Source organism: Stylophora pistillata, chromosome 2 (assembly GCF_964205215.1).
Source record: "Stylophora pistillata chromosome 2, jaStyPist1.2, whole genome shotgun sequence".
In the NCBI taxonomy this organism is placed as follows: Eukaryota; Metazoa; Cnidaria; class Anthozoa; order Scleractinia; family Pocilloporidae; genus Stylophora; species Stylophora pistillata.
The window spans coordinates 27,002,242-27,069,314 of NC_142520.1; the positions used below are offsets into that span (position 1 = coordinate 27,002,242).

At 38.8% G+C, this 67,073-nt stretch overlaps 4 protein-coding genes and 1 pseudogene across 7 annotated transcripts; 2 read left to right on the forward strand and 3 right to left on the reverse strand.

Annotated features, from left to right (window-relative positions):
* Positions 1-2,096: 2,096 nt before the first annotated feature.
* Positions 2,097-3,463, reverse strand: LOC148738105 (uncharacterized). Its single transcript, XM_088749982.1, has one exon. The coding sequence runs from the start codon at positions 3,152-3,154 to the stop codon at positions 2,444-2,446; it is 711 nt and encodes a 236-aa protein (XP_088606108.1). The 5' UTR covers positions 3,155-3,463; the 3' UTR covers positions 2,097-2,443.
* A 10,160-nt stretch (positions 3,464-13,623) lies between these two features.
* LOC148738106 (uncharacterized) lies at positions 13,624-16,002 on the reverse strand (annotated as a pseudogene).
* A 12,262-nt stretch (positions 16,003-28,264) lies between these two features.
* LOC111320851 (uncharacterized) lies at positions 28,265-31,181 on the forward strand. The gene is made up of 2 exons (XM_088749938.1): positions 28,265-29,169; positions 29,725-31,181. The coding sequence occupies exons 1-2, from the start codon at positions 28,569-28,571 to the stop codon at positions 31,179-31,181; spliced, it is 2,058 nt and encodes a 685-aa protein (XP_088606064.1). The 5' UTR covers positions 28,265-28,568.
* Positions 31,179-40,277, reverse strand: LOC148738107 (uncharacterized). The gene is made up of 9 exons (XM_088749914.1): positions 38,394-40,277; positions 38,258-38,314; positions 37,639-37,702; positions 36,951-37,185; positions 36,301-36,647; positions 35,578-35,813; positions 34,579-34,859; positions 33,401-33,554; positions 31,179-33,289 (listed from the first exon to the last, which is right to left on the reverse strand). Exons 1-9 carry the CDS (start codon positions 40,020-40,022, stop codon positions 33,056-33,058), a joined length of 3,237 nt encoding a protein of 1,078 aa, XP_088606040.1. The 5' UTR covers positions 40,023-40,277; the 3' UTR covers positions 31,179-33,055.
* Positions 40,278-40,329: 52 nt separating this feature from the next.
* Positions 40,330-60,316, forward strand: LOC148738108 (neurotrypsin-like). Of its 4 annotated transcripts, none has more exons than XM_088749965.1 (5): positions 40,554-40,833; positions 52,561-52,856; positions 54,022-54,136; positions 58,458-58,565; positions 58,892-60,316. In XM_088749965.1, exons 2-5 carry the CDS (start codon positions 52,680-52,682, stop codon positions 59,200-59,202), a joined length of 711 nt encoding a protein of 236 aa, XP_088606091.1. In that variant the 5' UTR covers positions 40,554-40,833; positions 52,561-52,679; the 3' UTR covers positions 59,203-60,316. The 4 variants fall into 4 exon arrangements, 2 of the variants coding, with proteins under 2 accessions (XP_088606091.1, XP_088606090.1); XM_088749964.1 differs by lacking the exon at positions 40,554-40,833 and adding an exon at positions 46,781-46,997; XR_015996916.1 differs by lacking the exons at positions 52,561-52,856; positions 54,022-54,136; positions 58,458-58,565; positions 58,892-60,316 and adding exons at positions 41,586-42,991; positions 43,679-44,713 and having other exon boundaries at positions 40,552-40,833.
* Positions 60,317-67,073: the final 6,757 nt, after the last annotated feature.

The window sequence follows — 67,073 nt, forward strand, 5'->3', positions numbered from 1 at the left end:
CGCCTAAAGTATTTACAATTAAGGTCCTACCGATAAAAGAAAGGTCTCTTTGTTTCCAAAGATTTAGAATCGAATTTAGTTTGTCTAATTTGGGCCGCCAATTGTCGTCGTCGACATTGACGAGGCCGTTTGAGAAGTAAACACCAAGCACTCTCATTTTAGTGACCCATTTGAGGCCATAGGGAGATTCAATTCTAGTTCGCCATTTTCGTAACCACATTGCTTCAGATTTGGACGTGTTCAGTTTAGCGCCAGATCCTTGTTCAAATTTTGATACGACTCGGAGAAGTGAAGAAAGAGATCTTTCGGATTTTAAGATGCAAGTGGCATCGTCAGCGTACTGGGATATTTTATATTAAAGGCCACCTGCTCCGGGAAGCAGGAAACCTTCAATATCTTTACAATTACGGATTTGCGTTGATAATACTTCTGAAACTAGCACATAAAGGAGAGGAGATAATGGGCATCCCTGTCTCACCCCTCTCCGTAAGTGGACAGGGGGGGACAGGGAGCCATTAACAATGATTCTAGAGAAGGCTTTAGAATAAAATAGTTCGACCCACCCACAAAAGGAGGGGCCGAAACCGAATTTACGCGATACTCTCATCATGAATTCGTGGTCAACTCGATCAAAAGCTTTTTCTTCATCTAAGGAAATGAGAATACCTGGTTCATTTGTTTTGTCAATCATGTCAAGGACATCACGAAGTAAGGCCAAATTTGAGAAGATAGTGCGGCCGACCACACCGCACGTTTGGTCTGAATGCACGATGGAGTTCATGACTTTTTTCAATCGTTCAGTGATGATTTTAGATGCTAACTTGTAGTCAGTGTTTAACAAGGAAATTGGGCGCCAATTTTTTGCGAGGCGTCGATCATCTTTTTTGTGGATGAGTCGTAGGAGGCCCTCATACTGGCTATCCTCGAGGGAGCCAGCAAGAAAGGCCTCGGTTCAAAACAGAAAGGAGAGATTCGCTCAAATCGCTCCAAAAACACGAATAAAATTCTCTTGGGAGACCATCAGAACCGGGTGACTTGCCGGTCTGAAGGCCTTCCAATGCAGAAAGTAATTCATCATTGGAAAAAGGACCTTCACATAGATTGCGCTCAAAATCAGTCAGTGAAAATTCGAGGTCGTCAATTATTTCAGTTTGAATTCGCATATCAAGAGGATCTTTGGTGAATAAATTCTTGTAGAAATTGGTTAGAATTTTTTCAAGATCATTTTGTGAGTCTCTGAGAACACCGTTCTCGTCAAAGAAAGATTCAAAGCTATTCGTGTCAGCTCGTTTTTTCTCCAGACGGAAGAAATAGCGTGTTGGTTTCTCGCCTTCTTCGAACCATTGTGCTCGGGAGCGGACTTTAGCTCCTTCGGCTTCTTTCGAGATTAGAGAGGACAATTGGCTTTCCAAATCGCTAATTACACCTGGGTTATTTAAGCAATTAGAATGTAAAGCATTTTTAGCACGGGTTAATTGCTTAGTAATTAGGATTCTTTTGGCATTTGCTGTTCTCTGTTTACGGATGCAGTATGAAATACTTGTTTTGCGGATTTCAATTTTTAGAGCATCCCACCATTCGCGAAGGGAGGCGAATTCGGGGATTTTAAGCTTAAAGTTGTTAATCGATTTTGACATAATGTTTTTAAATTCTACATCTGAGAGTAAAGAGCTGTTGAACTTCCAAATTCCAGGACCGTGATTAGAAGGGTTAGTCTTTAGTTCAATTTTTACAAAGTCATGATCGGATAGTGCGTATACGCATGGAAGAATATTACATTTGGTTACTAGGGTTAAGCCTTTAGCGACGAGAAAGCGGTCAATTCTAGATGCCTGGGTATGGTCTTTGTTAGACCAGGTGAAAGTTACTTTGCGCTGGTTGTTTTTGCGCCAAATGTCTGTAAGTGAGAAATCAGCACAAAGGGATCGGAGAAGTTTTAGATCAGACAATGGGATGGCGGAACAATTTAATTTATCTAGGACATTGTCTACACAATTAAAGTCTCCCCCGATCACTAGATCCCTTTGGGGGAGAAAGTAATTGTGCAGACAAGAGAAAAAACTTTTACGATCCGAAATAGCATTGGGAGAGTAAATGTTTACTAAATTTAGTTTAGAATTATAGTAGTCAATGAGTAAGCTCAATATTCTTCCGTCGGAATCGGTCAAAAAACGGATAATTTTGCCTGGGAAGCTTAGAGAAAAGAGGATGGCAACACCGGCAGACCTGCCAGTCCCGAAGGACCACAGACATTTGCCGCGCCAGAGTATTTCGAATTCCTCCGCTTGTTTTTTGCATGAGACATGTGTTTCTTGTAAAAGGATTATGTCACAGTTTGAATAATTTAATTCTTGAATAATTTTTCGACTTTTACTGGAGGACCCGAGTCCTCGCACATTTAGAGAAATTATTTTAAGCTCACTCATTAAATATAAATAAAAAGTTAATATCTGTACCGCCTTCTCCTAGGTTTAGCTCTCTGCCATCCATCATCATCAGTTTCGGAGCCAGAGTAGTCACGGCGGGAAGATCTATCGCGGTCATCGCGGTCGCGATAATAATCTCGATCGTCTCTATCTCTCTCTCTTCTGCCGTCTCTCCGGTCATCTCTTCGTTCTTCTCGATCGTCCCTCCCTCGCTCGTCTCTTCGTTCTCTTGGTCGTTCTCTTCTACCTTCGTCGCGCTGTTGTTCTCGTTGTTTCTGTTGATCTTGTTGTTTCTGTTGTTCTTGTTGTTTCTGCTTTTCTAGTAATTTCTGTTGTTCTTCTTGTTGTCGCTGTTGTTCTCTCTGTTGTTGTAGTTTTTGCTGTCTTTCTTCTCTTTCCTTGGCGCGCGGGGCTCGCTCTTTTTTCTTTTCCTCTTCAGTTTTAGGTGGTGTTGGCTCACTATCGACGTTCGCGCTGAAGAGCAGGAAGGGGCATTGAGGCATGGAATGGTTGTCCGCTAAACAAACGGAACACCTTGGCGAGTCTTTACATTCTTGAGCTCGATGCCCAGGGCATTCACAATTAGAACAACGGACTGCAGAGCAGTCTTTGGCCATGTGGTCAGTAGCTCCACAATTCCGGCAAGCTTTTGGCTGATTTGGGTACCATATTTTAATAGGTTCACCAGCTATGTTGATGTTGGCAGGGATAGTTCGATGTAGCGCCATTCGAGCCGTTCTTACTCCATTCTGGATATGTTGTGCAATTTTATCGCGCCGAAAGGAAAGGACATGACCGTAGTGGCTGAGTCGGCCAATCACAGCAGTGTCGGGTAGTTCAGCGGGGGCTTCATGGATCTTGACGAGGACCAAACGATTTTCGCAGTCGCCCAAGAACACTTTGAGAACGGCAATCACGACAAAAGGTGTTTCAAGAGCGGCTTCTTTAGCTGCACGGCTCTTGAAAGTCACGATCCAAGATCTGCTGGACGCCTTTCTCTGGATTCCGGTGAAAGCGTCAATATCGATTTCTGCCTCGTCAAAAGCTTCGAGAATTATTTGCGATGTGACGATTGTATCAACGCTAAAATAAATGGAGCGATCCTTCGTGATTTTACTTTGACAAGGAGCATTCAAAAAAGGCACGGCCTTAAATTTCACACCCTTATTTTCCAGATTTTTTAGTACCTCAGGGATTTCGATTTCCACGTCTGCGTCCCAGGACTGTGAACCTTCTACCGCGCTTGCGTCTACGACGTCTCCTGGATTCGCTGTCGAGTTATCGGTAGTAAACTGTGTTACGGGCACGAATGACCAACAAATGTCCGCTAACAAAGCATATATGAAAATAGACTTCCGAGTACGATATATGGCACGCAACAAAAATGTAACAACAGGCAGTTACCCATTTTAACTATTATTTAATTAGTTTTACATTGTCTAATTTACTTAGGTTAACGATTAAGTTAAGCAGTTCATAAAGCAAACTTACAATCCTTCATGCCGTGTAAGTGCGTCGTCTTGATTAACTTCCAATTCCAACATCCGCCGACTGAAGACTACAGCGCTTGGCTTTCTTGATTCATGACTTTCTTTACGTGTACACAAATCCTTCCGGAGGACTTCATAGTGAACTCTGTATTATTTATCTTCTTCCCTTCTCGGCTATCGTCTTTTTCATCTCTTTCGTCTCTCCGGATATCGCAAGGTCAAAAGGTCATAGCCTTGTCATATCATAGCTTCCACAGCTTCAGTCAGCCGGCCACGAGGGTATGCCCTCGGGCAAATCTCCTTTGTACTTCTCACAAGCCAGCTTTTATACATTTACGTTAGTTGTCTAGAATGTTCTATTACTATTTATAGCGTATTACAAGTTGCACTATTTTTGGAAACTGCTGAGTCACATGAAAGAAGTTTCTGGAATAGTTTTGTCCTTTATGACGCGAGAGAGCAAGATAGGGAGTCTGAGTCCAGTAAGCTTCTTTGAACACAAACTTTAATTACTGGAGAGGCAGGTTACCTTTAGAGCTATCGATATAACAACAACATGACGGCTAACTTGTCTCAATGTTCACTCGTGTAACTCGAGAACTAGATTGGAATGTACGAAGCGATTACATAACCAGTCCAGAAGGTTACATAACATTCGAGGGTTACATAACCTTTAAGTGTTACATAAGAAAGATCAGCTGATCGACATTCAAGAAAGGTCTTGTCGAAGAAAAGCAAATGTTGATTTCCTGAAGGTTTTACATATCATAACATCTTTCCCTTTTTCTATTTTTTTTTTTTTTTTAAACTATAACTCAATGTCAAACTATTTAGGTGGCTTGATCAATCGTCCATGTCGTGTTCTTATCTCAGTTGTAGTAGCTTCTTGAGGTGGTCTTGCACTCAGCTCTGTTGTTTGAGGTGTTGAGGGTAGTTGAGATCTAGGAGGGGACGTTCCTACTTGAGAACTTGCTGGAGGGGGATGTTTCTGTTCCTGCAGATTCTCTGGAACAGTCAGGTCATCTTCGTCCATTTTGAAGGGGGTTTCTTGAAGTGGTTCCGTGGTAGAACGCAACTGCTTGCGATTGCGCCTGTAGAATCTACCATTGACTTCAACTTTGTAACTGCGAGGTGCGACTTTAGAAGAAACAACTGCTTTTGACCACTTTGTTTCTCCAGGCATTTTCATGCGCACTAGGTCACCTGATTTGAGTTCTGAGAGTTGTTTAGCATGCTGGTCGAAATGTTTAGCTTGCTTGACACGATCCCTTTTGAGAAGATCACTAACTGTCAGGTCAGTCTTGAGTAACGACTCTGAGAAGGGTAGAAGTGTCTTTGTTCGGCGACCAAAAAGTCGTTGGCAGGGAGACATACCTGTAGCAGCAGTGGGGGTGTTATGGTGATCCAATAAACCAAGATATGGATCGGATTGGGACAGAAGAGCTTTCATCATTAAAGTCTTGCAGGTTTTGACTGCACTTTCGGCCATCCCATTAGCTTGTGGATAGTGTGGTGACGTAGTGACGTGAGTGAACTTCCATGTTGCTGCAAATCTTCGGAACTCTGAGGATGTATACTGAGGACCATTGTCAGAAACTACATAGTCGGGCACCCCATGTCGCGAAAAATGCATCTTCAGCTTGTGAATGACTGTCTGGGACGAAGTGTCGGGAAGATGATCCAGCTCAATAAAGTTGCTGTAATAATCAACTAATACAAGGTAGTTTCGGTTCTCAAAGGTAAACAAATCTGTTCCAACTCGTTGCCATGGCCTGTCAGGAACCGGGTGAGGCTGAAGAGGTTCGCTGGCTTGTTCAGGTCTCACTCTTTGGCATATGGAGCATTTATCAATACGATTCTTGAGTTGTGCAGACATTCCTGGCCAGAAGAAAACCTCTCTGGCCCTTCGAAGGCATGCTTGGAGTCCCTGATGAGACTTGTGTGTTTCTTCTATCATATCACGGCGAAGGCTCTCTGGGACAACGATCTTCGTTCCTTTAAAAACTAGGCTATTTTGGAGCGTCATTTCATCTCGGTATTTGAAGAAAGGCTGTGCGCTTGTAGGTACCATGGACGTTTTTGTAGGCCAGCCAGCGCGTATAACTTGTGACAACGCCTGTAAAGATTCATCCTTTGCCGTTTCCACTTGAAACTTGGCAAGTGTCGACTCTGATATCGACAAGTCTTCAACAAAGTTGACAGTTTCTAGATCTTTATAGCAGGTTGAGGTGCTAGCATTTGGTATCTTTGACTGCCTAGGTAGAACGCGAGAGAGTGCGTCAGCAATATACATCTCTTTGCCTGGCTTGTAAGTGAGATTCAAGTCAAATCTTTGAAGACGAAGCATCATACGCTGTAATCTCTTAGAAGCTGTATTGATTGGCTTATTCTGTATAGCAATCAGAGGCTTGTGATCTGTTTCGACTGTGACGTGCTTGCCATAAATGTAATGTTCGAAGTGCTCACAAGAGAACAGAACAGCTAGGAGCTCCTTCTCAATTTGAGCGTAATTTTGCTCTGTCGACGTCAGTGCTCTGTTAGCGTAGTGAACTTGCTGTCCTTCCTGAAGTAGAGTTGCACCAATGCCATACTGTGAGGCATCGCACTGTATAGTGACATTCTTGCTCACGTCGAAGTACTGTAGGACTGGGGCTTTAGTGATGAGCTCTTTAATCTCCTTGAAGGCTTTATCTTGAGGGTGTTGCCAATGCCATTCTATTTCCTTCTTTTCCAACTGTCTTAAAGGCTGTGATGCTGTAGACAGATGTTGGCAGAATTTCGCCAGATACTGCACCATTCCTAAAAACGTTTTGAGTTCTGCGAGATTGGTGGGCACTGGGTAGTCCACTATAGCCTGTACCTTTGACGGGTCAGGTTTTAGACCTTCCGCTGTAAGGAGGTGTCCTATGAAAGGAACTTGTGACTGTCGAAGTTTCAACTTCTCGCTGTTGAGAGTGAGGTTTCTTTCTCTTGCGCGATTGAGGAAAGCCTTGAGATTCTGATCGTGGTTGGCAATTGCAGCTTCATTAGAGTCTCCAAAACCGCAAACTAGGAAATCATCGGCGATGACTTCAACACCTGTGAGTCCTTCTACTAGCTCGTGCATTCGTTGTTGCCATACTTCCGGGGCTGAGTTTATTCCGAATGGCATTCTGAGCCATCGATAGCGACCAAAAGGTGTGTTCATGGTTGTCAAGTAACTACTCCTTTCGTCAAGTTGTACTTGCCAGAATCCACATTTGGCATCTAACACGCTAAAGACTTTAGCACCACTAAGGCGAGTTGCTACTTCCTCGATAGTTGGAAGTGGATAATGCGAGCGTTGCACTGCGCGGTTGAGATCTCGAGGATCCAGACATACTCGTATTTTCCCGTTAGATTTCTTCACTATAACAAGGCTAGAGACCCATGATGTCGGCTCAATTACCTTGGCGAGGATACCACTCTTCACCATGTTATCCAGCTCTAACTTGAGGGTATCTCGAAGTGGGACTGGTACTTTACGAGGCGGATGTACAACCGGGCGGAAACCTTCGTCCACTTGAATGGAGTAGGTTCCTTCCAGGCATCCAATCCCAGTGAAGATATCGGTAAATTCATAGAGGATAGGATCACTTCTAACATTTGACGAGACGTCAATTCTTTCGCCGTGAGTCGCGTTTACGTCAGCATCCAGGATTTTGACCAGGTTCATCTTTTCACACGTCGTTCGACAGAGGAGTGGTGTCAAATCTTGCTTCACAATGTGATAAAGAACTCCATATTTTCTTCCTTTCCGTTCAGTAAGTAGGCGGATTTGACCAAGTGGCCAGACTACAGTCTTGTTGTGCATGATGAGCCTTGTAAACGACTGTTCAAGGTTTTTACACTGTTTGTCTCCTGTAGCTCGGATGTAGGCACTTTTGGGGAGGATGTTACATGAAGCACCTGTATCAATCTGAAGTTGTACTTCGGCATTATTATTAAGGCACGCTGTCACATAAGCTGATGCGGGGGAGGGTTTATGGCTGTAGATTTCACAATCTTGTACGTGATTGACAGAGCGAGTGTCGCATTTTTTCGCAAAGTGTCCTTCTTTGCCTCATTTGGAGCATTTCTTGCCGACAGCCGGGCAAGCTGACTTTTTCATTTCGTGAACAGTACCACAAAACTTGCATTCTCGAGTGTATACATTGTTGGGGTTACCAGAACTTTTCCCTCTTGGCTTCCACGGAGGAGTCCACTCCTTACCTGAGGCGTGTTTATGCGGTGTTGTATCCTCAGACTGGTCTTTGACGGTTTCGTTTTCTTGGCCTTTACCCTATTCACGTTAGCTTCCTCAGTTGTCATGTCTAATGCGCGTATATCAGTTAACTCTTGTGTTCGCAAAATATCCAAGGCGTTATCCAAAGTGAGATCTTTTTTCTCTAAAAGTTTCTTACGTGATCGATCATTCTTGACTCCAAGGATGAGGCGGTCTCTTATCAAGCTGTCTCTTAGGGTCATGAACCCACAGTGTTCAGAAAGGCGCATCAGTGCTGTGCAATATTGATCGACACTTTCTCCTGGTTCTTGCTCTCTCTTGTTGAAGAGATATCGTTCATACGTCTGATTTCGTTGCGGCAGACAACGAGATTCAAATTTAGCCAGGACGTCATCAATATTGTCAGCGCTTTCGTCTTCAGCGAAGGTAAAGGTGTCAAACAATTGGACTCCTTCTCTTCCAACGATGTTAAGAAAATGAGCAACACGGACTGGGCCGTCCTTTTGACTGATTCCAGCCGCTCGTTCATAGATTTGCCATGCTCTCTTAAAGTGTAACCAGTTATCGCCTCTACGTGACCTGTCTTCGAGATTAAGAGGTTCTGGAGGTTTGGCTAGCGGTACTGTGGTGGTATAGATCGGTGCAGCAGCCGATGAACCAGAAGATTGCTGACTACCAGAGGTCGAGGCCATGACCAAAATAAAATAGACTTCCACTAACAACAACAAAGCTCGTGGATGTTACTCCCACTCCTGACACCAAGTTTTGTCCTTTATGACGTGAGAGAGCAAGATAGGGAGTCTGAGTCCAGTAAGCTTCTTTGAACACAAACTTTAATTGCTGGAGAGGCAGGTTACCTTTAGAGCTATCGATATAACAACAACATGACGGCTAACTTGTCTCAATGTTCACTCGTGTAACTCGAGAACTAGATTGGAATGTACGAAGCGATTACATAACCAGTCCAGAAGGTTACATAACATTCGAGGGTTACATAACCTTTAAGTGTTACATAAGAAAGATCAGCTGATCGACATTCAAGAAAGGTCTTGTCGAAGAAAAGCAAATGTTGATTTCCTAAAGGTTTTACATATCATAACAGGAATATTACAGATTATAGATAACTCTAGAAAAGTCTGGGATTGCGTGACAGATTCAGTAAAAATAATTCGATCCTCGTAACACCCTTCCCCTTCAGCAAAAGAAGTTTAGCCGAAGGATGAACTTTCTTGGAGTAATCCTACAATACATCCTATGCCCTAAAACCGTGATTACATTATCACTTCTCCTTACATGACTCGTGATCACAAAAGATCACAAAAATGCTCGCATTTCTGCAAACAATAGAAATATCATCCCAACACATTGATCAGTGCTCTCTCTCTCTCTCTCTAGAGCACTATTAGAAACTCACAATACTTCATCTTGAACTACCTCAATGACTTAACTCGTCACTCTAATAACTTCGCAAACAGCTTCTGACTTTGACCACCTAGGTCCTCAATACAACCTTTGAATCGCTTCAACTGTAAATTGTTTAACTCTGGGCATACAAGCAATGATAACTGTCAATAATACTGGATGGTTCAAACTACAGGGTGAAATAGTTCTTAACTACATTCTTACGAGGATCACCAATTACTGTAAGTAACTGCTCATGTCACTACAATAACAAACATAGGCATGCTACGTATGCAGGAGTTATTTTTTTGGATACGTAGGTTGAAATGGGACACTATATTACTGATGCTGGTGTCTGAATTGTTGGCAAAAATAAACTGCATTGGTACAACGCTTCCTGCAGTCCCCTCCACAGCCCTAATTTGAACTTGTCACGCAACGCTATCTCTCTCTCCAACATTGCATGACGAGACTAAACAACAACCTGCTCGTAGGTTCAAATTGTGCTCATTGCCGTTCCTTCGTCAGAAACAAAGTCCTAGTTATTATTCTGACTATTAAGGGCCAGAATCAGAAATTATGTTTGGTTTTTCCTGTGCAAGAAAATGCACAGTAGCGTGCAGTTTTTAATTGGCGTAAAGTAATGTGGTGGCATATCCAGGGAACGAGGTTGAGTTTTGACATCGAGTGTCAGTCAGATTTGAAGTACTGGCCGCGCATCAACGATAAGCTTGTTACAGTTTATACTCATCTTTCGAGTGAACTTAACTATATTTATTTAAAGTACAAGCCTAATACTGTGAATCACTACTATTGTTAACGTACTGATGAAAACAACAACCCCTGGGAACAGTAATACAACAATCTTATGTAAACGTTGGCGATTGAAACCATCCGTAAATAAATATTGCGAAAAAAACAATTGTACTTTTCTCACCAAAAAAAAAAAACTTGTGGAAGTCACTGCCACATACCTTTAATTTCAATCAGTCAAAAATCTTGAGGTCTATAAAATGCCTTCTGTGATATATCGTTCCGAGGCAAAAAAAAACTTCAAAGGTTTGTTATTAGATGTAAGCAAGAGAAATCCTTGTAAATAAAGTCATCGCGTTCAAATACAACTTTTTATTGAGTGATCCCGCCTTTCCTCCGGCGATTTTAATAATTCCAAATTGTCATGGATGGCATCAACTTGTTCCGAAGTGTTAGTCTCCATAACTCTCCATGTTAACAAACCAAGAAAAGCACTCGACAGCGATTTTGCTAAAACAGCAAAGCCCTCAATTCGAACCAATTCAATTCAATCCACTGATCCACAAATCCGGCCCAAATATAGGCTCCGTGTAGCTTCTTGTTAAGTAACAGATGGTTGCCTCAAAATACTCTTCCATATAATTTTGCAGTGGAAAGCTCTATTTAATCTCTTACAGCCTCTGGACAAAGATGTTTTCCGGTCTCCGTTCTTCGAACAAGTGAAAGTAGATTGAACCAAGAGAAAGTATTATTCTTCAAAAGATAATAAGGTGGGCTACTTGATTGGTTGTTGCCTATCTGGACTTTGCCCTTTGCGTGCGAAATACGTGATAAAATGCAGGTTGTTTACAGGAAATTGACACGCAATGGGGTAAAGTCCAGGTTAGCTGTAAGCGAATTTTATTGGTGGAAAACGTCTAAGCACTTGAGAGTTGCGTGGAAAATTAACCGACCGTACCATTCTGCCCCTTGTGAAATATTTTTCATTGAGGTAGATTTATGTCATAAAATTTGCGTTGTTTATTGGAAAATGGCATTTCATGATCTAAAAAAATCTAATCCATACTGGCGAGTAAAAGTAACACGCAATTGTAACGGTAAAGTATCTTTTAAGCAATATTTAATTAATGGAAGACTTTTAGAAGCAAAGAAACGGATATGTAACATGGCAGTCGACGCAGAAAGTAAATGTAACTTGGTGGTCGTTTCAACCGCTGCTAAAAGAACAACCATATGGCAAAAAAGAGATTATCAATCAAATATGATTTACGCAAATATCTTGCGCAAGATTTACCAGAGTCAGTAAAACTAGCCTTTCCGAAACAACACGCTATAGTGCTAAATTCGTGTTAGGCCTCCAGCTGACGGTGTATGCGTCGTACGTGAAGGAGCGGTACACAAAACATGCACGTTTTAACTCGCTAATCGGTAGAAAAAGTTCCCTGACGACCTTTCAAATCCAGACAGATCATAGCGATAAAATCCTCACGAAGGACATGAGCCATTACACTGAATAGATGATCTTACAACTCTTGTAGATGTCTTCTTACCTCGTTCCTTGAGCGAAATTCAAAATTGGAATCTCTGATTAACTCATATAAAGCAATGAAATATCCTGAAGTTGCTCCTATCAACATCTGAAGTAACATTTGATTCAAAATTTTTCTCATGTTCCACTCAGTCTCCTTCAGAAGGAAGAATAAGCATAGTCGTACAACGATCACAACTCCACCACTTTCCCAACACGACTGATACATTTCCTTAATTCGCGAACCGCTCTCTCCGACGTTGATTTGCTGAAATTTGAAGACCTGTCAAACCACAAATTAGCAAGAACGCTCTGATTGGTGCGAAATCGAAAAATACTACAATCTGATTGGTTTGGGATACACCAAAAATTGGGCCAATCACATTGCGTTGAGATACACCAAAAAAAAGATGTGCCAATCACATCGCTTAGAGATACACCAAATTGAGCTGATCAGATTACACTACACCACAATACACCAATCTATACGCTAACATATAGTTTTTTTTTGTTTTTTTAAATAACTCAAAAATACGAAGCGGACAGAAAAGAAATAACTAGTTGGTAATAAAAGATTTTCCCAGACAAGGAAATGACTGCGAAGCAGCGAATTGACTCGCGGACAGGGAAATGTCTGCTGACAGCGGAAATGCCTCCCGGACAGGAATTTCACCCGGACAGGAATTTCTCCCGGACAGGGAAATGACTCCCGGACAGGGAAATGACTCCCGGACAGGCCCCCAATTTTGTTACGTGCACGAATGACCTACAAATGTCCGCTAACAAAGCATATATGAAAATAGACTCCCGAGTACGATATATGGCACGCAACAAAAATGTAACAACAAGCAGTTACCCATTTTAACTTTTATTTAATTAGTTTTACATTGTCTAATTTACTTAGGTTAACGATTAAGTTAAGCAGTTCATAAAGCAGGCTTACAATCCTTCATGCCGTGTAAGTGTTCGTCGTCTTGATCAACTTCCAATTCCAACATCCGCCGACTGAAGACCACAGCGCTTGGCTTTCTCGATTTATCGCATTCTTTCCTTGTACTCAAACTCTTCCGGAGGACTCCATTGTAAACTCTGTATTCTCTATCTTCTTCCTCTCTCGACTATCGTCTTTTTCATCTCTTTCTTCTCTCTGGATATCGCAAGGTCAAAAGGTCATAGCCTCGACATATCATAGCTTCCAAAAGTTCAGTCAGCAAGCCACGAGGGTAAGCCCTCGGGCAAATCTCTTTTGTACTTCTCACAAGCCAGCTTTTAAACGTTTACTTTAGTTATCTAGAATGTTCTATTACTATTTATAGCGTATTACAAGTTGTACTATTTTTGGAAACTGCTGAGTCACATGAAAGAAGTTTCTGGAATATTACAGATTATAGATAATTCTAGAAAAGTCTGGGATTGCGTGACAGATTCAGTAAAAATAATTCGATCCTCATAACAAGTGTCTCTTTACATCCCTCCATTTCTTGGAGAAAATGCTCAAATGTCAAAGGAGAATGTAATCACAACCCAACAGATTGCAAGTGTCAGGATCCACATAGAGAGGGCGATCAATTTAATCAAGAACTACCATATTTGGGATGGTGAAGTGCCACTGAATCTCATAGGACTGCTCAATCAGATGTGGAGTGTATGTGCATTTCTGACTAATGCACGCAATCCACTTATTTCAGTCTAGTAGAGTGATTTTCATGGAAGTATGAAAATCTTTGAGACCTTTCATCTAAGTACTAAACATGTGAACAATAAGATGTACTAAATAGTACATTTTCATGACAAAATCCTTTTTCTTCATGAATTCAAGTAATAATACTTGTTTTACAGTAAAGTTCATTGCTAAATTATTCAAAGGTTATTCAAGTCACTGAGGTGATGATACTGATGGTATCTCATGAAAGCTTAAGTAGTTCAAATCAGTTATACTCTTAATCCTGCCTTAAATTGCAAAATTTGACAGCTGCTTTTTTAAGAAAATGCTGAGAATAATACTCCTTCAATTTCTCTTTAAGTGTGCCTCAGAACTGACCATTGAATGGAATTCTTTGTATGCTCATTCCTGCATTGGTATATACCACAAAGTCACACCACATAGCCTTAGCTACCCCCATTTGTCCTTGCACTTGATAGTAATAATCATGATTCTCCTTGAGTTTTGGTTTCCCATCAATTTCTCCACAAAAGAATGTTTGGTCTGAGCATGCCTCCAATGGAGTCACATAGGATTTTGTATATGGGCACTTAATCTCCACTAAGCCATACTGATCTTCACAGGTTACATCAATAACTTTACTATCAGGGGAAGCCCCAAGGAAGGGTGCATCCATGGCTACGACTAGGCCTGACTTTAATAAAACAACAGGTCTTCTGATTGAGTACATATATTTTTGATATTGTCTTAATGCAATTGATTCATATCTCTGACCATGTTCAGTGTACTTTGAATAAAAAGGGATAGGAGTGATCAGACTGTTCACAAGTGTTTCATGATTTCTTAGTCTTGTGCATACTTTCTTGAAATTAGAAGCAGTGATTCTGTATTGTCGCTCATTTTTCCATTCATCTGATGTAGACTGACCTTGAGTTTTTTCCTCAATCTCATTTAATTTATCACCATCAACCAAGAGGTGATTAAGTAAATTGACTCCCTCCTGATCAAGCTTATCTGGCAATTTGAAAGGTTCAGTGGATTTTAATGGGAATTTAGGATATTCTTTTGGGAGACTCCTCTTATCTTGGGGTTTGTTTGGTACAGATCCTAATTCACAGGACACTTTAAAATTTGACTCTGTGAACTGAAGTTGGTAGCTTGCAAAAGAACCAGAGGGACTCCTGCCAAATTTTGTTTCTTTTAAGCCAGGATTTTCAGTGGTGTTAAGGATTGGGGCTAAGGGCATACTGGGGTTAACTGCCATTAAGTCAGCTTTCAACTTGTCTTCATCTTCAGCCTGGGACTCCAAGTTGTTTCTTGCCTCGTATAATATACACTTGAATCCTTCCTCTCTTGGTTTGCTTGCTGTAAAATCATCTAATTTGGTTTTCTTAACCCTGACTTCCATGATTGGCTTTGGCGTTATTTTGTCTCCTCTCCCTTTCTTGTGCCACAATTGCAGTGAAGATGTACATGCAGTAGTAGGATTCATGTCATCCTCCGAGTCTAGTTGTGTGGCATCTCTGCATGCATATAAGGAAAATTTACAAAGCTTTAGCATTAAAGCTAAAACATGATTGCAGAGTCCCACTTTACCAGCCACGCATGTGCAAGATGCTTCCTTGACTTCACCAGTTATGAGGTCAAGAGCTACTTTCAACTTGTGTGGAGCTTCATTTTTTTAAAACTGTGGTAACAAAGCGGCTTAAAATAGAAATAGCGATTGTCACTTGCAGCTTCTATCTGTTTCAGATACTCGTCAAGCAAGAAGTTCTTTGCCTTTTGAAGTCCAGTAGGAAGAGAATGGCCTTTACCTCGAGGATCGATGACTTTACCGGTTTTTGATATATGCGCATCCAACTCTGCCCTGTTAAAAGCTGGCATTTTCTGTAAGCGGGATGACCAACCATCCGCTGGAAACTTGACTGCAGCAGGACTGCTCTTAGGTTGTGTCTGGATGGCATTCCCCTGTTCTCGTCGCTGTTTACGCTTCGTATATAATTTATTTTCGTCTGGATCGACTACATTTTTGTCTTTTCCAGTCTTGATATACTCTTCCCCCCTTCAAATTGAGCGAGAAAAATTTCAAATGTTTCATTTACATGTACGTATCCTGATTCGTATCCAACAGTTAATTAAGGTGCGGAACCGCACTTTCACTCAAAGACGATCGAATCTGAGCGATCTACAACTTTACATTCTGAATTCAATATCTCTTTGGATCAGTTAGGACATTTTATGAGTTTTCTTTCTTTAATGGACAATAATATCTATGAGCTTCTTAATACTTTAAAAGTAGAATCAATTGTTGTCGTCTCACCTTTTAACAAGTTGGGCTTTCGTCTTTAGACCTTTGGCGGTATCTCCTCTGCATTTTGGCCAGAATGTTAAGTCTTGAACTTTTAAATTAGCTGGAGCTCTCCCACTTAATGATGAACCACGAATATCTGCTTCTGAGAGCTTTAAATTGTTTGAAACCGAGCTCATTATGTGTTACTTGCCAGGTAAAAGTATCCGAAGAAACACACAGTGGCGCGACCGACCTCGCTTTCGTGTAAACTTGTTACCAGCCTTCTCAAGCAAATTTTCATTATGCATAGCGTGTATACACACGCTCCGCACGTACTAAATCAATCACATCCAAAAATAGCTAAAGAACCTAACTGCAACGTAAAGCACTGCCACGCAAGTGACGCGTGTAACTGTAACTTAAAGCGCCGTCACGCAAATGACGCGCATCAACAACCGTCGTTGATCGCTTTTGAACGTGACGTGAATCTGCCCGATTGGCCGCCCATGTCGTTGAAATTATCGTTCATCGTATCTAAGGGCCTGATTACATGAGCCGAGCTGGCCCGGTTAGCCGGGCTGATTTCTTTTGTTTTCACGCTTTGGCGAACACCAAAACAAAAGAAATCAGCCCGGCTAACAGGGCCAGCCTGGCTCATGTAATCAGGCCCTGAGAAGGTTTTGCTGGTTAGTAAACATTTGCTGTCCCTTTCTGTATTTATAAAATCGAATATCTTTGCCAATGTGTCAGTAGTTGCACTGTGTACGCCAATAACATCTCAGAGAAGATCACATTTAATATGACAACCGATCGGCCGGGCGAAGTTTGCTTTGAGACAGTTTTCGTTGTAACATTTTGATGCAACGAATGTCTTGCAGAGGATTTACTTCAGTAATTTAATGCGAGAATTTTCTTCATATATATTTTGTCATCATTGTCTGAGCTCTTGATGAGGTTGTCTAGCCTTTAACCTTTAATCTTTAATCGAGATACTCCTAAAACAGTAATAACTATACTAGGAGGACTAATTACAAAGAATAAAATTTAAATAATTTATATACAGTTTAAGGTTTAACAATATAAGTAAAACAAAACTTGGATAAAGAAAAACTTGGATAAAACAAAATGATATAAATAGCGTGAAGATAAAATTAGTACGGGCTAAACGACCTAATAAATGAAAGAGCATTTGATCTAAATATATCTAAATTAACAATGTTAGAAGAGCTTAGAGATATATTGTTCCATAAAACTACTGTCCTTGAATAAAAAGAATATTTGTACATTCACTTTCACGATCATCCACCCAAATCAGATTTAACCATTATTTTCTTCATTTCCAATAATTAGTCGTTGTAATTGAGACTACCATAAGAGCGAGTAATTCGAAAGCTTTGAGTTTGAAACGTTTTCTCGTTGTAGTAGTAGTAACGTAGTAAAACTTTATTAAAAGTGCCAAGAGCCGTCTAGCTAGGGAAAAATCTATTACTGATTTGGGGACACTAAAAGAGACAAAAGATTAGGAGCTATTTACAGTAGTATATATATTAAAACTAACATATACGTTTCATAACCGCAGTTCATATATATGTATTTCATATATATTTGTTGTTAGAAAATCTATTTATTTGAGCAATAGTGAAAATCAGACCCGAAAAAAAAATTTCAGGCCTGTACGGGATTCGAACCACTGACCTCTGCGATACTAGTGCAGCGCTCTACCAATTGAGCTAACAAGCCAACTGGGAGCAGGCCATCAAATTAATTCGATATAAACCCGTAGATGATAAATCAAACAACAACAAACATATGAAACATATGTGTGAACTGCGGTTATGAGACGTATATGAGAACGATCCTTCGCAGTAAGGATCGTTCTCATATACGTCTCATAACCGCAGTTCACACATATGTTTCATATGTTTGTTGTTGTTTGATTTATCATCTACGGGTTTATATCGAATTAATTTGATGGCCTGCTCCCAGTTGGCTTGTTAGCTCAATTGGTAGAGCGCTGCACTAGTATCGCAGAGGTCAGTGGTTCGAATCCCGTACAGGCCTGAAATTTTTTTTTCGGGTCTGATTTTCACTATTGCTCAAATAGTGCTTTACTGCGAAGGATCGTTCTCATATACGTCTCATAACCGCAGTTCACACATATGTTTCATATGTTTGTTGTTGTTAGAAAATCTATTGTTAACTAGTTACAGGATTTGTAATAAAAATATACAAAATTCAAGAGGAGCAGAGGCTACAGCATGTGCAGCCATCATGCAAGAGCTTACTTATACTGAGTTGGCGTATCTTTCCTTTGAACGACTTGAGGGTCTCGACCTCCCTTATACTCTTGGGTAGTTTTGTCCGTAGCCTGGGCCCTAGAAATCTAATAGAGTGTTTGCCAGAAGTGACAGTTTCATACCTGGGTATAGGAAATCAGCTTGCCTTAAATTGTAATTACTACTGTGTACTTTAAAGATATTGCTTATATATGCAGGACAGAGTTTATGCTTTGCTTTGTACATGAGGATGCACAGGTCCTGTAAGCGCCTATTTAGTAGAGTGGGCAAATCTGTCCTCTCTAATAACTGTTTGTAACTAGAATTATAGTTCTTGAAAACCGCCCTAAGTCCTCTTTCTTGTAGTCTTTCAAACTTTTGAGTGTCGCTCGCTTTGCAAAAGTGCCACACTAGGTGACAATACATGAGGTATGGTAGAACCGCGCTTTTGAACAGTATTAGCTTAGATTTCGTAGGAATTAAATTACGTAATCTCATTAGAAGGCCAATTCCCTGACTAGCTTTTTCGCAGATAGAGATTATATGCTCAGAGAATTTTAGCTTGGAATCTAACTCTACTCCTAAAAGTTCAATGTTATCTTTGGTTTGGATTTCACCGTCATTCACACAGATGTTACTGTCATTTTGAGTGAAGCCCAAGTTCAAAACCTGATATTTCTTAAGGTTTCCCGCCAGTAAGTTAGAGTCATACCACGTTGTTGCCAAGTTGGCACTATCCTTTAACTGGGATGTGACATTGTGCCGAGAAACTCAAAATGCGCGACGTTACAAACGTCTTTACATACTGTCATCTAAACGCAGTTTCTCAATTACATTTTAAAACGCAACAGCAGTAGTATCACCGTGTAACATTAACTGGTCTTTAAAAGATTCCAAATGAACCAATTTTCTCTTCATAACGTGGCTAGAGAATTTCACAATTATAACCAAAAGGTCTTTTTTAACCCATGACACTGCAGAGTGACCAGCGTCTAATTTCTCATCACAATATCAGCCCTGAATCAAACAGTAAAGTCAGGAGAACAACGGAAATGATCACCAACTGAAAAAGCTCTTGATTGTTAAACAGATTCTCACATTGCTAGGAATATTTCAATTATGTCACAGGTGCTTGTGACCTTAGGCAACCAAATGATTGGAAAGAAGCGCTAGAGCTCTACAAAATTCTTCTGCAGTTTGCCTGTTATGGAAGCATGTGACTAGCACCGACGTAATTATTATGAAAGTAACTTCAGGAATTGATCGTTTTAGCAGTTGCTACACCACCGAGAATGAGACCGTGATACATAGATGGATGGAGGGATGGATGGGTTAGTTCACCACTCCCCATGGGGCTTTTCAGGGTCATTCTTACAACACTGTGAGGGGGACTTTTACTAGACTGCCTTTAGCAGTTAACAACGAATCAAAGGAAGTTGAAGGTGCCCCCACCCCCCAGTTCTAATGAAAATTCTAACAGAACTCTTTAATTTAAATTTCCTAAAGTTGCTTTAATTGTGATCTTTAATCGCTTCTTAACTAGTTCATTTTGAAAATCAAACAAGAGTTATTGACTAAACGCTCTAATGTAAGGGTGGGTGTTTCCCACAAAAGAATGCAACGAGACACTAAACATGTAACAAGTATGTGAGCCTAATGGCGTCACCACCAGGAGCTCTTCTCTACAAATTAAACATTAGTTTTCAAGTTATTTTAAATTGAAAAAAATAAACACATTCTTTACATATATAATTCCTACCTAGAGAAGAACAAATTGCGACACATTTGTCGACTAAAACGTAAAATGAAAAACAAAAGTTATCGCTTCTGTAAATTATTTTTCCCCAATTAATATGAACAGACCAATAAATGTTGTACAAGAAAACAAGGAAAAATTAATGGTGATTTTGAAGCTGCACTGAGATCAGCAGTTTGGGTTATTTGTAGTCTCCGCCTCATGGCTTTCCAAGGGCCTGTCCTTTGCAAAATGCTGATATAAATACATTTTTAAAGTCATAATAAGTTTTCATGTGGCTCACATATTACTACCATGGCACAGACAACTGCTAAAGGAAAGCATATGGAGTGTGTTGGGTTGCGAACAACACAATCTAAGTTGAAGATATAATAACTTTTTATAAACTGAAGTGTGGTCACCATAACTATTCATTTGAAAGTTATTTTGATTTTTGCTCAGACCAAAGATTTAGGTCATATTCTAGTAATAAATTAAAGATTAACAAAGTCATAACAGAATTATTCAAAGGAACTTTCTTTAATAGATTACCATATTTATGGAACAACTTGCCTGACAAACTTAGGACCTCAAATTTAAACCTATCATTATTTAATAAACAATGTAATGAGTTCTATAAAAAGAAGAGCTTCGATGCTGACCGCCCGCATCTTACTTGGACGTGGTGATCGATGTACAATTATTTTCTGAGTAGAATAATCTAGGATGCGACGTATTAGCAATTATATCTTTTTACATTCAACACGTGATTTCATGTATTTTTCCTTTTCATTATGTGTCTGTTGTAGTTTTTTGGGTGGACTAGCTCGAATGGTTTGCATGTTCCCTTCTAGTCCTTCCCTACTGCAATTTTTTTTGTTTGCTTTTTGTTTTTGTTTTTTTGTTTTTTGTTTTTTTGTTTTGTTTTTTTGTTTTTTGGTCTTTTAGTTCTTAGTAGGTAGTTAATTGTTTTCTTATGGAACTTAGTTAATGCAGTGAAAATGGAACAAGTTAAATTAAAATTAATCGTGATGATACTTAACTGTGATTTCAATTTTTTCACTGTTCAACTGCCTGTGTTTTTGCCTGGTAAACCATCCCAGAATACTGGCAGAGGTTAAGCCAGCTATTTCAAACATCTCATTCACTGACTCTGCAACGGACTCTGGAATTTCTATATCATTCTCTCTGTTGAATTGAGTTTCCGCTATATTGGTAGTGGCTGGGTAACCCCTCATCGTTGAAAGATCCACTTGCGGTAAATCCGAGGAGAAGCATGATTTCATCTACATCTACATAAATTTTAATTCCTACAATGGGAATACCCATCACTGCGAGACGTTTCCACTGTGTGAGTCTTTGTTTGCACCATAAAGTTTTTGTTTGTGCCGAGGACTTTTTTGTTCGCACCATGACAGTTTTTGTTTGGGCCATAAAGTTTTTGTTTGTGCTAAGGAGATTTTTTTTGTGCCGTGGAGTTTTTGTCTGTACCATGGCACCTGTGGGCCAGGGTACTTTGGTGTAATTTATTCACGAATTGCGCCATTTGTTATTCTAAATCACGTCTTTTTCCCAGCCAATGATGAACCTTTCTTAGAACACAATTACCAATCCAGATCTCAAGGCTTGTAAAGTAACCAATCTAATTACTCGACATGTCGAGGGAAATAAAAGACAATGTTGACAACTTTTTACAAACCAGCTCAGCACTAAATTAAAAAATATTTGTATTGACTAAAAAAACATCCTATATTTGAGGGAATTAATTTTCCACGTTCTACAATGTTAAATAAAGTTGAAATTGAACTTCATATCCCACAATTTTGGCCTGGAACTACATTTGTGATTACAAATTAAATTTTCACTATACACTTGTTTGATTGTGAAATAACTTGAATGATTTCAAACTTAATTGCACTCCACTTAGTTCAATTACCATTCTGTATGGTGGAAATAGCTGTCTAACATCTCTGTTATTTTCAAACAAAAACTGCACTTTTGAGAAATTTAAATGGAAATTTTTAGAAAAGTATTTTGCTTCTGGACCCTCGCCCACCCGAGCCATGTTACTGAATGGGTTGGGGTAGGGGAGATTCCATGTTCGTTCAAATAAATTAAATTTTTCTCTGCCAGCGATCTAGTTTTCTCGATGCATGGACTTCCCTATGGTAGACGCTGGCAAAATTAGACAACTCGATGTATATATAATTGTTTTTGGATCACTACCCATGCTCCATTTAAAGATAACTTTTCTGCCCATCATTTTTAATTTGTACCCAATGGAGACCATACTGGCACACTCGTAATCATGGCAATGAAGGTGTTTACATAGCACATAATAACAAGCTATTTTGTTCCTCATAAAGAATGACTACCTTGATTAATCACAGATATTAAAGATGATAATCATCGTGAAAGTGTTGCCAATATAAGTTACAAAAATAGCCACTTTGTGTTTTTCAGTCAGCTAGACTTCCATCCGTCTCAAAATAAGACATGATAGCAGGAAGTGTTAGCCAGTATATAATAATTTGGATATATCAACAAAGTTGAAATGGTAAATTGGCCACCGTAACGATTATAAAAGCTGACGTTTCGAGCGTTAGCCCTTCGTCGGAGCTCCGACGAAGGGCTAACGCTCGAAACGTCAGCTTTTGTAATCGTTACGGTGGCCAATTTACCATTTTAACTTTGTTGATATATCCAAATTATTTCGTTACCCCCACCGACGTAGCCCCAAACAGTTTCTTTCGAAACTATCAGCCTTTATTCATTAGCCAGTATAAAGCTGTTTCTATAAAGGTTGTTGACAGCAAAGGACCAAAGTGCATGGAACAATCTTCTGAAGTAATCTGGGTCTCTGCTATTCCATTAGTTCTTGCAAGTAAAATGAACCATATAAATACATTCATCAAACCTGTAAATACTTTATCGTTACCACGATATTTTCTCAGATTTCCTTTAAAATAATACTAAGTCAAGGAACTGTCACCTGAAAACTACTCAATAGCTTTTGGGGTTTTTGTATGCCTGTTTGCACTTTTTTTTTGACATCCTTTCTTGAAACAGCTATATAGATGATTATTTACCATTTAAATTACCCATTATTTTAGTTTGTTGCAAATATTTACTGTTTACTGAGGAACTCTGGGGTTGTCAGAACGCAAGATGTGCTTTAAGATTAATAACAGGATTACTTAAGTTTATTAATGAGCTACTAACATTTATCCATGGCCTAAAGCTCATGAATATAAGTACTGTATATATACCCAGTGCTTGAAATTACATCCTCTGTCACTTAGTAGCTGAGCTTTTCACAATTGTCATCAACTTTGTTGTCCAAGCACAGGTGTTTGCCTGGAGAAGTTGCACTGCCTCCTTTAATGGAATGTGAAGCTCCAATCTGCATCACAAATGCATTAGTCAGTAGTCAATTCTTTGTTTGTATGTGCACTGTAAGAACAATTTAAGGTACGTAATACGAGGAAAATATCTTGAAAAGGGCATCTAAGAAATTTCGGAGTTTAAGCAGCCGATCAGAGCGCTTTCACTGGTTGGTTAGGAGAAAATCTTAAAATGAGGCCGGGTGTCACGAAAACTAAGACCTAAGACCGAAACCCCTCGAAAACTAAGACCTTTCGAAAAACTTTTGGGTACGGGATATTTTAAAAGAAAGAAGAAGTCAAGTTGATCTTTATAACCTGGACATAGTTAATAGAGCGAACTATGACCCGGAGGAGCTATACCACAACTTGGGAGATAGTGAATTTTAGTTGGGGTGTTTACATACCTGCTACCGAGCTGCAAAATTAAACGTTGTATATAGATAAGTAAACTTTTCGCTGCTAGATTTACACTGTCTATTTAATTCAGAAAGAAAAAGTGAGCTTTCTGTTTCGCTTTTCACTACACATTTGTGTGGACGGGACCTGTTAACTATTATGCAAATATGATGGTCTAATCAAAGTTCATGTAACTTGACCCCTGTAAATGCGTGACTTTAAATTTGCATGACATTTGTGTTACATTTGGCCTTTTTGCCATTTGATTCCTTCGGATAATCTTTCTCTCCCGCTAATTTTTGTTGTTGCATCGTACGCCCTTTCACTGTTCACTGTTCACGTCCGGTTTTCATCCCAAGTTAACCGCTTAAGTTTTGTTTTCAAGCCACCGGCGTATAAGGACCGATATGTAAGTTGTATTCGCTTGTTTTCGCGTTTGTAGCATTTATGCAAGGTAGCGTTTCTCTTGTTATGATCTTATGCTATTGTGCGTGTTATTTAGTCACCGCCTTCGTATCGTCAGGCGGCTATTGCTAGTTATAATTTTCCTTTAACTCGTTTCGAGCAAGCTCTTTCGTCTTTATTTTGTATATATATTTTGTGTTTGCCGTGGCACTTAGTTCGTTTATTAGTTCCTTTTATTATGTTAGATCTATTTACGCAGTTAAGTCGCCACGTGTTTAATTAAGTACAATTGATTATATAACTCCCTTTTTAATTCGCTTACAGTTTACGAGATTGATCAAAACTAAGTCTCCGTAACGTATCCCCTGGTTTGGTTGGTATTTTCTCCGGTCACGATTTTCTCGGCGCTTCATTCGGTCTTGATGTTGGCTTGCCCTCACAACCCCGTTGACCTAAAGTTTTGTGGACCACGACAAATCCCCCATGACAAGGCCAGAACCGACCTCCATAAAAGGTATAACTGGACAAATCACAACACATCCAAAGTCCCAAACATATTAGGGAAAGATACAGAAGCCCAACCACGCGAAAGAAGATGAACTGAGCTGGTCAAGAATTGTTGTCCTTTTAACACGTTGCTGCTTCAATAATACTACCGGAAGTCACGCACTAAAGCCGCGATCGGAAAAACTGATCTTAAAAATTGCGTTTAAAACTGGCTACTTATTTTGGCAGAATACGTTAAAACGGCCTTTCGTTCCAAACGCGTACATCGACAGCATTCTCCACTGCGTTGACGTAAGTCATTGTTAATTACGCACTCGGTAATTCAGGCGTGTAGTGTGAAGTGAAAGGCGAAACAGAAAGCTTAGTTTTTCTTTCTGAATTAAATAGACAGTGTAAATCTAGAAGCGAAAAGCTTACTTATCTATATTCAACGTTTACTTTTGCAACTCCAAGTAAAATTCACGATCTCCCAAGTTGTAGCTACTCCAGTTCATAGTTCGCTCTATTGACTATGTCCAGGTTATAAAGATCAACTTGACTTCTTCTTTCCTTTAAAATATCCCGTACCCAAAATTTTTTCGATGGGTCCAAGTTTTCGAGGGGTCTTAATTTTCGAGGGGTCTTAGTTTTCGAGGGGTCTTAGGTCTTAGGTCTTAGTTTTCGTGACACCCAACTGAGGCCTTGCCATTTTGACTGGGCGATAGCGAGGTCAATACGGCTAACCCTAGTTTTAGGCGGATTTCTTGTAACGACCGAAGGTTATGATGTTTATCATATGGCTTACATACTGAAGAAGCGAAAAATTTATCCAAGCAGAAGTCGCCAATTTACATCCAGCGATGTGCGCGTTTACTTGTTCATTCATCGATTTAAACCCACGGTAAAAATGATGGCGACGACGTTTTTATCGTTAATTTCACACGGTTTCCTCGGGGCAACGCCGCGAAACTTTTGTTTCCCCAGGTAATGATTTTTCTACAGCGATCACATTTGTCATTCGTTTGCCTTCATTTGTTTTTTAAACAGGGTTCTGTTTGTCTTTTCTTTCTTCTACGTTGATTTCTTATAAAACATCGCTTAAATCCACTAGTCGTTCCATATTCCAATTCTGTAGTTGTAGACTACACTTGAAGCGGTATTTCACAACACCCACTTGATAAAATATGTTTTTGACTTGTGGTCTCTTGGTTCCGCTTTGGTTTGGCCGTTAAGTTCAAAACTAATGTTTTAACCAAAGGCACGCTAAGACCGGTTTTGAGGAAAATGGAGGGAGTGAATACGCATAACAAGACGTCCGAACCATGCAAAACAAACAATACCACCGCTATGTCGTGGGAAATGATTTTGCACGATCATTTCACGAACCAAGCGAGACCTTCAGGAATACAGTCTCTTTCATCATTGATTTGAAGACAAAAAGGTAAGACTCTATTCGTTAATGTACAGACTTAACGTTTTCTGCTTAACTTCTGTCAAGGGTAATGTAGTTGCAGTGTCATGTCACGCGCGGGTCAAGTTGAAACGACAGCGAAATTTACCCAACTTTAAAAGTTGATTCCTTGGCTCTGAATCATTTTCCCAAAAAATCCTTTGGGGCTCGAAAAGAACAACTCTTTGAATTTGAAACGCTTGGTTTTGAACGAATTATAAGCAATATCACAAACTTGAATAATAGGTTAATTATAGATAAGTTTGCTCGATAAAAATAGTCGATCAAATTAAATTAGATTATAAAAGTAAATCGTCGAAAATTGCTAAAAATTGTTTTTACTGTATTTTTTGACATCGTTCTACAATGCATGGTTGGTCTTATTATCCTAGAGTGTTTCATTTTTTTTAATACGATGCGTCGTAAATCGTCCTAAATTTCGCATTGAAAAAAGCGGCGTTTTCACAAAGTTCAGTGACTATCGAATTTCTCGTAAACCATCTTAGTTTTAGTCTTAGCTTGCGTTAATTAACTCAACTCCAATGAATCCGATTACAATCATTTCTTTATGCTGCGTCAGGGTGGCAAACAAAATGTCCGGTCTTTAGCTAACCTTTCAATATTTACTTTTACCATTTACCTTAATTCACTGAGATTTAGCCACTGAAAAGGTGCACAAAGAAATTTCATTCGCAAGCCGGCCGAAGAACTCGAAAGCCAGTCAGATGGCACTTATCACATTTTTCACGTGTGAGGAAGACGATGCGCACACACACAAGAAGAGCAAGCAAACAGAAGAAAACGAAAAAAGGTGACTCCGCATTGAATACATAAAAAAAATTCCTCGAGCGTTAATGTTCATGTTAGCAAACTGAGTTATTTAAGGAAACTAGCCTAGCACTGAATTACCTGAGAGGCTCAAAAGAATGTGTGCATTGCCGCTCCAAAAACAGGCCAAGTAGTTAACATCTATCGAACATACAAACTTACGCTTCCACTATGCAAGTAACCAGCAACATACTGCACTTCTCGTGGAGCTAGAATACACACAAAAAAACAATAGTTAAAGTACTCACTGTGTATCGGTTAATTTGATTCGTGAACCATAGCCCTCATATTCTCCGTAAGAATCTTGCACCGTTCCTTCCAGTCGTATTTTTCTCTGTACGATTCGCGTAGTTCATGAATGTTACTCAGACATTCTCCATGATTTGCTTGAACTGATTTCATTGCCTTCGCCCACGTTTCAGGATCATCTGAATCAACAATAAATGATTCACCGAATGGCAAGTCCCTTATCGATTGAGCAAACCCTGAATTACTACCCACCAGAATGGGAAGAGCAGCAGATAGAGCTTCAAGAGCTATGAGCCCAAATCCCTCGATCGCCGGGGCCAGACCACCCCTCCAAGGGGTCATTAGTGCGTGGGCTTTTTTTTTCAAGATGGCGGCGTTTGTGTGCGCAAAGGCTTCTGGGCGTTCGAGAATATGGATCCTACGCAAATTCGGTCGGTTTTAACCAAGCTTTTTGTAGCCTGGGTACAATACAGCCGATTAAGGCGCCTTTTTTCAGATTTTCCAGTTCAGTACCTTCCTGTTGATATGCATTGAGGGTAATTTATTGAAAAATTTACGGAGAAATTGACTATGATTGGAGTCGAAACTGTCGGAGAATATTCGGCTGAAGAGTGTTCGAGGTAGTGCCGTTATATTATGATTTTCTCTGAATGTAAATACTTTCATTAAAATCGAAAGTCATACGAAGTTTGTTCGATGTCTATTCTTATTAAATATGTACATATTTATGGATTTTGTCCCAATGAAAAAAAAAATTTCCATGGGTCCTTAGGTTAAGCTCGAGTGGGCGAAAACAACGCTTCCCGCTTGCCGCATACAACCGCCTAAAAAAGGAGAGAACGCAAGCTCTAATTGAATGTGACGGGAAAATAAGCAGTCTGAGGTCACAACTAGATGAAAAAACGACGGAACTTGAAGCTTTGAAGTCGAAACTTCACAAAACTGAAGAGCGTATTCGAAGAAGAAAGCGAAAGGTTGGTTCATTTTAGTTATTTCTGATCATTGCTCGTCTGACTGCAATGATAGCGATCATAAGATTCAGTAACATAAATAGGCTGTTTTGATTGCTTGAATTCATCAAATAAGCCCAAGTTCGCCCTCAAATTATACGAAACTAGCAGATCATAGAATTTACAGTGAGTCGGTGACAAATTAAAGTAAAAAAAGTTTATAAATTTATCATGCACAATTAAAGTCTTATTGTTTACCTCTTCGGGTAAGGAGAGTTGAGGCTATGATCTTATCTACAGACTTGGCACACTACTTACGGTTACCTTTTCAATCATACTTATTTATCATTGTTATTTTTATTTTGAACTATTCATTTATTTGCTTGAATTAATTAATTTACATATTTATACACAGTTTGCTGAATTGGAAAATGTGGAGGATGATGGTGGTGATCAGGCCAAAAAGAAAAATGATGACAGGGGGCCCACTATCTCAAGTGAAACTCATGGAGCAAACAGTGAAAAGCTTAATCTTTCTAGGAAACAGTTTTTCAGACGTAGAAAGAGGACCCTGGCTGCACTAGGTCCCATCCATACTTGTGCTCGAGCAAAGATGAAATTTCCCAGAGACAACAAACCAGTGCTTGATGGTATGTGGACCACATTAATATGCACTGCATCAAAACCTGAGATGACCAATTACATCAAGAATTCAAATATTTGCATGCAAGAGATCATTCCAAGTATAGTCAGAGGCAAAATTAAAGATTATGAACACAGCAAGGAGAATAAAGTGAGAAGCTTACGTGTGCTTTATGAAGGGGGCCTCATAAGCAAGAGAAAGTACACAAGCATTAGGAACAGTTCAGATGTTGTAAGAGAAACTGAAAAGAAAAAGAAAAACATGAAGACAGAATTTATGACAGGATGCGAAGTTCCAAACATTTTGCCCTACAAAACACTGATGAGCTTTGTCAGAAGCATAGAAATTGGTGAAGTGCTATCCTTGGATGATTTGGCTGGTAAATATTCACTAGAATCAACGTCTGGTGTATACAGACCATTGAAGCCTTTTCTTCTGAAGCTTGCAGATCTGTATTTGTTTCTGGACAGTAAAACCCCCTGCCTACACTGGTTCAATGGAGAGAAAGGAGTTTTGCATGTAGCAATTGGTGCAGATGGTGCTCCCTTTGGGAAGGATGATACAGCAACAGGTAGATTATTATTATCTCCAGACTGAGGGTACTAGACTGATATTGTATCATTAATTTAGCCATAAGACATGATAATGTTACTCAACTGTCAAACTCAGAAAACCATGAACACCTGAAATGTTTCAGGAATGTTGATTAGACGGTGACTTATTACATTAAAGTTCAGGCAAGCCAACCTCAAAACCACAAACTAATTACCAATGTTGCTGTTTACGGTTCAGTTTTCTCACACCTGATTGGCTCTTTCCTTGTAACACTATGACATTCCATAAATACTTCTGGTGTTCATGGTTTCCTTAGTTTCACAGTAAATCACTCAGTGCATCTGAGTCCCCTCTTTGAACTAATTTTTTTGTAATTTTTCAAATATACTTGTTATTAATTATGACATTCAAGCTCTGGAAAATATATATTGAATAACTACTTTTGATCATTATGATATTAACTATTTCCTAATTACTACAAATATGGTAGTGTTCAATACTGTTTAATAATTTGCCACCTTTTAAACTACACCTATTTTGTCTGATGAAATGTTTTTGTTTTCATTTATAGCATACCTTGTGAGCATTCTGAACCTCCTAAACAGGGTGCAGAGCTGCAATGACAACCACCTTCTTATGGGTGCTAATTCTGCTGAAGATACTCCACTAATGAAGCAGTATACAAAGCACTTGGTCCAAGAAATGGAGCTCATGGAGGGGGCTAAATTAACCACTGACCAAGGCCATGTAGTTGAATTTAGATTTCAGCTGATCCCAAGTGACATGAAATGGGTTTCATCAATGTCTGGAGAGCTTAATAACTGTGCTATCTACTTTTCTCCCTTTGCCAATGTGAACCAGACTAATAAAGTGACCATAGGTGGCTCAATTGGTGGACCTAAAGAAACCTGGCAACCATGGGATTACAAGAAGAGAATTGAAGTTGCAGAGAAGGTTGAGAAGTTTAAAGCTAAACTTAAGGATCCTGAGGGAAAACAAAGAGCAGAGGTCACTAAGTTCATTGCTAAGGAAAAATCTAGGCAAGAATTTGTTCCCCCACTGGGCAAATTTGTGGATTTGGTCAAGGCAGAGCCCCTCCACAACACCAACAATGCCTGGCAGCAATGGTTTTCAGCCCTCCTGACACTTGCCATGCAGTACACTGACCAAGCTAAACTCAAGACAGCAACAGCAGTGTCAGATCTTCCAAACACATCACCAGTGGTAGCATTTCTGAATTGTGTGAGGGGAACTGCAAAGTGTGGAAGGCTTTACAACAGTTTCAACAGGTGGTTCAGCGAGAAGAGAAAAAAGGGAATTTCTTTCTCTTACAGATTCACTGGATTGGAATCAAAGAGGTTTTCATGGAACTTCACTTACCTTATTCAGGAACTACTGAAGATAAACAATCTATCAAGTGGGTCTGTGGTGAAACTACACACATTGGCATTTACTGGTGTGAAAATCAGGGATGCTGCTGCCATCTACTCCAGGGTAGATGTAAACAAGCAGCAAGTCGAGCATTTGAAGATCTTGGGCCAGCACTACTTCACAGCAAATCGCCTGCTATTAGGTGGTGTGAATCCCACTGTGTGGACACTGGGATATGCCATCCCATATCACACTGACCAGCTGTTGGAGAAACTTGGGTTTGGACTTGGCCTTAACTCCATGCAGGGTCGAGAGGCCAAGCACATCAAGCTGGCAAAGTATGTTGAAAATACTTGTAATGTCAAAAAAAGCATGAGGTGGTGGATTGTGTTCCGCCATGAATTTGTTTGTCTCTTGTGGCTTAGAGAGATGGATCCTTTTAGTGTTTCTTACCGGCAAGAGAAAAAGAATGCTTGTGACTCCTACATCCCTAAGAGGGTGAAGGACCATGATAACAGGTTTTGTTATTGTGGTCTTTCAAAGTCAAATGCACATGACGATGGTTGCACAATTTGCACAAGCAATATGATGCAGCTAGTTAAACAAAGTGTTGTTGCTGGAAAACTTAACAATGAACTCAAGCAGTTCCTTAAATAATGTGGTTTTTTTGTCATTTAAGTTAACTTTAATTAAAACTAGTATTTGTTGTCATGCAGAACTACCACAGGCAGTGAGGAAACCTATCCATCCAGTTAAGTGTTTCACTTGCCTGGCAGCACATTTACACAACAGTTGTTTAATAATGTAATTAATTTTATTCATTAATATTTTTAATACAGTGTTAATATTGTAGTAGTTCTTCAGTTCAATAGATGTATTCAAAACATAGAGTCCACAAATATTGATAAGCCATATGACTAGCTAGCTAATATGCTAAGATTATTAACTGAAATTATTTTGAAAATATCAAACAATAATTACATGATATTATTAAAAATGAAAATTTTTTTTTTTGTAATGAAATCTATATCAATAAGGATTTCTCTAGTGCTGTGGTACACCGCTCATGTTCCAGTATCCATAGTGAAATTTCACGGTCAGAACTTCGTTTTTCTTGTGAAATCTCAATTCCAGTGGCTTCTCATCCGAAACAATAACCTCACACCTCTCCATTTCACTATTTAGTGGCTTTTTTTAAGATGTTTTCCCGCTCTGCTTCAGCACCGTCAATGTCCATCCTCTTGAACAAATATAGGGCCTTTCGAAAATCGTTGATTTTGTAAAACTGTTGGGTGTTCGTTTCACTAAATTCATGGCCAACATTTGTTCGGTCCAGGATATCTTTTGAGATACCTAAAAATACCTCCATTGGCATGTCCACTGTGAACTCTCCACGCCATGGATTAGCCAGTTTCGGTCTTGAATTGAGCCGGCGTATAATTTTTGCGTGGATCTTTCTTAGGGCTCTGGCCACCATTCCGCGTGCAGGCAACAGCCGTTGGATATTGCGATCTCTTGAGCGCTGACTGAATTTATCTTCCAAGACTCCCAAGGCACTATGAAGCTCTCCAAAGAAGTCATTCACTTTTTTTATTCCATCGCCACTTGAAACTTGACTTAAGCAGTCTGATTTAGCGCGTTGCAAAGCAGGTCGAAGTGTTTCGGCAAACTCCACTTTGGCGGCCATCTTGCATTTGAGGTACAACAGTTCTAATTTCTCACCATTTTGAAATTTACCCATAAGTAGCCTCGGGCTCCTGAAGACCCATTGGAGGGGTGGTTTGGCCCCACCGTAGCTCGGTCCGCGATGGCATAATGACCAAATCAACTTCACAGAGTAAGTCCCTCATTTTGTCCCTGCTTCTTGCAAATTTCCTCACGACCAACTGCTTTTTAGAAATACCACAATTCAGAAGCTTTGCTGCTACTTCGTCTTGATTTCCATCCGTGGCTCCGACAGACAGGAGGAGACAACGTGATTTGCTCAACTCCTCACATGCAAATGCCTTAGCAGCTAGGTGGTAGCCTTTTAACTCAAAGTCCTCAGGATCACCACGGCCGCACAACAATACTTTGAAGTTAGGCTCTCATTAGGATACTGAATCAAATCCTCGAATTCCTCAAAAAGTCCAGGTGTGAACCTAAAAATATCCTTGTCTTTTTGAGAGCGAAGGCGCGAATAGTACTCATCAAATAGTTTGGGTCCAACTGTGACGACTAAATCGGCCAATTTGCAGAGTTCAAGTTCAGTTTCTTGTTTTTCGTCGCCTTTCAAAACGGCGCCTGGTTAACTTTTGAAGTTGCAAAGTTGTTCTGGAACCGTATGCGTGACTTGAATCCACGAAGAGCTGCGTGGACGATCTGTGAAAAATTGAGCTTGACGACCAAGTATTTGACCATTTCCAATGACAACATCCGAGTGAAGGTCTGCTGGTGGAAAGCTCAGCCAATCCAGACGATCATAACCCGGTCGTTTCTTTGCTTCAGACACGGCAATGTTGTAACTCCGGGCGTCCTCTATATGCTCAGGACTAAGAGTTTTCTCTGGGACCCATAAAGTGATTTCTAATCCAGGTTGTTTTGCCAGTAAATAAGTAAGTAAATAAGTAAATTGCCAGTTTTCTGCTGAACGTTGACAAACCTTCAGCGCATGAGGTCCACTCATCAACTAAAAGGGTGACTTTCAAGCTGTTCGAGACAAAAAGAGGAACTTCTTTCTTAGGTACCCCTTGGAAGGTAATACTTGAGCCACATTCAGAACGACCCTGAAATATAATCGCAAGGAGACGTTAAAAGAAAAACAAGTCAAGAATAGACATAATAATCTGTGACAGGAATGAAATAGGTACGAAAAAGTTTCATTCTTCATAGGTTACCTTTACCTCTATTCCTGCTTTCAGTGGGGATAAGGGAACTTGCAAAGCACCTAGATGATCGTCACCATCTATGGCAAGGCTTCCAGAAAAACTCCCTCTAGTTGTGTCCTCATCTATGGATTCTCTTTTTAAACTCATTCGAAAACAAGTATACCTGAAACAAGGGAATCAAAATGTAACAAAAACAAACAAACAAACAAGACAAACCAAAAACATACCTGTACCATACTGACAAAACACACACACAAACAAAAGCAGAACCGAGACCTTTGAGTTCGGCAGCCTTGAAAAGGGATGTTAACCAATTTTGTTCATTAGTGACAGTTGGCCCGGCTAATCTGTTGACACATTAAGCGGATGTCACGAGACCTCTACTAAATTCAAACCGCAAAGATAAAGAGTGGTGTTGAGGTCACTTACAAGAAAAAATAAGTTATGTGAAAAGTTTTATATCGTCAGCAGCTGTCTTTTCCGGTTTAGTACAAGCCAACTGAAGCTCTGAAGCCAATCAGATGCAGTAAGGGAAGTGTGAATGCACCTTTGTTGCAAAATGGGCAACCCACTACAAATACCGACAAATAATCCCTGACATTTCTCCTATGATAAAATGGTTATCTGTTACTCTTCGGTTGAGAAACAATCGCTAATAAAACCAGAACTGGAACTTTTCATTGACGTAATGGAAATTAAATTTCCACTCTTTTGTCTATCATGTGATTCATTCCAGCCCACACGCCTTTGTATTGTTTTCATTTGCATTGAAGCAATCTGACGCATGAGGTTTTAAAAAAAAGGTTACTTACAGTATTTATCGTACCTCGCAAAGTGACCGGTATATTGTATTGACAAGTTCCGGTCTGGTAAGTTGTAAAAGGAAGAAAATCTGCGCTCGCATTCGAAGGATTTCGTGGCAATGGTGCCCTGGCGACAAAGTTCAACAAACGAAATATATCTTAATTGTTGGAACCACAGCATACGTTTGTCGAACTTTTTCGCTTCGTGCAGGACGTGCGGTATTTTCTGTAAGAAGTGATCCGAGAATCTGACATATTGATATACATATTCTTTAGTGATCACTCCCCACCCCACCCTCTAGGGGGCTTTCAAGTGTCAGTGTAGGTCTGAAATAGAAAAAATTTTACAACTTAACGTTCATAATTAAAAACTGATTTCCATACCCAGAGTTCAAGCGCTCAACTTGATATTTAACTATCCTCCCGTCAAGGGGTATCGGTTTCATCAAATCGGAAGCAGTCTCAATCCATTCTTCTCTCTCGTCGTCAGACTTTAGGAACATTATTCCAACCCGGCATTCTGATGCAGCAGGAATGTCTTCATAGTGTTCTCTCAAAGAGACCGGTAGCTGTATGGTACCTGGTTTTGAGAACTCGATGGCTTCGGAGCAGATGATTCTCAACGTAGGTTCAAGTAGACTATCTTCACTTTGAACTTCGTGAACCTTGAGGTTAGATAACAGTGAAAATCTGAAACTTTCTACTTAACTGGAATGTTTTCCCCAACAGCCCATACTCTCACTGGTTACTCCGGGGTCACAAGACATTAAAAAATGAAACTGTATTCTGTCAAAAGTATTTGAGCGTGAAATAGTGCCGTCGGAAAGTAAGAATACACTGTTACCCGCGTCCGCCCTTGCACGCGATCGGAACGTTATTGAAGGTGGCGTGACATATTTTTCTTTTTGGCGTTCTGCACTCTTAAGCGCTTGCATGTAATAATTATTTATCAATACTTTTTCCATTAGTTTTCGCATTGCGTCCTATTAAGTCTGAGTTGAGCGACATAAAAAATCACTGATGATCGATTGGTCCCACCGAGAGAAAGTTCATTTTGTTTCCCTCTAATCGGAGCTTCCTTGGGAGACATTAAAATCACCAAAAAACAAAATGAACTTTCCTCAGAAGGACCAGTCGTTCATTGTGTGATATTGACTAATTCCGGGCCCTTCCATCCATTTCAGCTGGGAATTAAAGAAAGGGTGACCATACCTCAATATTGCAACTTTTACCTGCTGAGCCAAGTGATTGTCTGGACGAGTGGATGGCACGTCCTCCCTTTTGAATTCTATTCACTCAACGTATTTTATTTTGACTGAAAATTCACTAATTTCTTCCCTCCGGTGTAAAAGCTTACATCAAAGTGTCCAGAAAAGTGCTTACCTTCATCTGTAGGCGAATCCTAGCTTTTGATGTGACCGCTCCCTTCGGAATGGTAAGAGTTACATTTGGATAGTCAGGGAATCTGAAGGTACCACCGTAAGATGTTACAGTGTAAACGGGCGAAGTCTTGAGACGACAGACCACTGCGTATGTAGAGCACACTCTTATCTCGACTTGAACAATTGGAGAAGGCACACAAGGAGTGTCTTCAGCCGACAAATTTCCTTCTTCTACATCTGTTGCGAGTATAGCAGAGAAAAGGAAATATGTCATACTTGTTACTTCACAACGCAATACAAGGTATTGGCGGCATAAAATCTAACAGATATTATTGTTTTTGTTTGGATGAATGAAACTTTACAAAGTGACATTAGCTTCAAAGTATTAACTCTGAACATGCTTGGTAAATTGCTTTTGCATGAGATGATAGATTCCATTAAAAATGATTGACAGTTGACATTCCAAGAAACCGAAAGGAAAAGAGAGATACCCTTCCTCAGCCAACTATGTTTTATATTGAGGTCCTGCTCTATCTAAGACGTTCGTTTTAAGCTTCTTAATCCATCCCTCGATAATTCTATGCACGTGTTAACTAGTTCAGAAACCCAGGAGAATGCTTTACAGTAAAAAAGTAAATAAATCAGAGAAAAAAACTCGCCCATCGTCCAGTGTGCCTTCGTCGCGTACCTACCAAGATCAATAATAAAAAAGCCTTCTCCTAACCTGAATTAACATGGAAGTTGTCTATAACAGCAATCTCTTCCCATTCAATACTGTCGTTGTTTAGAAGCTTGAACACCACCAATTCGTAACCAAGCAGATCAGGAGCATTGTGAGTGAGGGTCAAGTTCACGTCCGCTTTAAATTCGAAAGTTTCCTGACCCCCTTTCGAAAATTCAATCACGTCACTGACAACTATGTCGTGTTCTTGTAGTGGTGGCGATCGGATCGCAGGTTTCCATCTATGGACGACTAAAAGGGTGGGCTCAGATACAGCATTACAAGGGAATGCCAGACGCACACCATCTTGCAGAAGATTCCAGTGGACGCCTTCGGGAGTGACTGTTCCTCTAAAAAGAATATGACCTTTAAGTTGCACATAAAAATTAAACAATGAGTCAATTCATCTTGTGCACCAGGCGGAGAGATCATTGATGGCTTACTGAAGTTTACAGGCGATGACCAGGCCAGGGCTTAGGGAAAATAAAACCACTCATACCGCGACACCGATGATGATAAAGAATAGAGCTCAGAAAAATATCTAAATCACAATGTCAACAATTATTAGGCAATCGCTTAGAGCTGAGCCAACTTTGCTTATAATGTAACGTTTTTTAAAGTGTAAAGCATCAGTTAGGCTAAGTTCTACTCACTCGTGTATCTTAATTGTGTCTGGATCAAGTTCCTCCTCCCTCTCATGCTCTTCCACCCCTTGCTCTTGAAGAGAAACTTTCCGTGACTGGTCAGTAGTAACCTCAGGAAACTCTTCTCTTCCATCTTCACTAAAACTGGTATTTTCACCCTCACTGTCGGCAGCAAAATCATCCTCATAGTCATCGTCGTTGTTGAGATCATCATCAGCATTATCATCACTAGAAAATTGTTCAGCTGGATACAAAATTAAATGATATTAAAATTCCCTTCACATTGTATGCAAAGACAAGAAAGTAATAATGGTAATAAAACCTGAGAGGAAGATATCATTTGAGAATGATAGTTTCATACATTCCCTTAATCTTGAAATAATTCTAACTTAATATCATTTATGTCGTCAGCCGAACTCCGCAAAAGGGTTCTCTCCTAAGTTTTGAAACATAATTTTAGAGTACGATTATCGACAAAACTTTTCTTCCCTGAGTCAATACAAGATGAATTGGAAGTTTATTCTGAGCAATCCTCTTAGTTTTCACAGAGGAATAAGAGAGAGATGAGCAGAGTATTAGATAATGCAGACATCAAACATGTGAATAGGGACAGTTATCAATAACGACTGCTTCTACATTGAAAGACAATCCCCGATAGATAAACTACTGCCAGGTTTATGATTAAAACGCTAAATACCTGTAGAATGAATCGAGGAGAAACTTTGCACAGCTTCTAATAAACTTTCACTCTGCCTGGCTTTCTAAATTATCATGAAAGAAAGAAAATGCAGGTGAGTGTCAAATTGGTTCCATCAAAGTCGAACAGTTATTCATAAGTCAACATGTTTTCCATTTGTTTTGTTTTGTTCGTCAGTTTTATTCTCCTTATTGTCTTGTCAAACTTAATCATTGTTGTATTTTTTTGTACATCCATTATGCAAAACGTTAGCATATATGTACGTTTAGGTTAAGATGTAGTTAATGGTAAAACTTGTACAAAAACGAAATAAGTTAACTAGTTGTAATTCAATGCTTGCCTACTTTTCTTAGAGAGGAGTTCGGATAATTAAGTTCATGAAATGCGCCATCAAAAAAATTGTGAAACTGTGGGGGAAAACAACATTCTAGAGTTAAGATTTTCTTGGAAAGAAAAACAATCATTACAAATGCTGTAGGAGATTGCAGGAGTTCTAGTCCAACACAGTCTGGAAACCTGGGTTTTCAATAAAAGGCTTTGCTGGAAGACGGTTTAAAATAACTGATGGTGACTAATCACGATGAATAAAAGTTACACAAAATTAAAAGCCTCGTCATACCTTCAACAAACTCTCGTATTTCTGTTTCTTCTCCTCGTTTGGAATATGAAGGCTTTGCTGGAAGACGGTTTAAAATAACTGATGGTGACTAATCACGATGAATAAAAGTTACACAAAATTAAAAGCCTCGTCATACCTTCAACAAACTCTCGTATTTCTGTTTCTTCTCCTCGTTTGGAATATGAAGATAATCCGACTTGAAGGAAATGTCCAAAGCAAGTTTAAAATTTGGTTTGTCAAGATCGCATCTTTCCAAGGCCTTGATGCAGTCTTTGTCCAAAAGCCCAGAAATCTCTGTCATTTTGGACATGAAATGTTCATAAAACCTGCCTTTTGCCTGCTCGTAAACTTTGAGGAACATTTTTTGGTTGCTACCGATGCTTCTCAGAAATGTTCGCACTAACGGATGGATGTCGTAGGTGAGTTCTTCCGCGTCAGGGTCCACCACTAGCAATTGACTATTTCTTAGACCCTCCAGTTGTATAACAGCCTCTGAAATGTCCACTTCAAGTATTTTGGCAGCTGCTTCGACAGAGAAAGAGCGACAGAAAATTGACAATGAAATAGCACAATCTTTTAATTGTTGACTCGGCAAGAAGAAAAACATTTTTCTCAAACATTTTTCCTGCTCTTTATTAATGCCTTCCTTGTTGGAGACAAACACTTCTCTCTCTCGACTCTCCTTCTCTGTTGGTGGTACTTCGGCCTCTGGGGGCTCGGCCCCTTGTTGCTGCTCAATTGTTTCCAGAATCTTGGTGTCATCGGCTATTTGTTGCCTCAAGATTGCTGCCATTCCCTTAATGATGAGGGGATTCCCTTGGCACATCTGCAGCAGTTCCACCTGTGGCCATTCTCGAACTTTACCAATCCCCTGAGTTTGGAATAAAGCACTTGACGAGACCCTTTGTAAAGCCTTGACTTCGTAATTGTCAACGTTGTCCAACTTTACGTGATGAAAGGTGGATCTCGATGTCAACAAAATCTTCAATTTCGATTTCACTGGATAATCCTTTGGGCCCAGAAGTCGCTGCAGAAACGACACAAAATTGGCATTATTGGAGGTGGAAGCTTCATCGTCTCCTCCTGCAAAGTTATCGATGTTGTCAAGGAGTAGCAACATGTCACACTGGGGCTTTGATCGCATCAATTGCTGTATTAATTCAATGACTGGATTTGCTTCGAGGCTAATGATCGATTTGTCCGATTCCAGAACTAAAGCGTTCAGAACGTGAAAATGAACGTCTTTCATCTCAGTTACTTCTCTTAAATCGGCCTTCAATTTTCTCCCTGGCCACTTCGAAAGAGTTTCCATTGCCAATTTTGTCTTGCCTACTCCATAAATTCCGTACAAATGGACGACTCTCGAACTTCCTGTCACCAACATTGCCATAACTTTCTCTACGTCATGTTCTCTGCCGGTCAAACTCGGTTCTCTCTCTCCAAGACTGACCTCCTGTTGACGAATTTCTTTAAATTGTTGAATCTTTTCCTCTAATGACACTTTCTTGGACGTTTTCGGGCTTAGAAACCCCTCCAACAAGGTCAGATTGTCTTCGGATACTAAACCCTGATTAGCGAATAATCGAAGGCACGAGTACAAATCCTGATCCCTTTGGTTCTCAAACTTGCCCCTAAAATTAGCTTTTATGGACGAAACAGCATGTCTTAGTTCTTCGGGGCTCAGGAGATCGGAGACTTCTCGAAGAAGGTCGTTGAAACGAGGAGAAATTTCTCTTGTAGCTGAGAATGTCTCGCCGGACGCCATTCTAGTTTAGCGGCGGTTGAAGCAATCTCGCGTGATTTGTATTATGGCCAGCAATAAAGTCCGAATCAATTAGCTGATTATCCTAGAGATGAAAAAGATAATTCACGAAGACATCTTGCAAATTATTGAAAGATTACTTTCGTAATAATGGCAACAAATTCATCTCGTCAAATACTTTTCGACGTATGATCGACACTGCATGGTTAAAAAGTGCCTCGCAACACAAAAAGTTTACCATGTTTGCGCACCCTCATCTAAATGCTAGTGGGGTTGGAAGAATTCATTAAAGTGATTCAAACTCAAGGCGCAGCCGTGGGTTTGCATAAGTTTTAAGAATTCCCCCAGCCTCCCGAGTGTTTAGATGAGGCTAAGCAAATACAGAAAAGTTACCTGTTTAATTCATAAAAAAAAAACTTTCTGTCGAATAACATGAGTAATGAAGGAAAATGTTATTTTCTGGCTTGATTGATACAAATTTTCTTAATACATGCGCTGGACAACCGCGCAACTGACGACACACAAACCAATCAAAATTCGCGTTATGAAAATCAAAGTCAAGTTGAAATTTGTGGTAACCGGCAAAAGCCGTGTAAATGAAATTATTTCAGCTTTGAAATTTGAAAGAAAAATACCGAACGAATCCTTAAGGAAAGAACTTTAGGAGAAGGAGTTTATTTTGGCTGAAAATGAATGTCAGTTTGGTTGATCGCTTTTGAAAGTGGCGTGAACCTGGTTCGAGTAATGGCCTGCCTGAGAAAGCTTCGTTGACAAGTTGAAATTGTCGCTCATCGTGCTTTGTAAAGTTTTGCTGGTTAGTAAACTTTTTCTCTCCTTTTCTGTATTGGGAAAAAATCGAATGCAATTGCCAATGTGTAAGTAGTTTCACTGTATACGTTAAGAACGTCTCAGAGAAAACTACATTCGAATAATTTTATAGCAACCGATCGGCTGGGCGAAGTTTGATTTGAGACATGCAGTTTTTGTAAACATTTTGATGTAACGAATGTCTTGCAGAGGATTTATTCCAGTAATATAATGCGAAAATCCCCTTTGTTATCGTTGTCTGAGCTCTCGACGAGGTCGTCTAGTTCACAATCAAATTTCACTCCAAATCAAATTTGGCTGTTATTTTCTTCCTTTTCAATATTTGGTAGTGGTAATTGAGACTGCCATGTGAGTAAGTAATGTGAAAGCTTTGAGTTTGAAATGTTTACTAATTGTGCCGGGAAACTCAAAATGCGTGACGTTACATCTAAACACAGCAAGAAGTGCGGCCGGTACGGTATCTCAATTATATTATAAAACACAACAGCAGTTTATCACTGTGTAACATTAAATGGTCTTTAAAAGATTCAAAATGAACCAATTTTCCCTAGATAGCATGGCTAAAGAATTTCACAGTTGTAACCAAAAAATTTTCTTTAACCCCATGACACTGCAGTGACCAGCATCTAATTTCTCCTTACAATATCAGCCCTGAATCACGCAGTAAGGTCATGAGAATAACGGAAATTATCACCAACTGAAGAGGCTGTTGATTGTTAAACAAATTCTCCTTGTCAGCTCCTTAGGAAACAGCTGGAAAATAGTAAGGAGAATAACCAAGAACATTGATGTGAGGTGGGAAAGCACTAAGAATTTAATATCAAGTTAATCTGTCAATCTCATCTTTTGTTTATTTTCTATTCCATTGGCTGAAACTGCAGTTTTAAGCAACATGATTGGATTTATTGTTTATAAGGTAAATTCAAGTAATTGTGCAATGGAGCACATTATATTATAAAATGTATTGATGTTTAAAACCATTTATTAAACCATGGACAATCTTTGAATCTGATTGGATCTCTTTGGTGTAATTTATCCACAAATTACACCATTTGTTATTCTAAATCACATCTTTTTCCAATCAAATGACAAGCCTTAAATTAAAACACAAAAACCAATCCAAATCTCAAGGCTTGTTCAAAGTGATGAATCAATTAATTACTTGACATGTAAAGGGAAGTAAAAGACAACTTTTACACCTTTTTTACAAACCAGCTCAGCACTGAATCATAAAATAATTGTACTGACTAAAACATCCTGTATTTGAAGGACTGAATTTTGCACTTTCACAATGAATATTAAATAACTGAACCTCGTGTTATGCAATTTTGGTCCGGAATCATACTTGCAATTTCAAATCAAACTTCTGCTGTGGGCTTGTTTGATTGGGAAATAACTTGTATCATTTCAGACCCAATTGCACTCCACTTAGTTCAGTTACCATTAAAAATTTTAAAATTAAATTGATGACAAATGCCACATTTCTGCATAGTGGAAACAGCTGTGTAACATCTTATTTGATATTTTCAAACGGCACTTCTGAGAAATTTAAATGGAAATTTTTAGAGAAGTATATTGCCTCTGGACCCTATGCTCACTTGAGCCATGTTACTGAATGGGTTGGCATATGGAAGATTCCCTGTTCATGCAATTAAATTAAATGTTTTCCTGCCAGAGATCTATAGTTTGCTCAATGCATGGACTTTCTGTTTGGCAGATGTTGGCAAAATTAGACAACCAAAGGTAAAGTCATTTACTTGTTTTTGGATCACTGCCCATATTCCATTTAGATATAAGTTTCCTGGCCATCATTTTTAGTTCCATCCCTATGGAGGTCATGCTAGCGCACTTGTAATCATGACAAGGAGGATGTTTACTCTTAGCACATGATAACAAGCTACTATGTTGCTTGTGGTCATAAAGAATGCAGGTTATGTTAATCACGTGTATTGAAGATGATAATCATCATGAAAACAGTGCCAATATAAATTACAAAAATTACCACTCAGTCTTTTCAGGTCAGCTAGACTTCTGTTTGTCTCAAAATAAGACATATGATAGTAGCAAGTGTTAGCCAGTATACAGCTGTTTCTGTGGAGGTTGTTGACAGCAAAGGATGAAAGTGCATGGGAAAATCTTGAAAGGTAGTCTGGGTCTCTGGTAATCCATGAATTTCAGCAAGTAAAATAAATTATTTAATTGAATTCATTAAACCCATAAATACTTCACCCTTTCAGTAGCAATTTCTCAGATTTCCTTCACAACATGAAGTCAAGGAACTGTTACCTGAAAACTACTCACTTCACATTTAGGGGTTGTTGTATGCCTTTTTGCACTTTCTTTTGACATCCTTTCTTTAAATAGCTTTATACATGATTATTTACAGTTTTAATGACCTTAGTTTGTCACAAATATTTACTTCACTAAGTGTTTACTGAGGAATTCTGGGGTTGGTTGGTTGGACATAATTTATGTACTCTAAGATTATTAAGATGATTACTTAAGTTAGGGTACTCACATTTCTCCATGGCCTACAGGTCATGAATACATTTATTGTAAATATACCCAGTACTTGAAATTACATCTTCTGTCACTTAGTGGCTGACCTTTTCACAGTTTTCAGTAATAAGCTTTGTTGTCCAAGCACAGGTGTCTGCCAGAAGCTTCTTTAATGGAATGGAATGGTATATTCTGTATCACAAATGCACCAGTCACTAGTCACTTGTTTGTTTGTATGTGCACTGTAAGAGCAATTTAAGGTAATAGAAAAGAAATTATTTGAATCGGGCATCTCTAGCCAGTAAGCAAAATTTGTGTTGCTATCTTTTCAGGAGTCCATGCTATCAAATACTCTAATGAATGAAGAAAGGGGTGGTGAAGTCCTCCTCAAATGTATGGCCCTGTCCATCAACTGCATGAGGCTGAAAAGACTTCTTGGATCTTGTTCTCTTGGCTTGATACCCTCTGCTCAATATTTTGAGATATTATGTTTTGTAGTTGTATTCTATACAAAACTGTACATGCAGCTTCCCAAGTTACCCAGCTGAAAATCATACTTTCAAAGTATTAATTTTTTTGGAAAGACACTGACAAGAGAAATTAATCGTTATATTGTGCCCAGTACATGTACATTGTTTTCTTTTCATTCTTCTGGTTTCTTAGGCTTTTGGTCTCTCATACTGTGGTTGGTTTTCTAGTCAATTAACAGTTAACCCTTTAACTCCCAGAAGTGATTAACCTGTAACTTTTCCCTATAATATCCATGCATGATCCAGCAAACAGGTAATGAGAATACTCAAACTTATCAGTTAGAATTTTTTACCTTGATTGGACACCAAATTCTGTAACCAATTTATAAGGAAATGTGTAGCAGCTAGAGGGGAGAATTCATGATCAGATCGTAGAAGTTTAAAAGGGTTAAGAAATCACTCAAAAAAAATTGTTATTATTGAGCCTCTGTTCTTGCAAATAGACTCGTCAAGCTGGCACATGTGGCAAGGATCCTTAGCATAAATTACTTTCTTGGTAGTACTAAGACTCGGTAGTGTCCTCTGCTACGTGGAAATGATCGTCCATCATAATTATTGATTTTATTCACTGGGAGGAGAGAGAGGCACTATCAGAGATCACAGTCTTGCTCAATGGTGAAATGACCCAGCCAGAACTTTAACTCAGACTACATAGTTTAGACTGCAATGTGGTAAACATGAGGCTTTTGCACAGCCCTCAATCCTGATGTCATTTAATCATTGTTGTTCATGTCATTATCATGAATTATGCCTATGAATACTTGTAGAGTATGATAAGTTGTTGTTGTTATAATGGACAACACGTACACCCAGTAATAAATCATATTTTCAAAATGATTATACTTAAATTACTCTAACGATTTGGAATCACAAACCTCCCTGAATAGCTACACAAGAATCGATACTTCTTAACAATAAAATCTTTGTCTTAAAAACTTTAAGCCAAACAATATCTATAAAAATCAGACAGGAATTTAACTCCCAGAAATTTGAAAACAGGTAAATCCAGTCATTAGTATCCCTTGCCTGGTTCACTCCTTCATTTCAATATTCATTTATTACTTCCTTCCTTCGCCTCCTTGTTTTTGTTTTGGCCTTGGTTCTTAGGTGTCAGTTTGGTCTTTACCAAAGCAGCAGTCAGAGGCTCCCCCAAAAATGGAGGGGAACTACTTTTCCAATTATTTTCCCCTTAAGCGTCCGGCCACCAATTTTAATCTACAATCCCCTTCCCTGTAATCCATAAAACCAGAGATTGGAAAAATCTGTTGTCAGTGACCGAAGTCATTCATGATCGCTGACATCTTAAAGGAAAAATTTCTTAAATGAGATAATGTGGTTTGAAAGAGTTATCCAAAACAAAAAACAATAAAATGTAGCCAAGACACAAGGGTAACAGCATTTTAAAAGCTCTCATTTGCTATTTTTAGGAAACACTATTACGCAGGGAAGCTTTGCGCTTCAACTAAATTAAATAAAGCTTCAGATTAATTTTCGGGCTTCCAATATCTCTTTCACCTCTGAAATTTAAAAGTGGTTTAATTTCAAAACTTGATGTCGACCCTTCTACTCCTTCCAAAAAACGAACTTTTTTACGTCCGTCCCACATAATTTTTTTCTTGCTCGGGATCAAAGAAGACTATCTCGAAAGGGCAAGATTATTCATCTTTACTGCGCAGGTGGCCAATTAGAACACGAGGTTCATATAGAGATTATTGTATGGAAAGTGCGCTTGAACGATTGTTATTTACGATGCATTTCAAAGATTGGTAGCTAGCGACTGTGAAAACACATCGTTCGTCCAATCAGAGACACGAACGCTTAGTACAATATGGTGTAAAGCTTAGTATGTATTACATGATTCATTTCCATGGTGAGCATGGGCGCAGCCAGCTATAAGATAATTAAAAACTTTTCAGCGAAGCGGGGGTGGGGTGGTTATTTACTGAGCCGTGGAGAGTTGAGTATCCACCATCCGTTATTGACACTTAAGTTAAAAGTTGTTTTAGTGTTCACTTACCTATACCGGCAACTATTAGAATATTTTGGGGCGTAACATTTTCGAAGGTGAATAGCAAAGGAAATTCGGAGTCTGATCCGAAGAGCAGCCAATCAAAGCGAGCCTTCAATGCTATCCACTGTTGTAGCATATACAATGCAAATGTTTTTAAGGGGTCTGACGAAATATCGACCGTTAGAACAATACCCTAGCTTGCGATATATCAAGACAACTGATAACGTGAAAATCTTCGATATTAGGGTTAGCATCGCCATGCTCTTGTCTGGCACTGTACATGTTATATCATTAAAATGACTTTGTTCACATTTTTCGTGAATCATATTGGAGGCCTAAGCAAGGCGAATATGTTGCAATGAGTAGTTTCTAGACGAAGGGCAGGAACAAAACACATCAACAATTCAATTTCTGTTTAAAAAGTTAGTTCATAAAACTTCCGGAATTTTTTTCACCTCAGAAAGGAGCACAAAAGAGGAAATAATAGCTATCTGTCATAGTAAGGTCTAACTTAGAGATAATAATTCGCCTATCCAAAGAAAAGTTATTCGCTGGAATCCAAATTAAAAGTTTTGAAGTATAATCGTAACGAAAATCTGCAGTAGCTTAACTTTTCCTATGTACCACATTTTATGTTTTTTCTTGTTTCTACTTTTACCCTTTATGAATTGTGTGGACATTTTCTAGAAAACAATTCAAAAAAATAACTCCAGACTATAAAAGACTAATTAAAAAGTTTATTCACCAAACGCAGAAGTAACGATGTAAACCGTCAGCTCCAGCTATGTAAACAGCTCCAGGGGAGAACTTTTTTAAGGTGGACATCCTTTATGTCTCAGGGCCCTATTATTAATTATTAACGAGGATCACTCATAAAAATTCGCCGTTTTAGTCAATAAAAACTAAATTGCAAAAGAGAGAAACTGACGGATGGTGAAAGCATTGTGACGTTTGTCATTGCGAAGTGTTTAACAACGTAAACCAGTCTAAGAAGAAGGATTGAGGACTTTCCTTCTGATCTGTGTCTAGAAATGAAGCGCTGTCACTTCCCAGTGCTTTCGCTTCTTTTTCTTTTTCTCATGTTTGGTGGCTTGACATTCGTAGACCATGGTAAGTATGTTTCGTATCTCTGTATCTATAGTGGAGGACAGCTTAATTGTGCTGATTTATATTCACAAACTTTCCATTACTTCGGTTCAGATTCGTTTACTATTATAGTTTCAGTTCGGTCATTTGACTTTGCATTTGGTCTATACGAGCTGTTAGGTGAGGGAAATTGTCGACTTATTCTCGATTGAATCGCAAACTGAAATCATAAGAATGTGGAAAAGAAAACGTTTTTTAAAGCACGTTTCTGAGTGAACAACGGTGAACTTAGCTTGGTTTAGTTTGTACACACCATATTTGAAGGGGTCCGTTTTAAAACTGTTATGTTGTATTTCATCAGATATTTAAGACGTTTCAAGACAAATTGTAATCATCTTCTGATGATATTTCTTACGCGATTAATCGCGAATGAAAAACATTTAGACTCAAAGAACAAACTTGATAAACGACGATGAAATGTTACGGTTTTATTCGAGACTTTTCGCCAACTTCAGCAATTTTCCTTGGAACAAACCTAACCATACGTTACTAAGAAAAGAACCTTCTTGGACGAATGATAACAATATTGGTGAACCAGAACCTATTCAAAGTTTTTGATAACAAAATGGAATACGACTGGACAAGTCTTCTTTTGATTTCGATAGAAGTCTGTTTGGACAGACTCATGTCTTAAATAACTAATACCACTGCGGTATTTCAATGAGCAATAATTTATCAGAGTGACCTGCATTTTAATTTCAAGAGTTTTGAAGTATTGATCAAACACTTTTAAGCGCGGAAACTATTTTAAACCGTAAACTAGGGCTATGAATTAAATTCACCTTTCCAAGAACCTCAGCTCGACAAATTTTGATTTTGGCGTAAAAGAGAACACCTTTTTCAAGGTTGTGAAACAAAGCACTTAGGAAAATTTATCACGAAATTCGTAGCCAAATTATACTTATTAGAAATTGGTCATAAGGAAAATTGTAGGAAAATTGTTGTCAACAACGTTTCAGGCGAGTTTCTCTTCGTTTCAAAGGAGTTTGTTTTTACAAAGCAACAATTACATCAGTTATAACCTATGGGTAAAATAAAAACTGCAGAGATGTAGAAGAAAAAAATGGATCTTTTTCTGAATAATCATCAGGCTCTGCAGATTATGTGGGTTGTCTCTAATGTAGAGCTTGCATAAACTTGTGTTTATAAAGGATTTACCCAATAAAATAAAAGCAAAACTTGCGACATGAGGAACTTCTAGAGAACAAGAGAAAAATCGAATCATATAAATCTTCACCACAAGCTGAAAAGAAATTGTCTAGGGAAGGTGATTTTTACATCTGATAAAGCTTTTCATAAGCAGCTGAATTCGTTTAAACTGAACGTTGCTAAAATTTGAGAGGCACAGCCTATTGTCATCGGTTTTAACAACATCAATTTCATAATACTTAAATGGAACTGTTTCAATTATTCATCAGTACAAAAAAAAAATGATGAGCGCTCCAAATTATTTGTCACAGAGGGTGTGATATTTTCTTTGGAGTCAAAATTCTTTAAATATACAAAGTTAATATCTAGAGAAAATTACATAGAATACTGAAAAGAAAACGATTCTGTTATTCATATTGTTTAATTAAGTGTATAGAAAATCCCTACGCATGTTTTAATTCCTAAACAAAGAGCGAAAGAAATTCTTTCTTTCAAGCTGTGTTTCTTTCTAATCAAGTAAGTTTCCTCCGCTGCAGAAATTTACAAGACTTTGTGAAACATTGTTATACCACTGCGAGCTTCTCTTGAACTGCACAGCAGTAACTTTACACGTAGAAAACTGATCACAAAAGGAGACCAAAAGGGTACAACAGCCACGAAAAATGCCGCAGCTAATGAGTTTATTGAGGAAAATCAAACGAGGGAATAAAAAAAGCATCAGCAATAGAGGCCGGTTGTTTCATTATTAAGCTGCATTTAAGTAACTATAAGCAGTGACTGTGAGTAGAAGAAAATACCGTTTTAGAAAATTGAATAATTCACATCTTCAATAAGAAATCGCTGAAAATAACATCCATTCTGAGAGGTTTCCATCTTGTAACACAGAGTCGTATTCAACCTTCTACATTTTGGTTAAGTCTAGTGAAGTAAGGTTTCCATGGTAACAATACGGGATGTCTAGAGTAGCACGAAAGGTTATTTGTCCCAAAATATAACGGTGGTTTTTAAAGGATGAAAATTCAAAACATCGTCATTTGACGGGTCATTGTGCGTAGCAGTTTCTTTCATTTTGAAAATAATTCCCAAACTTTTAATATCTTATTACTACTTAACGATACTCAACTAGGTCTTTTGAAAGCCGTGTTCCAAACAACAACAGATTATTTTACTTAGTATTTTCTGAGATGATTGTAATCTTTTCTATGCTGACACTCTTCCGACCCCGAAATCGCCCATGATGACGAAAGGAGGTTAGCTCACACGGAAGCTAGAAAGAGAACTTCGTACACACACATGTAAATGCTCTAACAGCAGTTTCGCCATCTGATTGAAACTTTTTGCTTTCTTTGCGTTCAGAATTGCCACGCCGTCAAACGATGTAGCTCTCCTATGTATGTGAAGATGTTTTTTTTTTTAGCAGATAGAATGAGGCTATAAAGAGTGCGATTACTCTCCATGTTAGTACCCAATGCCCGGAGGAGAAAATCAAGAGAGCACAATTGTTAGTTGTGTTGGTAGTGGCCGCACATGTAAACAATACGGTTTATTTCACAAAAATCACATTCTGTTGTCCACTCATGAGGAGCTTTAAGTTTTCCTATTTTTTTTTCTTTTTTTGAAATGAGTATCAAAATTTATTGTGATAAAAAGATACGATGAAACTAATTTCGGTTGTCTTTCGAAATGATTTTGTTCCCTTTCGAATTCCATTCTCTCGATACCTAAAGGACATTTCGTTGTTTTATCGAAACTTGTTCCTCACAGTAGATTTGAAGCGATAAAAGGTTTAAATTCCTTGAAGAAAGAGCCATCTCAGTTGAAATTAAGATTTAGGTGCATACAATGAAAGTTCAAGCGACAAAAAACGTGTATCGACAGTTGGACCGTTTTTACAGTTTTATATATTTGCTTCTGATGCTTGTCGATAATCACTTTTTAAACGACAGTTTGAGGAGTGATTGGACTCTCGATCGAAATATTCGAAATTTCTACCTATCTTTTTTGTATAAATCAGCTGAGTGAAAATGTACGATTTGATCGCTGAATACATAGTCACACTCATTAAAGTAACGGTATAGAAATTTTACCTTTTTTCAGCGTTAAAGCATTCCAACAAAGACAGTACAACAGTAAACTATGCCGAAATTATAGCCTAAACTTTATGATCGTTAGATCGCAAATGCCTACTTAAAACGGCTTGCGTGAGGCATATCACACCTGTCTTTGGAGATTCACGTCTCTTTATAATAGCTTTATAAATTCAACGTTCACGATGAATTACTTTCGTTTATAATACCCGCTTCATATGCATTATAAGATAACATTTTCAAAGAAATCCCCTAATATTAATTAAAACAATCTACCCGTCATCTTCACACTCTACACCATACATCAGACAGCATGGCAGAATGAAGGTACCAAAAGACAGGATGCGAGATATGTTGCAAAACTACTCTGCTGAATTACCAAATTGCAAAACCGAGCACCGCGTAACTTCCATGCAAGACGCTTCTCGCCTTGAGTAACTGAAGACTCAATGTAATATAACACTTTGACAATTGACGTTGATGAATAAGGGAGCTATTTCCGTATACGTAAATGAACTTTAGGCAGTGCATTAAGTAATTGTTAGGGTAGACGTCAGGCGCCTTTCAACGCTACCGTTTTGTTTTGTATTTTAAACGACGTTTGTTCTTTAGTTGGTTATTTTATGAACTAGTTCCTTGAGATAAAGCTTCAAAGGAATTGCCAAAGTGATGAAATAATAAAATTCTTACAATGGATACTAGTAACTAGACAAAGTGAGAAATTTGAGATACAAAGAAATTTCGTTGGGTTTGTTGGCAATACTCTTGTAAGCATTTTGCAATTCTTTGAACTTCAAGGCAAGATGAAGCCAATAAGAATAAGCAGGCAATAAAATAAAGCTGTCAAATTCGATTAAAACGCCCTCGATTGATTGATTGAAAGTTCGAAAAATTGTGTCAACTCTACCAAAAACAAAAACTATCTTTATCGTTGTGTGAAAGAGACATTGTTATCGTGTCCAAGAAAGAAGAAGAAAGGAAAAAAACGGACGGAAATTAAAATTAGAGTGTCTTTGAGAGGGATGATGAGCCAAAACAAGAAATCTTAAACAAATACAAATGAATTCTGTAGGGGATCTGAAGAGGAATGGCTTACTAATATTCATCTCTTATTTTTTGTCTATTTCTATCGAAATAATCGATGAAAATGACCCTCTGCTCTGCTTGGCAGAAACTTCACACCACGGGACATAGAACACTTCGATTGTTTCCGGTAGAACATCGATATCATTTCTAACTATTTTCATTGTTATTTTTAGAATCAGTCAGTCATTAAAAACATTTTTAAAAAATGTTTAAAAAAGAGCCTAAGTTTGTTAACCTTTCGCGTGAGATATTCCCTGGCAATCTTCACATTTACGAAAACATGATACATCTCTGAAACACATCACAAATATTTCAAAGCAACATTTGCCTAAAATGACGGATAAATTCTGCGAAATATGCCAAGGTGGCCTCTTAATAATTAATAACAGGAACTTCCCCATTCTATATTGTTAGTGAATTTCATTGAACAAACATCTTAGTTGCGAAAACCTTCGAAAAAACCTTAATTTGGCGGAGTTATCTGCGAAATAAGTTTTAATTTTGTAATGAGCAAGGACATTACTCATAAGAAAAAATGGGAAAGAAAAAGCATACTAATCTATTCTTAATTTTGTTATTTTTTTGGCGTCAAGTTTTGTTAGAAACTGCAACTCGATGCACGTGACCAAATAAGCGAGGATTACAGTTTGTTCGAGGCTGAGTGCACGTGTCTTTTATCTTTGAACTGTCGGTTTTACATGGAAGATAAAGCTTTGCTCTTGGACACCACTGAGAAGACAATTATAGGGGTGACAAGAAGACTGTGTTAGAGAACTCCGGAATACACGAAATGCAGAATTGAACAGACTAAACACTTAAAATATTTAGACCGTTTGACGTCAAGGAAAGTATTAACGAACTGATCGAATCGTAATTTCCGTTTCACCTGTTAAATAATTACGCGCTCCCTTCAAACGGTTCTTGAACTAACTTTGTGAACCATCAATTTTGGTAGTTTCCAAATTCACATTACCGCATTGTTAACTCCGCTCATAGCCAAGGCCAAGTATGCAACTATATAGGAACTATTTTTATGTGGTAACATGTTTTATTGTGGTAACATGTTCTCTGGCAGATGCTTCAAATGGTATGTTAAATTTGCAAGAATTTTTTAACAAGTGCTTACGAGTTAAGATATTTTTTTCGGAATTGTAGTTTGTTATTTTAATATTTTTTTTTCTCTCTTCAATTTCAACAAACAAAAGTTCTCGATGTGAGTGGAAAGACTTTCAGCCGCGGTACCGATAGAGGACTGGCCTATGCCAACTTCAAGGCTCACAAGTTTTCGTACCTGAACATCACCAGCATTGCTTCAGATTATGTTATGGAAGCCATTGAGTGTGGACTGGCTTGTGTCAACATACCCTCATGCTTCTCCTTCAACCTGGCTACTCTTCAAGATGTCATTGGCAAAATGCTTTGTGAATTACTTCCTTCGGACATGTACAACAACTCAGACAGGTTTGTTGCCAGTCAGAGTCACCACCACTTTAGTATCATGGTAAGTTCGAAATCGCAATATTCTAAACAAAAATTTTAGAAAGTAAGATTGCCTTTAGGTAAAATAAATTTTCTATGCACAGCCTTTTAAGATACTTCTACAATCAACGAGAGGGACTTTTCCTGTCAATATTAGAGTTTTGACTTGGACGATCAATTTTGGACACTGTAACATTTGGAACTTTTCTGTCCATGTGCCTCAAATACTTTTTAGATCGTGTTCGAGTGGTGTCAATTAGGTTATGCAAGAACTCTATTATCAAGAAAATATTTCCGATTTTTGAGGAGGCCCTTAGTTGAGAAGAAACAAAGAGAAAAAGCGGAGAAAATTCGTTTTTGGTTATGTTGAGATCAATGTTAGAAATATAGTATCACTCGATAGGAATTGTTCTCCTTCCAGAAACTTTTTATTCATTGTTTTTCTTCTTTTCTGTGCCGTGGCCGCTAATCTATATTAGAACATAGCTAGCAGAGTTGCGCAATCAAATTCATTATACGTAAGCGTGCTCAAAATTCCGATAGTGCACGCTGATAGCGTCAGCAAATCCGACTTCGCCAGAAATTTTTTTTTCGCGCGAGCGGCCATTGCTAGTGCGGGGAAAAATAATACATTTCGCGACAATAACGGATACAAACAGAAACTCGGCCTGCTAGTCCGAAAACGAAGACAATGTTTCGACCTTTTCCCTTGGGCTAGAGTTCTTAAATGAGGCAGAAAAAGAGAAAAACAAAGGAAAAGGAGACTTGGCATCAGCGCCGTCACGATTCGCTTCAACTGATATTGTTGTCCGTTTTTCGCGTCGCATTTGATGCACAATTTCACCGGCTATGTTCTAAAACAATTGGTTCATGCTTTCAGCTGTGCACTATCGAGTTATGGAGCACGTGGGGAGTTTGGAGAGCACTCAAGAAGCTGGAGTTGCCCTCGGCTATCGCCTCGGGCAACTCTTACGCTTCTTTCGTGCTCTCCAAACTTCCCGCGTGCTCCATAACTCGATAGTGCACGCTAAAGCATGAACCAATTGTTAATAAATGGAAAAAACAAAAAAACAAACAAATGTGTGTGATTCGAATTTTTTTTGGTCACTTTTGTTAATCCCCTATCACTCCCATTCTATGCATGTGTGGCTTTCACTGCGCTGTAGCTTTGTCCTTTACCCGTTTAGTCTCCATGCATCAGTTGGCCGTGTCAGAACAATGGAACATGCGCTGCACAGTACGAGAAGAACAGCTATGTGTGTGTTTGTGGGAAAGGATACACCGGGAAACATTGCGAAATGGGTAAGAAATCGTAGACTTTATCAGCTAAGACCGGAATTTCATGTGCACAGTGTTGGCATTCAATATTTAGTTATGTAACTTCAAAACGTTACTAGTATAGCAGAGAAGACGATTGGAACGAACAGGAGAGATCACATTTTAATTGAATGAGGTACGTAATCAAAATTACAAGCGAAAATAAAGAGATTGGTGTGAAATCACAGAAAAAAGGGCGAAGTAGAGGTTGAAGATTGTGAAGTTATGATTGATGGTTGTAGCTGAGTTTGTGTTGCTGAATTTATGTGGCTGAGTTTGTGTGGTTTGAACCAAAAGAAAATACAGCAGAAACCAAACTAAGAAAATGTCCCTCAGAAATGTAACACTAACTTAATTAACAACGAAGCGGTTATAAAGTAAACTGAAAGCAAGAAATAAATCTATGTGGTACCAAAAAGCGAAATATCTTAAAGGTAAAATAAAGAAAGAGTTACTTCGGTTTAGCTCCTAATGATTGTAGGTAACTCGCCGATAGCAGATAATTTGTGAATAGCAGACAAAATTTGGCAGTATCAACAGCAACTTATAGCGAGGAAATATGAAATGCAATATCTAGTATATGTGCTTAAGTGAAACTGATTGAAATAAGAAACTTATTAAGTGATTATCATTAACCAACGAAGAAATAATAGACCAGAACAAACATAACAGAAAGCTACACGAGCTACCTGTTCCGAAACTAACAAGTACATCGCCCTCAACAATTAACAGAGTAACACTTAGTATTCATGGCAAGGTTATTTGGAAAGATATAATTCAAGCTGTAACCAATTGTCTTAACTAATCAATTTATATTGCTGTGTCAAATCCAACTTTCTCTCCCGTTACTGTTGTTGAGCCAAAGAATGCAGATGGGCTAAATATTGACAATGGGCACTTGGATGAAATTGATTGTGTTTCCACAGAAGAAAGTAGAGCTTTGGAGTTAACAAAAAAAGCAAATGTGCTTAAAATGCAGATGAAAACAATCCGGTTAATAACAGTAAGAAACATAAAGCTTACAAAGAAGTCTACACGAGGGGATACATGAGAAAGAGGAGAGCTGATGAGATGTTTAAAAAAAGTGAGAATGGTAAAATGCTGCAAAGCAGCTGCATTAATGGCGAAACAACTGGGGACAAAAAACACCAGGCTGCCAGAAAAAGAAAACTGATTCCAGAACATTTCAGAGAAACTGAGCAACGCTCCTTAAGAAAACAAATAGCAATAAACCCAGAATGCATAAGGGAAATTAACAAACAGATCATAACAAAACCAAAAACAAACAACCTTGAGTGCATAAGGAAAACAGTATATGACTCTGTGCACGCCTAGTCATGCATTTAAACGCACTGCATGCTGGCCACCTTAGAGCATTAAGGAAGGGGGAGACAGATCATATCTTCTTTAATTGTTACTGACGCGACATGCAAAATTCTGAAAGACGTGAATCGTTTTAGACTCAGTACTGTTGCTCCAGTCGTTAGAACAGCAAAATCGCTTGCCCAAGATCAGGGAGTTGATTATTATTGTAAGATTTTGTCTGTCAAAGGCATTATTGATTCGATTCATCTGTCCTAAGCGCGCTATGCAGTTGGATGCTGTCGAAGCGACGTGGTTATTATAGGCCGAACTTCTAAGTCCTTCACTGATGCAAGAGTGTAACATTCTTCCGAGTAACATTTGGCGAAAGTTTGTCACTTAGGAGTTCATACTACCATATACATACATACCATACTTTGGAGTTTATACTAGCTAAGTTTTATCAGTGATTATAAGGGGTTGATTTCTGAAAGCCAACTTACTAATTTTGCATAAATCCTCACTATGTTAAACAATTGTATTTGGCTGATCTTTAGAAAGATAAATTTGGATTCAAACAAACTGTGGGCGTGTAATGATAGGTTATTGCTCCAAACACGACACAAAGTTATCTTTGGTGCATCTCTACACATCTCTTCATTATTCGGCTCTTTCTTTTTGGAGATATCGCTGACCGACTGTTTTAAACTGAGTTATGCTTGAAGTTTTCTAGTTAGACTCTTCAGCTGCGGTTTGTCTCTCGAGAGTTCAAATTGAAAATTTGCGCTGAGGAAGGTAAGAAAACAAATTTATGTGGTCTTTGAAGAAGATAGAGCTGTAGGTCGGTCATTTACGTTCTTTATCAACGGAAAATTACACAAGAAATATATATCATATGCAGTGACAAATCTCAGATTCAATCCTAAAAATTGCTGAGTGCCCAAACATAGTAAGAGGCAAAACCGAAAGCGCTTGTTTATCTTATTTGTAAGTAAGTAAGTAAGAACTTTATAGAAGTGTCAATAACTGTAGCGTAAGAAATACACTAATGGGGGACACCTAACTGCAATTACCTAACTAATTGTAAACATTATGCTAAAAAAAGAAAATCTTAACAATTGAGTCATAAGTTGTCAATTATTACATAAAAAACAGTCTCTACAGGTTCTGTCGAGCAGAATTGTGAATTTGAACAGTTTGATAAGCTTTTTGAAGATGCCCGAAGATTCAGACGTTAGAATATATGCATCTAATTTGGATCAAATAACAGGGCCTAAGTAAGGCTGTCTTTCCCATAAGGAACAGTCCGAAATCTAGGAATGACGAAGTCATGATTTCTAAGAAAATAGAGAGAGTTGGCAACGACGAGTAAGTTCGCAACATCGTCCAGAATTCAGTGACATATTTGGGACTTTCATTGAAACACTGGCGCTAAATTTAAACGCTTATTAGAAAATGATTGTCAAACAATAAAGGAAAAGGGCTGAAAATTTCGAGGAAGGCTTACGTTCTATTCGTTTACCGATAAACTACTTTTCAAATCCTACTTTTACCATATGGCTTTTAAAGAAGAAAGTTTAATTGAACAATGTATCATTCTCACTTTGCTCTTGCGCTTTCAGAAGAGGTCGCAAATTTGCTTTGAAAACTGACTGTTAGCATCCTGCTTGTATGAGAAGTCGATCTCAGCGCACTTTCAGGCGTAATTTATCTTCACTCAATTGCTAGATTTCTCTTTTACCATACGGTTATTCTTATTTGACATTCTAGAAAGCGCAATAGAAATTTTCAAGGGATTTCAAACTGGGTAGTCGCAAAATGCGACACAAAGATACGTTTCCTACATAGTAAACAAGGCGAACAAAGTGTTAGGTATAATTAGGCGATCACTTGGAAACGTTAATCGGTACGCGTTTTCTTGCCTCTTTAAGTCGTTAGTAACACCTATACTCGAATATGCTGCCTCCGTCTGGAGCCCCTACCAAAAAAAGAATATCGAATCCTTGGAAAAAGTCCTAAGAAGGGCATCTCGGTTGGTGTTAAAGCAAAGGGGCGGAGAAATGAGCTATGAAGACTGCTGCAGCTTTTTTAATTGGCAAACTTTAGAGAAACATAAAGAGTTTTTATCCAGATCTATTTATTCTGCCTTTAAAGCACTGCACCAGCAAGCTCCAATCTATATTCAAGACCTTATCACTCACTACTCACCTTCTAGATCGCTTCGATCATCCTCCACGCTCAATCTGAATTACCCGTTTTATTTACAATGCTTCGTGCATTAGCGTAAAATGTTAGAAGACGAGTAGACTTTGGCTGTTCTGTAGCATTATGCTGTTGGTTACCATTTGGACCAGGATTTGGGTTTATATCGCCGCTAAACTGGAGAAGAATAATTTGATATCTTGCAACGGAGTTAGGATAATAACTAATTCTCGACGAAGAAAAGCCCTTGCTAAGAATTGATGAAACAATATGGCGCCTATCCCAAGACGTTGTGATGAAATTAAAGTTCTTTAAAACTATAGCATCATCTTGCGGGGCCAAGACGAAGTCGTCAGCTAAATGCGAAAACATTTGGGATTGGCCTAAATCAGCCGCTATTCCGCAGTATAGGAGAAGTAAACCCAATATAAAACATGAAAGAATGGAGCGTCGAAATGGACAACCGACCGCCATGGCACCATAGTGTTTCAATCTAATTAGTTCTAACGTTAAGACCTATGCCCGTAGAGCATTCTCAAAATTACCCAACAACATACGCTCATGCGAGAAAGGTAGGTAAAGTCTACACGTGAGCCATGTGGCTTGTCGGGTCGGCACTTAACTCCGGTTGCCGTAGCATGAAGCGACAAGGAGTCTTTTTACACCAACTTTTTTTTCGTCAACGTAATTAGTCTCTCCTTTCTCTTCTTTAAGGATGAGGTTGTTTATCAATCTAATACAGTATTTTACTACTTTTGAAATAAAACTCTAAATCTGACGGGCTCTCATCCTGCTTTAACAGATGTGGATAAGTGTCGGACGGAATCAATCTCTTGCCATTTGAACGCCCAGTGTGTCAATACAATTGGTTCATATGACTGTAGATGTTCGCCCGGTTCACCCTGCTCAGGTAAATTCTAAAGAGAAAAAAGAATAAGACCGGTAACAGAAAAACACAATTTCAAAGGTGTTTTTGTACAAGCAAATTAAAACGTTAACTTCAAATTTTCTTGTTGTAACAACCCTAACTTGGACGTAATATTTGAAAAACATGGGGAATGTCTCTTAAGAAAAATCACTGGATCAGTTACCCAGTATTTGCTAGGGCATTTTCGGAAAGGATATGATTATTCAGCCTAAAATGATGATACGATCGTCGTTGAGGCAGCTTAGTCTCTAAAACCAATTAGTCGTATCTTTAATTCACACATCACTTTAATTACGTTACTTACGCAGCAACTATCCTTTTAATCGGCGGTGGAGCAAACTACGGACGCGTAGAAGTTTCTCACAACGGGACGTGGGGCACAGTGTGTGATGATGCTTGGGATGTCAAGGACGCCAATGTGGTTTGTCGACAGCTTGGCTTTTCTAATGCATCACTGGCTCCTCATCTTGCTTTGTACGGTCAGGGGTCTGGACCAATCTGGATGGATGATGTCCACTGCATAGGAGGAGAGGCAATGTTGTCTGATTGTCAGTTCCAAGGCTGGGGAAGCCATGACTGTGACCATCGTGAGGATGCAGGTGTGGTTTGTAACAAATAGATCGCTCGCAAATATTCTCGTGATATTGCAATGCACGACCTTACTGCAAAATGCTCACATTGACATTATAGCGGCTTAGCGGCTTTAAGTTTCTTGGCGGAACACAATCACACTAAAATGTAGTATCAGGTATTACCGTCAAAGAGGCGAATTAAGAGAGCACTTAGTTTATTATAACTTGTGAATTCATCACGTAAAAATATAACTTGATTAAAATCAATCGGTATAAGAAATGTGGTAAGACGGAATGAAGAAAAAATAAATGAATAAAAAGAAAACAAAAACAGAAGTTGGGCCCCAATTGTAATGTAGCCCCCAACTCCACATAACATACACTAAAATTATGTAAAAGTACATAGCAGCATGATAGGTAAATAGCAAGAGTTTACAATCTGTTGTAGATCAAAAGTACTTTGGAGGACTATAAGTCGTTAGTAGTTAGGTGGGTTTTCAAAGTAATGAATGAATCAATTGCTTTGATACTAGATGGTAACGAGTTTCACTTGAATACGTGTTTCTAAAAACCCTGTGCGCAATCATAACCTCTACCTACTGAAAGATTAACAGCATTTCTGGCCCTTTTTTTTCGGAAAATGCAAGCCTAATATGTAAGATCTACACTTAAAGGGAAGATACTGAAAGAAAACTTAGCGTATAAACGTAGGTTAAGCTTTTACAGATTATAGGTATTGTGATGTCGGTCCAGTATATTAAATGCAATTTTTTAGCGTACATAGTGATTAGTAACTTTCCAAGAAGACTCATTGCGGGCAACAGTGAGATACTACCTGTAGCTAGACAGATTGTAATAGGCAGTGAATAAGTGTTGGAATAGATCTCATAATGGTGAGCATGGTTATCAGTATTTTTGCGTGCATGACGATTAGCCTTTTAAATCTTACTTTGAGTGGATAAAAGCGAATGGCAGTTAGTTTTGCCAACTAATGAAGGCCTCTGAAAAAAGTTATTGGATAAGATTAAAACTAAGTTTCTTCTTGTAGTTTTAACTTTGAAAGGTTAACGCAGAGTTGTATGTTGTTCACTTATTTCAGTTCGGTAAAATAGTTGCTGTATGTGTTATCATAAAAACAATTAAATGTGACTGTGGACCATTTCTGTCGTAGTTCCATGTTTGAAATCGCAAATTTTTTTCTTGGCAGACACCTTGATGAAGTGATACTCCAAACTTTAGCCGAAAAGTGGCTACCAATGAAGGCTGAATAAATTATAAGTTACCCTGATGGCGCTTAGTTACTTCGACCAGCTTTCATTACCCGCTGGTTGCCGGTTTGTTTGCTTGATTTGGGAGGCACCATTTTGGCTTTATTTGTGTTACTACGGAAGCAGACAGAAAGATTCCTCTATTTTTTCTTTCTTTAAAAGCTGGTAGTTTCGAAAGAAACTGTTTGGGGCTGCGTCGGTGGGGGTAACGAAATAATTTGGATATATCATCAAAGTTGAAATGGTAAATTTCTTTCTTTGTTTTGTTAAAACGCTGCAGTATTTCTTGAAAATATACATAGAACTGGAATTTGTCATCTAAAGAGAGTTCACCTCAGTTTCGAAAGAAACTGTTTGGGGCTGCGTCGGTGGGGGTAACGAAATAAAATGTATATATCAACAAAGTTGAAATGGTAAGTTTCTTTCTTTGTTTTGTTAAAACGCTGCAGTATTTCTCGAAAATATGCATAGAACTGGAATTTGTCATCTGAAGAGAGTTGACCTCGAAAGAGTAGCAAATGTAGACTTGAATACTCGAATAAGGTTTTAATTATGAAGATCTGGTTTGACTGTACTAAAAAGGAAACAAACGTAAACAAAACGAAGCGAAACGAAAATACTACAATGACAACATACTCACAAGATTTGTGGACTCGCAGGAAACGTAAAGAAAACATTCATGAGAAAAAACAAATAAACATTTAGGACCGAACTTTGACTTCTGGAGGTCCGAGCACATGGTCCATACCATAATATGAACAATACATGACGTAGATTACCAGTCCCGCGCAGACTGAACACGGAAAACGTTTTGTAACTTACAATAAGTTGCATCATCTTGAGTTGTTTCGACACCTTGGATAGAGGTCTGAGACTGGTTATGAATAGTTTCACGAAAGCGAGGCCACCCGGGCAACACATATGGCGTCTGACGCGAATACAAACTCTCACAATTCCTCGAGCTTTTTCACCGAAAATGACATTCCTGGAGCTTCCTTGGGAGGAAGAAATACCTCACAATTGAAGACTGAGTACTTAAGAATCTGGTTGAAGTGCAGAGGTGACACAGCGAAAGCTTTAAAGACAAAAGCAGAGCTTGCGAAAAGGTTAGTTTCGAGCACAAGATGCATACTTCGAGATGTTTTGATCGCTTGAGAAAATTGTCAATTGTGATTCCTTTCAATTAAATTGACCTAATTTCTTATACTTTGGGGTCCTTGAATACATCAAGAGCGGAAAGGATAAAAACATCATTGATCCTGATCCCAACAATCTTTATTCTAAACGAAAACAACTACGCTCGACAACCAACACAAGTTCACACTCCACCGCTAAACGACATGTTCCCGTCAAGTTCCCAGAATCTCATGATGTGGGGCTACTCACCTCAGAAGATGCCCCTGTTTACTACAGCGGAATGAAACAATCATATAACACGTTCTGGGGGTCTAGATAATTGTAGATTTTCATTAAAACACAGTTCTTCTTAACTCAGCTAGACCATTATGCAGGTATTACCGGGCCCAAAGTGTGCAGTATTCAAGTGAAAAGCATCCAAACGTAAAGTCATCGGCAGGAAGCCTTGATTCAGCTACTAAGAGAATGAAAACGCTGAGAAGATGCCCCTGTTTACTACAGCGGAATGAAACAATCATATAACACGTTCTAGGGGTCTAGATAATTGTAGATTTTCATTAAAACAGAGTTGTTAGGAAACGAAGTGTTGAAGGACACAGCAGAATTGTCGGCGCGAAATCTTTCAATAGAAAAAAGTCTACTTTTTAAACATTCATTCTTCTTTGAAATGTTTTCTATTTCTCTCTGGAGCTCTTCTATTCTCATTTCATACTGTTTCACTAGCGCGACGATACTCTGATCAGTCTGAATGCATGCCTCTTTCGACTCGACCAAATCGGTCTGAGTTTCGACATCTTATCTCTTTGCCTCATTTTCGACGTCGTTTTCATTAGATTCTACAGTTATAATCTGACTCTCTAGCTGTTCATTGATTTATCATTTACGCTGCTTTCTGTGCACACCATGAATAGAGCCCTGGATGATTGATGAGTAGTTGTTTGACTAATGAGTCTTTGAGGTGGAGGCGTCCTTTTGCGCGGCGAAGTACGCCACTGAAATACCGAAGGTACAACATTGTTTTGAAGGCATATTTTGCCCGCAACAGTTTTCTTCGAGTCTTCCTTTTTAAAATGGTGCGAGCAGACCATGGTCGAGTCCAAGACTTTGAAGTTTTTTCCTTCCTCACGACGGATAGCATGAAGTCATTGCTTTCTCGCGAGTTTTCTTTGGGAAACTTGAAGTGTCGCGATATCACCTAGTAGTACATAAAGGAACACAGCAGTGGCATGGCATTGCACATAACTTGAGCCTTAGCTATACTAGTAGTCGATCCTTTAAGAAATAAAGCTTTTTGGATCGATGAATTGCGCCAGAAACTTTTGGACAAGTGCACAAATCCATGCCCGGATGGCCTCGTCCCCATGCACTAGTTTTAGTCTTCACTCGGCCGCCGCCATTATGGCAAAGACAGCTTCTCTTTAGGTATATCTTTCCTTGTTAGGAATTTGATACAGGAAATGACCAAAGCGCAAAATGATTTGCAAAAGACATAAAAAAATTTCATTCTCTAGAATATGGTTATATCATTTGTTATATCTTAAAAATATTGGAGTAACCAAAACTGTCAGAATACTATGCATTCTAAAATTCATTTTCAGTGTATCCTTCGGTAGAAATTTTTTTCCAATAGCAGCCCCCTTCTGATAATTATTTGACAGATTTTACACTTTGTTGATCAGAAAACAAACTGTTAAGACTTACCGCTCTAAGTTGTCCAGAGCGGGTCTCACCCAGACGATCACAATACAAGATAATACATCGTTAGATCGTTTTTGAACCTTTCGCCACATTTACTAGTTAACTCAAAACATGCATTTGTTCTTAACTCAGCTAGACCATTATCTAGGTATTACCGGGCCCAAAGTGTGCAGTATTCAAGTGAAAAGCATCCAAACGTAAAGTCATCGGCAGGAAGCCTTGATTCAGCTACTAAGAGAAGGAAAACGCTGATTTAAAGGTAGTGTTGAGATTGAAAATATAGCGTTGATTTTTTCTTTGTTATTGCATTTTTTCAAGTTCGTTTGTTGCCATCAAAATATTTATCCTCAGTGAAATTCGTTTATGCAGAAAGAGTGGCACTCTTCAATTCTATCACTTTATTACGATGTTAAATTCATAACTGAAAAAAAAAAAGAAACATGTGGGAACATTGCAACTGTAGCGATGCTTCAGCGAAATTTGACGAAGGTTGCTAACACTCATTCATTCGTTCATTCATTTATTCGCACTATTTCAAGAGGTCACCGTAGAATATATAAGAAACAGTAAATTACATGAATAATCTAAAGTAAAATGTGCACAGTGACCAAAGGAGCGTAAGCTTTCGAGTTAGCCATTGTCACGTTTAATTAACTGGTGTATCTTAACATTTACACAAGACTTACTTTACTTTAATTCTATATTTACACTAACCAAGGTATTTATACACTATTAATATTGTAAACAAAGAGAAAAGAGAAATAACTAAACAAGTAAATAAGTAAATAAAAATTAAATTAAGTTAAAAGAAGGAAAAAGATAAAAAAAAATGAGAAATAAAAAGAAAGAATGAGGCGATTAATGCTAATTATGTAGGGTAAATAAAGGAAGGTATGATTTGTTATTTCCAACAGTTTAGGAGCAAGAGAAATAAGTTATTTATTTCATCGCTTTCACCATACTTACAATACTAAAAGGACTAAAATATACATATGAACAAGACACAGAAGAGAACGGAGGACAAGGGTGTGGGACACACAACAGAGCGAGGCTCCAAATTAAGTGTGCCCTTACGAGAAATACACAAATACTAACTATGTAAACAATAGACAGTGTAAAAAGTATATAAAAAGTATATAAAATAACAAAAGAAAAAACGAAAACGATAGGAATAAATCCCTCATGAGGCCAATAGAAAGTCCTTATAGCAGCAGTTACCAACTAATGGAGGATCACGTGACCCACTGCATTTGCAGTAGATCGACTTCCAGGTGTTGAAGTTAGTGACGTCATAGTTTGTACGAAAAGCAGCCGAATAGCGTTGGAGTACGTGAGATTTAAACTGATTGAGAGAACTAATAATACGAGTGGATACAGGTAAGGTATTCCAGAGTTTAGCGACACGATTAAAGTAACTAAATTGAAAAAGCTTTGTACGGCACTTAGGAATTAGTACGTCTTGATCAGAGCTATGATGAGTAAGACGGGTGCCTTTGGGCCTGACATAATCAGCTATGGGTGAGGTGTAGTGGCGAGCGCGACACTTGAAATAGAAAAGTCTTTCACTTCGTACCAGTATGTTAACGGTAGCAGGTTGAGGCGAGAAAGGCGCTCATGATAAGAAATATCCTCTTGCCAGTGCGTGTTTAAGATGAATTTTGTTGCCCTGCGTTGAAGACTTTCTATTTTTTTTATGCCACCGATCGAACTGGGAGCCCATATATCGCTAGCATAGCCAATATGTGATCTTACAAACGTGAGATATAGTAATTTCCTATGATCTGTAATGAATGACGAAAGACTGTTGCGTCGCAAGAATGCAAGCATCCTATTGGCCTTAGCTAATATAGTGTTGATGTGAGTGTCCCATGTGAGGTCCGAAGAGATAGACACTCCGAGGTCTTTTACTTGAGTGACGTGATTAAGTGAGATGTTGTTCAACTCGTAATCGTAGCGAAGTGGGAAGCGCTTACGTGTGACGGTTAGTACCTCACATTTTTAGCGGTGTTAAACTTTAGGTGCCAACTATCACTCCAGCCCTGCAGACTGTCCAGGTCTTTTACTTGAGTGAAGTGATTAAGTGAGATGTTGTTCAACTTGTAATCGTAGCGAAGTGGGTAGCGCTTACGTGTGACGGTTAGTACCTCACATTTAGAGGTGTTAAACTTTAGGTGCCAATTATCACTCCAGCCCTGCAGACTGTCCAGGTCTTTTTGGCGTGACTCAGTCCTGTAGACTATCAATGACACTGGAACACTTTGAGTCATCGGCGAAGAGTGCGATATGATTCTGTATCACCGGCGGGAGGTCGTTCACATAAACTAAGAACAGCAGAGGACCAAGGATACTACCTTGAGGGACTCCTGATGGAACTGGGGAACGACTAGAAGTGAAACGTGGACTAAGCACTGCTGACCACGTCCATCTAGATAACTATCAAACCCCTGCAGAAGTTTCCCGCCGACACCGTATTGGGAGAATTTCAGAAGCAACACTTGGTGGGAAACACTGTCGAAAGCCTTTGCGAGATCCAGATACACTATTTCCGACTGCAGGCCCTTATCAAGAGACTGACCAATCTCGTGATAGAACCTTAGAAGCTGGGTGACTGTAGATCGACCCTGAAGAAAACCGTGCTGTGCATTGTCAAACAAAGGACAAAGAAAATCATTAAAGTGCTTGAGTATACATCGTTCTAATATTTTGGACACAACGCACAGTAGAGAGATAGGTCTGTAGTTAGTAACGTCCTCCTTTTTCCCTTTTTTATAAACAGGAACGACAAGTGCGTTTTTCCATTCAATGGATAGTTTACCCTCGCAAGATATAAATAAAAAAGGGCGCAGAGATTATTTACTCTACTTGCTTGTTTTAATTTTGTCTTTATCTTTGCAGTCAAAGAAACAGTGACCATAAAAGAAGATCTAGAGTGGCTATCGCAAGAGATCACTGAAGGCTGGAAACCACTTGGACGTCGTCTTGGCATCAAAGAAGCAACGCTTACGGCGATTCACATGGAAAATGAGGAATACACTGAAAAAGCATACAGAATTTTATTGCACTGGAAACAGAAAGAAGGTTTAGCTGCAACATGTGGGGTCACGTATAATGCTTCGTGCCATAAATCTGTAAAACGAAAAGATAGCCGGAAGAACTTCCCAGCCAAATGGATGAGGTTACTGAGTAACCTTTTTCGGTCTTTTAGAGCTACGCTATTAATTAAGAAATTCTTAGCGTGCAGTGTGCACCCATCGAGTTATGGCTGCACGCGGGAGGCTGCTAAACACTTAATAAGCGTAAGACGTGGAAGGGCCTCTTGAGTGGTTAGCAAACCTCCCACGTGTCGACAAATGCATCCATAACTCGATGGTTGCACGCTGCACGCTAACCATTTCTTAGATAACAGTCAGAACCACGGGTAACCTCAGAACGCGCGTTTTGTAAAGCTATGTATTATGTCATTTAGTATGTAAGCTAAAACAGAGGATAATGTCAAAGGCGCACTCGGACTGGCTATTCGAACTCTGAAGTCACTTTGCTATTCACCTTTGCGCATCTCACGCCCGAAAATATTGCAAACGTTTCTCATTCATTCATCTTTATTTATTTGAGCAGGTTGAGTTAATGGCAGCAATTTGCTGATGTGGACCTACTATCTTCTCCACCAATCCCACCCCAGGGGAGGACATCCACCACACAGTAATCTCGTGCGTGGGAAATTAACGTCTCCTACCTCTAATCCTGCAAGAGGCGGGGCTTACGGTTTATTCGTCGGAGAACACTAGAATCTCTATCCGTTTCTTGATATTATGGAA

Excerpts from the sequence above, each read along its gene's own strand:
- LOC148738108 (XM_088749964.1), top strand. The coding sequence starts at position 46,919 with ATGAAGCGCTGTCACTTCCCAGTGCTTTCGCTTCTTTTTCTTTTTCTC. Across the intron at positions 54,137-58,457 it reads CGGGAAACATTGCGAAATGG|ATGTGGATAAGTGTCGGACG; the intron begins GTAAGAAATCGT and ends CTGCTTTAACAG. Across the intron at positions 58,566-58,891 it reads GCCCGGTTCACCCTGCTCAG|CAACTATCCTTTTAATCGGC; the intron begins GTAAATTCTAAA and ends TTACTTACGCAG.
- LOC111320851 (XM_088749938.1), top strand. The coding sequence starts at position 28,569 with ATGAAATTTCCCAGAGACAACAAACCAGTGCTTGATGGTATGTGGACC. Across the intron at positions 29,170-29,724 it reads GAAGGATGATACAGCAACAG|CATACCTTGTGAGCATTCTG; the intron begins GTAGATTATTAT and ends TTTCATTTATAG.
- LOC148738105 (XM_088749982.1), bottom strand. The coding sequence starts at position 3,154 with ATGGCGCTACATCGAACTATCCCTGCCAACATCAACATAGCTGGTGAA.
- LOC148738107 (XM_088749914.1), bottom strand. The coding sequence starts at position 40,022 with ATGGCGTCCGGCGAGACATTCTCAGCTACAAGAGAAATTTCTCCTCGT. Across the intron at positions 37,703-38,257 it reads AATACGAGAGTTTGTTGAAG|AAAGCCAGGCAGAGTGAAAG; the intron begins GTATGACGAGGC and ends ATGATAATTTAG. Across the intron at positions 35,814-36,300 it reads CAACTTCCATGTTAATTCAG|ATGTAGAAGAAGGAAATTTG; the intron begins GTTAGGAGAAGG and ends TACTCGCAACAG.